At 40.9% G+C, this 72,089-nt stretch overlaps 1 long non-coding RNA gene across 1 annotated transcript; it reads right to left on the minus strand.

Annotated features, from left to right (window-relative positions):
- Positions 1-14,874: 14,874 nt before the first annotated feature.
- LOC135316895 (uncharacterized) lies at positions 14,875-57,505 on the minus strand. Its single transcript, XR_010376101.1, has 3 exons — positions 57,390-57,505; positions 49,418-49,507; positions 14,875-16,568 (listed from the first exon to the last, which is right to left on the minus strand). It is a non-coding gene; the product is annotated as an uncharacterized LOC135316895 (long non-coding RNA).
- Positions 57,506-72,089: the final 14,584 nt, after the last annotated feature.

The raw sequence follows: 72,089 nt of genomic DNA on the forward strand, positions 1-72,089 counted from the left end.
ATTTTATAAAAAGTGAGAGGAAGAAAAGCCTGTTACTAAATTTTAACCTATTACATTTCCAGAAACTGACATCTAGTTTTGTGCTTTCCTGAAAGAATGGGAGCCACAGAATAATCTTCCCAATAGCTAATAGCTGGGCTGGCTCTCTGCAATGAACTCGGCTGACCTTAGAAGAAAAAGAAAATTGTATTATGCCAGACAGAGTCCAGATGCGCTGCCTTTTTCCACAACAACTCTTGCTTATATAGAATCTTAAGGATATGAGGTTGTTAAAGGAAATCCTGGGGAGATTACAGGACATATGATCCTACGTAAAACCTTAAAATACAGAGAATTGAACCCATTGTATTTTTTTTTACAAGCATATCTGTTGCTTGGTTGATGTTGCTATAATCCATTTTAAATTACTACTGTTAATTTAGTGCATTAGTCATCAATTATTTACAACTAGACACAGAAGCATTTGTCATAAACATTGGAAGAAAAGAAGAAAAATGGCTCCTACTAATACTGTTGTGTGTTTAATTTTGCCATACAATATGACCCAAGCCATTAGTCACTGTTGTATTGCCTTCTGGAAAGGGCAAAAGATCAGTTATACAGTTGCCCAACAAAATTATAGAACATACTTATTTTCTGCTGCATAACACAAGTTGACAGTCACAACAGGAGAGGCTTTTTCGCACCTTGAATCTGTAACTTTTATCAGAAGGCCAGAAAAGGCTGCTTCCTCTTATGTGGTCCTGTTCCCTCTCTTCAGCCACCCAAAGAGCACATAAAACTATCTGCAAGAAGGTATATATTAAAGGGACTGTCATGCTGGCCAGGAGAAGCCAGCTGCTGCATTGTGTGAAGCTCTGGGTCACAGAATTGCTGAGACTGACAGGCGCCTCTGGAGGTGTCCAGTCCCAGCCCCAGCTCAATCAGGGCCAGCTGGAGTAGGTTGCCCAGTACCGTGTCCAGCTGGGCTTTGGATATCTCCAAGGATGGAGACTCCACAACCTCTCTGGCAATCTATGTCAGTGTTTGTCCTCTCCCACTGTAGAAAAAAAAAATAAAGGGAAAAAATCTTACATTTAAATGGTATTTCCTGCACTTCTATTTGTGCTTATTGCCTCTTGTCCTGTCACTGGACAGCACAGAGATGAGCCGGTCTCTGTCTTCTTTACTCCACTCCCTCCACCTCCAAATCAGGTATTTATGCACATGAATAAGACCTCCTGAGCCTTGCCTTCTCCAGGCTGATGAGTCCCAGCTCTCTCAGCCTCTCCTCACAGAAATAGTGCTCCAAACCTTTAATCATATTTGTGACTCTTTGCTGGACTAAAAGTCCAGTACCTTCATGTCTCTCTCATACTGGACCCAGCACACCAGGTGTGGCCTCACCAGTGTTGAGTAGAGGGGAAGGATCCCCTCCCTCAACCTGCTGGCCATGCTCTTTCTAATGAAGCCGGGGATGCCATTTGGTTTTCTTTGCCACAAGGGTACACTGCTGGCTCATAGTCATCTTCACTGCCCTCTAGGACTCCCAGGTCCTCCTCTGCAAAGCTGCTGTCATGGTATTTTAGCTAAATGTACATGACTGTCTACTGCACAACTTTTTCCTCCACACCTACATGGAAACCAACACAGAAACAAGAGAAAAATTGCCATGGAAAGCATAAGATTCTTAGAATATTCACAAACCTAGCAGGTGCTTTTTGTCACATACAGTTTTTATTCCCTTCACTGTAGAAAAAAAAGCAAATAAATGCCTCTCATGAACACATTTTGTTAGGACCAAAGCTCACTGCCCACACTCCCCTGCTCTACCTGTGGGTAGAGCCAGATGGGGCTCTTTCTTCTCTCGGTAAACAAGTTATGACGGGGCATGAGTGGTAATTTGCTACTTTAACTAAACAAATAGGTGAGTGCCAACTGTGGAAACAGGGTATGCAAGTTACGGTTTGCCTGGAGGGATTTAATTTTTCCACTGAACATTCTCATTCAACATCTCAGCTTTGTAGCCCAGTGATTAATCTTCCTGAACACCAGGATGCTTGTAACAGGTTCTGGAGGTTCCTACCTGGAGCGTGCAGCACTGCTATTCAGCAAATCCACAGAACATCTGACATGCGTGGTTCCTAAATTAACCTGATTTATTAAGTATGTTTATTAATGCCATTTGCAGTCAGATACACAGAAATATTATGGGTAAAGTCATTGGCTGCACTTAGGAAGAATAATTAATCTGGTAAATAAGCCAGCAGGCAGTGGGATATAAATCAAGGCATCTGCTACATGTCACCTTAAGTCTGAAGGAAATTTTTGTTGTCTTTGGTTGCATGCTGTGTGGTCCTTTAGTAAAGTTCATCATCATGTTTGCAGCAATGTCAAATACTGTATGATATAGAAGGAATTAACAGATCCCCGTGTAAGTGATGAATTAAAAGTTGCAGTGACCAGATGACTGTTTTTTACAGACAGTTACTAAGAAAAATAATGTATTCTACAATATTATAGTACTAAACTTTTTTCTAAGTGCATGGTGAATGTTCTAGCTGCGGTATCTAGTATGTGGCCATTGATGGATTGGATTTACGCGTGGTTTTAATGCAAAAGAATACATAAGGAGTCATCTATGCTAAAAGGTATTAGCATAATGCCCTTGACTGCAAAGAACATAGAAACAAATAAGAGCGTGATTTGGTGCCACAGACAATTAAAATATCATAAACAGATTAGGTGGATGAACAGAATAATAAAAGTGCCCAGAATCTGAAAGACGCAACTCTGAGTGTCTCCATTATCATGCTGATGGAATTCAAGTATAAACCAGGAAGGCATTTTGCTATTCTTCCTATACAAGTTTCTTCTTACTATAACACTAAAAATAGTTCATTTGTCACAGCACCCAGCCACTGGTTCTGTAACTGTCCAGAAAGACAACAAGAGAACTGTACAGGAGAAGTGGTGCTTCCCAGAATACAACACCGATGAACCTTGATTTAGATGCTGGTCAAGCTCAAAGGCACGCTCTGACTCTGATGGAAGACAGGACCTGTTCATAGCTATCTGCATTTAACGTATAGGTAATTAGATTTTGCTACTTGGCCATTGACAATCAAGGATGCAAGAAAGCTAAACAGCATCATTATGAACTGAAGTTATTTAGTGCCCTGCCAATGGGAATAGGAGACATAGAAAGCCTCAAAAGAAGCTCATGTTTCTTGATTCCTCTCTCTTAATACAGCCAGTGATTAATAGAAGCTAAAAAAGGTATGAGAATATATATTGAGAATGTTAACTCTGTTTTGTCTTCAACAAGTTTGTGCTGTACCTCTTTAAACTACCATCACAAGGATATGCCTAGAAGCTTGTACACCACAGGTACACAATTAGAAAAACTGGAAGTTACTGTGGAGTATATTTCAGCACAAAGAAGTCATAGACCTGGACAGTACAAAGTATTTCATCTCACAGCCAAAGTTAATACCCCAGGATAAAGACTGGGCTAAAGACTCCAGAATTGGCCTAAATGGAGCTACCACTTGCTCTTCTCTTATTTTCAGACAAAACCAGCTGGCATCTGTTGGCTAGTTAAGGCCATAAAGGACCAAGCCTCCTATTATCAGTGCACAATGGCTGCCAATGACAGTGAATGACAGTGTTCATATTAAAGCTATATAAAAAAGCCCACATGATGATTTTCAGAAACACTCTGAAGAGTGCCTGAATTCTCGCTGTCTGTCGGCACGACCCTGAGCTTTGATCCACATTTGCTCTCTGCTGAAATCCGAGAAGGATGCAGCTTGCCAGCGAGGAGGCTGCCAGTACCACTCCTGCCCCTCACAGGGAGATCACACAGCCCCATCCCACTGATAAAAAGGCAGTTGTTTACCTCGGCTGCTTTAAACCAGTAAGCTTTTGTTGCACCCTGTGGGGAGAGAGAGTCCAAGGAGACCGCATGCCAGCCTGTGCTTCTTCTCTCAACAGCATAACTCATGCTGAGGTCTTAAGCATCTCACATCATCACCTTACATGCTTTATTATTTTCAGCACAGAGAGAGAAGAATAGGAAAATCTTCAGGACAAAGACAGAATTATTAACTTTGGGAGGCGTTGGATTCCTGCTGTTCTTCTGATAAAAATGGGGAACATAAGCCCTCTCTACCCCCAGTCAGATCCATTAGGAGCAAATTGCACTAACCTCTAGGCTGGTATTAAGTGGGAACGTGAATAATCTGAGACTAACTAGAATTTCAAGTACAATTTAGGTATTGCTTTCTGGGAACTTTCTGTTCACTTACTCAACTGTCAGACCTTGTATAGTTCATAGTTTTCTTTGAATATAGTCAGCTGAAATGAATGTAATGCATTCACACATAATTTTATCTAGAAAACAAGACAGTAAGTGTTTATTGTTACAGTCATGACCTACACTAAAAGCATTAAATATCATCTATGCAGTTATTTTAAATTTTTGAAAAAATGCTCCACAGAGTAAAAGTATTCTAAGAATTAGAATAAATATATATTAAGAATAACTCTTCCAAGGATCACTCTATGCAGGCTTTGGAAGAAAGCAATGATTTGTTAATCCAGTTCAGCAGATAATTTCTAGAGCTTTACAGTGTCAGGACATATGTTCATCTTCACAGTCTGGGCCACAGCTTCTTAGTGAAGTCCGATGACAATTCATTCCTACTCAGTCTTCCCACAGCACACTATGCATATTGTCCACTACACCTTCCATTTGCAATTAAACAGCACCTGCGGTGTCTACTGCAAATGCATAGATCAGTAAATACAAACTCTTTAGTGATCTTTAGATAGGAATGTTGGCACCAAGCCACCCACCTTCTTTCTATCAGTGCACAAGAACTCCACCGTAAAACACTACTAAGTGACAGAAACACTGGCCGGGAGTTTCGAGTGGATGGCATTTCTCTTTCAGTATCCTGGAGCAAGGCCTTGAGCTCAGATATAAAGCCTTTCTCATCCCGGCCCCTCCTAGGTCCAACTCCAGCAAGCCACGCTGTCACATCAGCAGCTTTCTGCTCCTACCACCTACTGGAGTCTTCCAGCACAGATGAGGGGTCTCAAGGAAGTTCAATGTGCCAAGCTCCTCTCACCCTGGATTGATGTTACAGAAGTCTGAGAGGCAACAAAGATCTCGTCCCAGTAGCACCAGGCAGCGAGACGTTTCCAGGAGTGCCTCCTTGTTGGGAGGTGGATTGCAGTATCTCCTGGCTTGACTTTGCTCCCTCTGATGTCAGTATTTCATTTCCTACACTATTCAGCTACACTGCACGTGGTCAATGTGATGCCGATCTGAACAAGAATTTCTCGTAGCAAGGGCAGAGCACACAAGGTTCACCGTGGGACTTCCCTTGAACTCAGCATCCATGATGTTTGCTTTAAAAAATTAGCTTTCTACTTTTTTAACAGACCCTGTGTTACAGGTTGGAGGTTAGATCCACATCACAATTTTGATTACTTCTAACTTGTCCAGTGCAACTCAGAAGAACAAGGGCAGACATCCTGACATCCTTACATAATTAACAGAGGGAATTAGGCAGTTGTAAAGGGCAATCCAAAAATACCCCATGCACTGCACAGAAAGCCAAGAAATTATAGTTAATGAAAATTTCCACCTCTTCCCTAGAGTTTAGGCATGGTCCATTTGTGATATCAAGTGAGGTGCCCTCTCCTAGTGTAAAGTACTTTGAGATGCTTTCAGGAACAGGAATATCAAATGTCAAAAATACATGTTTCCGAGGAGCAGGTCCTCACCATTATGTCTATGCAGTGCTCCGAGTGAGAAGAACATTCAGGGACCCTCTGCAGCCCAGCAGCCAAGAAGATAAGAGCCTTCAAGGTTGAGAAGAGAAATGGAAATATCTTAATTTGTAACCTACTGATTACAACATTAACCTGGAGGGTGGGAGGCCTGGGCTCTGGTTTACAGGGTGAAGAAGTCCTAGCGGTCTTGCCAAGTAATCTCAGAGTGTCTGGACTACAGTCATCTTGTAGGGCAGAGTAAATGAAAAACAAATGTTCTGTGGATCTTCACAGCACCGGTAGGAAAGTTGTCTGCTGCTCTAAACCACATCTGTTGCTCTGAAAATACCTTCAATTTCAATGATGTCTCACCATGGAAAAGTAAACTTGATGATTACAGTGCAAATACTATGGTGGGTTTCTAGGGCAGCATTACAATACTACCGCTACATCTCCTTTCCAAAGCAGTGTTGCAATAGTCATTACAAACTGAAATACTTGATTGAATTATGACAGAAAAATAAAATATCTATATTACTCTCATGTTACTGGATGTAAGGAGAAAGACAGATATTTGGACAGGATCAGTTTATTATACTGAAAGTAAGAAAACTTAAAATTAAATTAAAACTTAAAATTAAAAAGCAATAACTGATTATCACAGCAGCTCTAAAACTCTGAGTTATATTAGTCCTTGAATATGTATGTTGCATCTTTTAGTAAGCAGGATTGTTCTGCTTCAAAAAGAAAATCCTCGTTTTTTCAAACTTTCAGCCAAAGCACTTAAAAAAAAAACAACTCACAACACTGCTGAAAGAGCTGATTTTCTCTTTGTTTGCAAGTGCAGTGAATAACCAGTTCATGGGTAGGCTGCACAACATATTTTAAATTACCCCTACAGAGGCTAGTAAAGCAGCATTTTTCAGAATAAGTAAGTTTGTATGAACTCAAAATCACAAAAATACTGATGCTTGTTACTTTCTTTTTCTTTGCAGCCATCATTGATTTTTGATCTGTATACTAGGCGTATGTAAAGCAGTGTCATGAGGAGACTTTTTTACCTTTTTCTGTCTCGCTTTGCAAAAGCATCTGCACTCCTTAAATCTCCTCTTCATTCCAGCTCCACTCTTTTCTAAGGCAAGAAAATGGCCTATAAAATGTTTTGAAAGTTAATTTTGAACCAGTACCAGAATGGCTCTTAAAAGCAAGCCTGTACTATAAAATCCTGCTTCCAGCTACAATTTGCTGATGTCTAATGGCCATCTGACAATTAGACAGTCTGTACCCACATATGAAAGAAAGTGGATATACAAAGAACTCTCAATATTTCCATATCCCAGCTAGCAATAGCTCCAGTTCAAAATGTAGCTCTCCAAACATATGCCAAAGAATGGAGAAGACGGGTCAGGGGGGCAGTTGTTTGCGTCACCATAGGTTTCTCTAGACAGAATGCATTAAGAATATTTATGAGTTGGAGGAGCAGAGTCGCCCGTAATGCAATTGCAGCTCATTTAATTGAGAAAAGGGAATGAAAAACGCTTACCTCAACATGTCTGCTTAAGCCGTCTTCTGATTTACTCCATTTGTATCAATACAGGAAGTCAAAGAGGCAAATTGAATTTATGGACCAGTGGAAGATAAACCAATTTTCTCTGGAGAAACCCAAGTAACATAGCTCATACCTAAGCTGCCTCTTCTGTTTTCACATCATTCACCGTACACAGCATTTTACAAAGCAGTAAACCAATTTAAATGATCCATAAATGTCAGCAATTGTACTGCTCACGCACTGTCCCTGCGGCGCAACTTCGCTCTTTGTTTGACTGCTGCAGCGGCACAACTCATCATTCTGCCCCCTGCCTGGCGTGAGGGTCTTGGTGGCTTCAGTAAGGACCTGCCAAAGTGCTGGGCCCTCCTGATCCCCTCTTTTCCTGTAAGTCTGCTCACTTGCAAAGATTCCCAGCTATCAGGGCTAACAAGTGCTCCCAGCCATCACCTAGCACCAATTTAATGACAACCTTGCCCCACCACTACCCCAAAGTCTCTCTCCTATGGGTAACGTAATCATGTGTGCCTTTCCGAGCTGCTTGTTCTAAGCGGCTTTTTCAATTATCTCAATTAATTCCAAATGAAAAGCAACAGTGTGTCAGAGAAGAAACTTTAATATAAACAGGCGTATAGTCAAAAATACAGCTGACAGAGCAGAAGTTTTTCTAGACTTGGCATTTTTCTGACAGAAAATGCCAGATGTATCAGAACTGAAATGTTCTAGGGAATATGTTGACAAAAAGTCCAAAAGACTCAAGGATGATTTCTGTGGAAATCTGGTCTGTCACTGCCCTCCCCTCTTTTCTCCCCTCGTCTCTCAAATGGCCAACATGGCGGGGATCAGGGAGCCAGGAATGATGCAGTAAGCAACTCCAGAGTCAGGGAGCTATACTCTTAGGCAGCCCATGAAGTGCATTTTGCTTTTGAAACAGTTTTTGAAAGATTTTCTTTCACAGTAGGCCATGACAGGAGTCTAACCCAGGACCTTCACATCCACAGCAGTTTCCTCCTTTTTGAGCTAGATGCAGGGCACTTTGGGCAGCATTACTTAGGTGTCCCATATGGGCCAACGTGTATGGCAAATGGGAGTTAATCTCAGCCATTGCAGAAAATCCTAATCCCCTTCATGACTGGCCAACTATGAACATACAAGAGAAACTGAGATTAGGTAATGCATAAAATTTGCCTTTAAACAGGCTAATGAAAATGTCATACATGTGAGACTGTTTGACGCATAAGTCCTAATAAGACTGGCTACTCAGGGAATGATTTTTTAACAATCATTCAGGCCAGACTTTCAGTTGGTATAAATCACCCACAAAGTAAACAGAGCTATGCTGATTTATGCCAGCGAAAGTTCTTACTGTACTTGCCATAAACATTCTGATTTATATTTCAATTAAATTTCTGTTTAATCTCTTTGACAGGTATCTTTATTTTGTAGCTGCTCCGTATTCTGGATTCTTTTATCCAAACCAGAAATACAGTCTTGTAACTTTAACTGGCGATTACCAGCTGAATTTCTGGTAGCAAACACTAGATAACCATTACTCTGTGCAAGATCTGGCTTGACTGTTTTAATCAACAGTAAATGTTTCATGATGGCTCCAGTTTTTTAGCTGCTTGACTGATGTCTTACTCCTATCATTAGTGGCATCCTTAATGCATATCGATAGCATGGTTATGATTTGTGTCCCTTGTCAATTAAGAAGAGCTGCAATTAGTTTGGGACTGAAAAGAAGGCATTATTAGAAAGATGTTGAAAAGGATAGTATCAGTTCAGTATGTGCAGGTCATTGTCATAATAGCTTCCATAGCTTAGAAAGTCCAGTTAAAAGTTAGGGGTAGTAAATAACATCTCCTCCTAAGAGTTGCTTTCTAGAACATGGCTACGGCAGAATAATGTATTGCTTAGTAGCACTAATATACCAACAAGATCATTACAGTCTCATTGTAAATTATTTATTTTCCAGAGTTATTATTTAACAATAAAATTTGCTGTTCCCTTTCTTTCCTTCCCATGATTCTCTCCTTCCCCAACCTTTTGTACTCAGCGTTTGAGCCACATGAGGTCCTGGAATATTCATAGAGCAAGAAGATATTTAAAGTCAGCAGTCTTAGCCCTACTAAGAGAAATGGCAAATAAACAGCCTTGATGCTGCGCTAATGTGGATGTGCAGCAACTGGCTGGGTCAGGATACATGCAGAGCTCATTCTCTTCTGCTTGAAGACCACATAAAAACACCACATGGCAGATATTGTCTCAGTTCCTCACTCAAAAGACTAACATCATGTCCACAGTAGGAAAACAAACGCTCTACATACGTCAAAGTACAGACCACCAGGAAAGGGAATCCATCTCTGATTTACAAAACCTATGAGAATTAGAAACCCTTTGTTTGGACTTCCCCTAGCCATCAGCTGTGTTTTGTATGCCCAGCTTTTACTACTTTTACTGAAAACATGGCCTTCTCTGTTGCATCTTCCCAAGCACCTTAGAAGAAATTGTCTTATAGTAGGCTCTTGGCTAAAATCCTGAGCTATTTGAAAGTATAGGACCCAGACAACAAGCTACCTCCTTTGAAGTAAGTATTTTGCTGGCAGGGAAGGTCATCTTGATGGCAAAAGTCATCTAACAAGAGTCTGTTGTTACGAAAGCAAAAGTGATCATGAAGTTGCTTCAGGGAATGGAAGACTTCAGAAGGTCCAGGCCTTGTTTTGGCCTTTTTTCACTAGAAAGGGAAGTGAGACAGGAATAACGAGCAAAGGAGTGCACTGGGACTCATACATTAGGGGCACATCCATGGAGCTGGGCCAGCCCCTTGCGTTTCCACCTTTGGAAGGGGATGCTAAACCAGAGCATGGGCCAGGTTCCCTGAGAGCTGCTTGGTGAGTTAAAAAGGGCTATTTTGCCAAGGTTGCCACTAAGCAGAGTGACCTCAGCTGCTATACAGATGTGGTGTAGACCTCCTAACTGGGATTCAGCTGACCTTTGGATGTCAGATGACATCCTGTTTTAGGATGCAGATTCCCATGCTGTCTATGCCTAAAGTTAGGCAGAGTGCATCCCACCCATAGTGCCGAGCACTTCAGGATTCCTTTGTAAACATATCAAAAGACTTCGTTCCACATGAACACAAGGTCCTTCTGTCTTTGGCATCTCCTGGAAGAGTTCCACCAAAATCATCACAGATGGATGCTTACATGCAATTCTCACTGTGTTCATTCTCCATTTTTTTCCTTAATCAAGATCACGATTGCAGTATGATTATTTTTCTGTTTGATTCTGGGAGGAGAGCTAGATGCCATCGCCTTGCTCTGATGAAAATTGTGTCTGCCTTCCCCACACCGTAATTATACACAGGAATCTTGAGCAGCACGAGTCTGATCTACAATGGCTACAGATTAGAAAAAATGCACTTGTACAATTGATTCAAGTCTTTTTAGTAAAGAAAAACAAATTGCAAAGGGCACCCCATTATTTTTAGTGTTTGAGATTTCATTCCAGGATAAGAAATTGCTAAAACACTGAGTTTTACCACCACCAAAACATAAGCTCTCAAATGGCAAAAAGTTCTCATACACATGGTTTTCCTGAGTTCATGAATAATGTTGAAGCAGAAGGGCTCCAGGCTGATTTAAATTGGCCCTCATCTTGAGAGACATTAACAAAGATGGGGGTTTGAGTTTGCTGCCTTTTTTGCCTTTTTTTTTTTTTTGTGAGGGGGTGGTAGTATAGTTATATAAAGTCTTAATTCAATAACTAGAACTGCCAAACTCAGCAAGGGAAATAAGGCGTGACATATAGAAGTTTCAGAAGAAGGATGCAAAAACTATTAAGGCACTAGCTGTATCATTTATAAGGACAACATAGCCTGAAGAAAGACTGTGTGTGTTTTAGGAGGGTGACTCCAGAAGCTAGACTTACATAGAATTAGCAAACAAGCAAGAGTAATCGATTGTTTGTGACAGGTAACAAACTGACAGCCTTGACAACAGAGTTATTTATCCCTGGACCATGGACAGCATGGAAAATACCACCAGCAATAGACCATTTCCCACTTTCCACAGAGCTGTCCACAACCCCAGTGTGAAAGGATCTCATCTGAAAACAGAGGATATGACTCTGCCTCCATGTTCCTTTCTTGCTGACTAGATAGTCACCAACTAGTGATCAAGCTTACTAGAACAGAATTGTAATCCCTCCACATATTCTCTATGGCCACAGAAGTCCAAATCTGGACTTCAGTTAGCTTAACCTTCTTTCCTTAAAGCTCTCCAATAAATGTTTGGAGTCACCATTTGGAAAATTCAAAACTGGCAGGGACAAATGCCAACACAACTTCTGTATCACACTCAGAGATACATGCATCCTTCTTCTTCCATGACACAGTCATTTATTTTTTGTATATCCTGTAGCTGTCCCACCTTTGAGGTCTCCTTTGCTTAGAGCTGCCTTTACAGTAGACCTTGCAACCTTCTGTCCTTCCCACACCCTTCTTTTTGACATTCTTTGTGAAACCAGTGTCAGGGTTTCTTCTTACGCTTTGGAGTCTTACTTGGTATTTAACAGTTCCACATACACCTTTTCACATACTTCTGTGTAAGAAGACCTGGCCACAGCCAGCTAATAGCTGGGAGGCTCTGTATCAGGAAAACAGAGCCTGACAGTAGATTTGTAAAGAGATATTCTGTTCCATTAAATAGCCCCTGAGAAAGAAAAATCACTTGCCTCTCCACCCCCACCCGCCCACCCACTCTGTCTCCCAAATATACCAAAATAAGTGAGAAAGACATGCCCGGCCTCATTCTGCAAATCAAGGTAGGATTCCTGGGCCTCTGAGAGGACATAGTTACAGAGCAGATATACATAGAAACTTCCAAATTTTGCACTACTTAAATCAATTTCAGCAACTTCTCAGTTTCTCTTGTGCTTCCTTCAAAGTAGCTTGAGTTGCTTAAGGAAACTTTTGTCACACAGACAGCAAATTAAAGTAAAACCCCAGCACCTTTCACAAATGCCACCCTTAACTTTCCAACATCATAAAGACTTCCGACTGATAACAAATCTTCATTTGTTAATAGCCTCTGGCTTTTCTTCATTTTGGGTCACACTTACAAGCAGTCTCAAGATTTCTGAACAACTGCCAGTCCAAAGTTTTCTTTTCCCTTCTATTTTGGTTGTATAAAAGGACCTTATGTGTTCGGCTCATTAACTTTATGCTGTCTGGGAAGTGAAGGCAAAAGCTCTGCTTCTAGACATAATTTGCATGTAGCTGACAGCAGCAATTTATCAAGTTCTTGGATCTTAATATGTAAGAATCTAGGCCTCAGTTTAATTTTTAAATCAAGTAAATCTCCAAAGCTACAATAAGGCAGGATTTTCTAAAAAAAAAATCTTATTACTTAAGATATTGTAACTGTCATGGTATCATTGCATTATGTATACTTTAAGCAGGGCTTAGGCTCCTAAAATTGTAAAAGACTCATTGATGTAAGGTAACCCATGACAGAATAATATGTATGGTCACATACACACATATCTACCCTTTGATATCAGGCCTCAAAGACTACCTGGAGGAAAGTCTGGGGTTTCTTATTTGTAAGATATTTTAGGAAGACAATTTTAAAATTATATACTTTATGAACACTTAAAATAACATTTGTTGGTTCATCAATCGTATAATACTACTTTGTATTTTAAATAAGCAATCTGTCTCTCCAAACAAGTTTGAAATCACCTCAAAGAGAATTCAACCTTCCAGCCAGAACGTTAAGCATAGGGGAAAAAACCCCACTGAATTCCTCTCTCAGGTGAAGTTAGTGGGGGGGTTGCCTTTGATTTTGATTCAGGTACATTTTAACTGTGCAGATCAATTTCTATAGTCCTTTCTCAGGTGAAAGTCTCACTTTTTTTTTCCCCTGAAGAAAATTTTTGTTTGCTCTAACCGTCATGTATTTGACTGGCCTTTATTTGGTTTTGGAGTCTAAAGTGTTAGCTAAGGTCTTAAACTCAGTTGCTGGTTCTGTCCTACATGATTTGGTTAGACTGGTCAGAGACAAATACGGCCAAGAGCTCTGGCTCAGAGCAACTGGAGTAGGAGGAATTTAGTCACCAGCATGTAGAAACGCAGTCCAGAAACACCTGCTTTGCAGCATGAGAAACTGCTTAATTGTGCAGCTGTCACACATGCTTTTGTTCTGGACCATAGAGGCCCTGATTTCCAAAGTTCCAGAGACGATCAGGATCAACCCTGCTTTGGCAGACTGATTGGGACCTCAGACCTAGGTCCTGCCAAGGTGCAGCTCTTAAGCACTCCCACACCTTCCTCCTGTCAGCCTACCACTAAAAACATGCCTAACATACACTGCTGGCAGGTTCACATTTTTCTGGAGGTCAATGGACCTGAGGCCACTTTTTCTTCAAGAATGGTCCTGGTTTCTCAAAAAAACACAAATTTTACCTGGTCAGTTTTTTGTTTTGTTTTGTTTTGTTTTTTAATACAGCTTACTCACTGAAGCCTAAGACTTGTAGGACCTGCATTCTAGCCCTTTATTCATCTGAAGTAGTTCAAAATCACCTCGACTGTCAACAAGGGTGTATATTGAAGTTGCCCCTCTGTGCTATAACCAGACTCTGACTCTGCACTACCCAGGGTTGCCCTAGGACATCTCTTCAGAAAGGGGGAAACCCTCAGTACCAGCTACACCTGAACAACTGCATCAGGGTTTCACATTATATAGCTAATATACACAAACAACGTCCAGAGCAAGGACCTGATGCCAGCTTTTCTTACCAATCTGAGCACTAGCCTCCACACTACAGAGTAATTTGTTCCTCCTAACCTCATTCTGCCCTTGGTTGATTATTGAAATACAGTGAGTCCATTTCCATAGAGTGAGTGGAGAACGTCTCCACCCAAACAACCTCCTAGCTGTGGACACGGCGCTTCTGGAAAGCAATTTTCACTTGTGATGAGGCTCAGCTGTGTTTGTAGGCAAGAGCTTTTGTCCTGGCCCACATGTTACAATTGCAACAAGTCCCAGAACATTTCTGCTATTTCATCATAAACCGAGGACTGTCACGGCAAATGACACGCATTGGGACACAGGTTAGCTGTGGTTCAGGCTTGTGGTCTGAGCTGCACAGTGTATGTGGCAATGTCTGGATCGATTATGCTAGGTTTTAAGAAAGCTGTAATTATTTTCAAGTGTCACTGTTAATTACACTTTCCCTTTAAAAACATCTGAGCAGGAAACCTTAATGCTGTAATCAATACTTATTGAGAATACTGTGTTTTATTCATTATTTTGCTTACTGACAGATGTGAAAAGAAAAATGAGGCTGTCTGTAAGTTACTTCAATCTTTGACTATGATTTTGGAGTTTTTTTCCCCTGTAGGGACATAAACATATGATTTGGAATGGTCAGTTACAAAACCCATTGTTTAAATCATTAATGTTTTCATGTTTCACCTGTAGTTTTATTTTATTTAAAGAAAACAATATAAGAAACAAATTATTTACCAATACATTCAAATTTGAAGGAAGCTGGAACAAAAATATGTGGGATGCTTACTTGTGTTCTGTAAGGCCTTTGTACTAAGCAATTAGAAAGTCTGAAGCCACTGATTAAGATTTTTTTTAATCAACCACCTATTTAGAAAATGTTTCCAGCAATTTCTTACATCATTTATTTATTTTATGAAAACTAGAACAGGAATTTATCTGATCTTGCAGTTTGTTCTTTACTTCAGGCTATAATCTGGAATGACATTCATTTATCTTCTTTGGAAGTTTACTTAAAAGGAAACAAACTGAACTTTCAGGAAATGGCATGACAGTTCTTCGTGAGGGCAAAAGTAAAACAAATCTATTTTGGAGATGCAGCTTAAGGCACTGTAATTAGTTACTGGAATAGAATTAATGGCTTGTCACTAAAAAGCCAATTCTCTGGCTGGAACATCTGGCTAGGATATGACAATTGTCTGCTACAGACTTTATGTTGGTGTCACATTATGTGATAAGTAATAGGAGAAGGCAAAATCTCTACGAGAATGAAGATCTAGTCTTATGGTCCTGTTTCTACCAACAAGAAGTATGGGAAGAAAGCCACACAATGTATTTTTTGTCCAGTTTATAAGTATCTTGGATGATATCTACATTTTCTTCTTACTGTTTTTATGAGACTATATAAACTATTAAACCCAAATGTATCCTGCAGTCCTGTTTTTGTTTTCATTACACTTTCCTATGCACTTCCAAGAACATTAGCGCAATTCAAGTTTTACTTGCTGCTCAAACGAGCAGTTATAGGGTGTGTTTTCAGTGTTTTCAAGTCCATGGTCTTGATTTGAAATAAAGTTGTAAAATCCCAGAATTGTTTTGCTCAGTATATGCAGTTACCCCACATTTCAGCCACTTTTTCAAGAGTTTCCCAAATTAAGCAAAAGCAAATATTGCTGTATTGTACACTGTGCTCATTACTAGAAATAAAGCTTCTGTCATTGCAGAAACTTAATTTTTGAATAATTGAATGCCACATTATTTTCCAAGTCTCACTCTTGTGTTCTATTTGTGCATTATGTGTGGTAATCCTTTAAGTGAAGCTTTCCCTGTTAGTTAATATGCTAACCTTTCAGAAAGCCAGACTCAGCAATGAAAAACAAAAGAAGAAAGAGAAAGTAATCCCGATGAAAGGATGCTGTTAGTCACAGAATACATGTTTTTCTTTTCTTTTCTTTTTACTGAACCAAAGCAGTCCTTAAAGCTATCCAGATGCTATAGTTTCAGAGGAGTGCCAAAGTAGAAAACACAAAAGTACTCTAATTGTCCCAGAATGATTAAATTCAGAAGAGGCAGTGTATGCACCAGTTGAGTTAATTATTTTTTTTTAAACACAAGCAGGTCAAACTCTGAAGCATACCAAGCCATGCTTGTGTATTCTTGGTTTTCCTTAAGTAACTGCAGCACAGTTATAAATTCATTCTAGTTGTGCTTTCTGCTTGGTAGCATGCCAAAAGGTCTCCTCTTCATCCACTCTGCAACGTTCCCATTTCTTTTTGTTCTGCCTCAGTACCTTCAGAACTTGCCATCTAGGTACACGCACATCAGCAGATGCATATGACTACAGCCTTTACAGAAAATCTTCTGTCTCCGAGGTAAAAATAGAACAGATTGATGGGGTCAGTATTAAACTGGCTCCCTCTAATGAGTTAAAGACTCCCATCTGTTCCATATAGTAATGTGGTTGAAGCCTGCAAGGAGGAGAAAAAAAAGATCAATACAAATTTACGGGCTCTTCATAAGCATTAAATTAAGAGCAAGAGAAACGCAGGGTTGTGTGGAAGGGATGCTCATGATCCTCTGAGGCTTATAAAGCTAACTGAGCACAAAATGATATAATTATGGTGTTAAATAAGACTTCTAGGGTAAAGTTCCTAGACGATAAAAAAAGATGCTTGCTACAGCCTTGACAATTACAATTAAAGAAGCCTTTCCTAAAGGAAGTCTGCAACTTCAGCCCATCTGTTTGGGATCATCTACCCCCTCACTCTCTCCCTCTTTCTGTCTTTCCAGATCCTCATATTAATCCTCAGCATTTCCAAATCTCCCATCTAATTCCTTACCCCTGTATGTTTCCCCAGATCTTTACTTCCTCAAGATTCAGTGCTCCAGCTGAAATCTATTCAGTGGAGCTGGCCACCACACAGCACTGCTGCTTCTCTAAATTCACTGTGGCTAAACTTCTCCTCTTGGCCATCCCTTCAGCATCAGCCATTTGCTCCCTCATGACTTCCCATCAACTGGCAGAGCCAGCTCCCTTTTTTCCTCTGCTCCTTTTTCCTCTTTATATGAATACTGTGTCTGATGCTCTTCATGCTTCATTAGCCTCCATTCTCACCCTTTTTGTCCCATTCCTTCCACGTTAGGCCTTACCCATAAACACAACAAACATCTCTAGAACCTGCTTGTACATTACACCTTCCTGTAGAAATCCCAGTCCCCTGCTGCAATTTCAGTTCTGCCATCTTCATAGCTAAATGAATCTATGCCACCAATTTTGTGTTGGTGAACCTGTTGAAGCTGAACCAACACTTCCAGTGGTTCAGTTCTCTACCTTTGGGCTGCTCCTCAGGTCCATTCTTTCTTTTCCTGCCATTTCCCTCTCTGTATAGACAAGGTCCCAAATTTCTCCCATCTAACCTCCCTTGAACTTACCCCTTACTAATCTCTCTGATTTCTCAGTCATGTCTGGTTTCTTCTATTTAGACTGTTCTTCTATTTAGACACATATCTGCGTAATGTGAGCAAATGTCACTCCAATCTTCAAAAAGGGCAAGAAGGAGGACCTGGGAAACTATAGGCCAGTCAGCCTCACCTCCATCCCTGGAAACGTGATGGAGCAGTTCATCACGGAGGTCATCTCCAGGCATGTAGAGGACAAGAAGGCTACCAGAACATGGATTCACCATGCCTGACCAATTTGATAGGCCTGCTACGATAGCATGACTGGCTGGGTTGACAAAGTGAGAGCAGTGGATGTTGTCTATCTTGACTTCAGTAAGGCATTCAACACTGGCTCCCATAACATCCTCACAGACAAGCTAAGGAAGTGTGGGTTGGATGAAAGGGCAGTGAGGTGGATTGAGAACTGGCTCAACAACAGAACTCAGAGGGTCGTGATCAATGGAGCAGAGTCTGGATGGAGGCCTGTCACTAGTGGTGTTCCCCAGGGGTCAGTGCTGGGTCCAGTCCTGTTCAACATATTCATCAATGACCTGGATGAAGGGATAGAGTGTAACCTCAGCAGTTCACGATGATACCAAGCTGGGAGGAGTGGCTGATACTCCAGAAGGCTGTGCTGCCATCCAAAAAGACCTGGACAGGCTGGAGAGCTGGGCCGAGGGGAACCTCATGAAATTCAACAAGAGCAAGTGCATGGTCCTGCACCTGGGAGGAATAACCCCACGCACCAGTACTGGTTGGAGGCTGACCTGCTGGAAAGCAGCTCTGTTGAGAAGGAGCTGGGAGTGCTGGTGGACAGCAAGCTGACCATGAGCCAACAATGTGCCCTTGTGGCCAAGAAGGCCAACGGTATTCTGGGTTGTATTAAAAGGAGTGTGGGCAGCAGATTGAGAGAGGTTATCCTCCCCCTCTACTCTGCCCTACTGAGGCAACATTTGGAGTACTGTGTTCAGTTCTGGGCCTCCCAGTTTAAGAAGGACAGGGAACTGCTCAAGCAAGTCCAGCAGAGAGCTACCAAGATCACAAAATCACAGAATCACAGAATCCCAGGTTGGAAGGGACCTCAGGGATCATCCAGTCCGACCTTTCTAGGGAGAGCACAGGCTAGACAAGATGGCCCAGCACCCTGTCCAGACGACTCCAGAAAGTGTCCAACGTGGCTGAGTCAACCACTTCCCTGGGGAGATTATTCCAATGGTGACTGTCCTCACTGTGAAAAATTTCCCTCTCGTGTCCAATCGGAATCTCCCCAAGAGCAACTTGTGTCCATTCCCCCTTGTCCTCTCCATGGGACTCCTTGTAAAAAGGGAGTCTCCATCTTCTTTGTAGCTGCCCCTTAAGTACTGGTACATGGGGATGAGATCCCCTCTAAGCCTCCTTTTCTCAAGGCTGAACAAACCCAGCTCTCCCAGCCTATCCTCCTATGGCAGGCTTCCCTGTCCTCTGATCATCTTGGTGGCCCTTCTCTGGACCCCTTCCAGCCTATCCACATCCTTTTTGTAGAGCGGGGACCAGAACTGTACACAGTACTCCAGGTGTGGCCTGGCAAGCGCTGAGTAGAGTGGGGTAATGACTTCTTTCTCTCTGCTGGCGATGCCCTTTTTGATGCAACCCAGCACTGTGTTGGCCTTCTTGGCCGCAGCAGCACCCTGTTCGCTCATGTTGAGCTTCCTGCCCACCAGGACCCCCAGGTCCCTTTCCAGAGAGCTGCTCCCCAGCCAGGTGGATCCCAGTCTGTGCTGCACTCCCGGATTATGTTTTCCCAGGTGCATGACCTTACACTTGTCCTTGTTGAGCTCCATAAGGTTCTTGCTGGCCCAGGCTTCCAGCCTATCCAGATCTACCTGCAGAGCAGCTCCCCCTTCTGGAGTGTCTACTTCCCCACTCAATTTGGTGTCATCCACAAACTTCATCAGGCTACACTTGATGCCGGTATCCAGATCACTTATAAAGATGTTGAATAACACTGGGCCCAATATCGATCCCTGGGGTACACCACTAGTGACAGGTTGCCAGTTTGAGGAAGAGCTATTTACCACCACCCTTTGGGTGCAGCCTGTCAGCCAGTTCCCCACCCACTGCACAGACCTCTTGTCTAGGCCATAACACATCAATTTCTCCAGGAGGAGGCCATGGGGAACCATATCAAAGGCCTTGGAGAAGTCCAGGTAGACAATGTCCACCGCCCGCCCCATGTCAACCAGGCAAATAACTTTGTCATAGAAGCTCACCAGGTTAGTCAAGCACGATCTGCCTTTAGTGAAGCCATGTTGGCTTTTCCCAATCATGTGCTGCAATTGACTTGTGATGGCCCCAGGAGGATTCGTTCCATAACTTTCCCAGGGACTGAAGTAAGGCTGATGGGCCTATAGTTACCCGGATCCTCCCTCGAGCCCTTCTTGTAGATAGGGGTAACATTTGCCTTCCTCCAGTCCTCAGGGACATCCCCTGTTCTCGATGACTTCTCAAAGATTATGGAGAGCGGCCTTGCAATGATGTCAGCAAGCTCTCAACACCCTCGGGTGGATGGTTTCAGGGCCCATTGATTTGTGGGGGTCAAGCTCCTGTAGTAGTTCATATACTAACTCTTCCTTCACCGATGGTGGGTCGTTGTTTGGTTCAATTGGCAATTTCGTTCCCAAATCCTGGGACTCTACAGTGCTGGTAAAGACCGAGGTGAAGAAGGTGTTGAGGACCTCTGCTTTTTCTGCATCAATCAAGATGATTGATCAAGATGATCAAGATGATATGGGGACTGGAGCATCTCCCTTAGGAGGAAAGGCTGAGAGACTTGGGTTTGTTTAGCCCGGAGAAGGCTGAGGGGGGATCTTATTAATACTTATAAATATCCAAAGTGTGGGTGTCAGGATGATGGGACTGGACTCTTTTCAGTGGTGCCCAACGACAGGCCAAGGGGCAATGGGCACAAGTTGGAACACAGGAAGTTCCACCTCAATATGAGAAAAAACCCCTTCCCTGTGAGGGTGCCAGCGCAGTGGCACAGGCTGCCCAGGGAGGGTGTGGAGTCTCCTTCTCTGGAGACATTCAAACCCCGCCCGGACGCGTTCCTGTGCCCCCTGCTCTGGGTGTGCCTGCTCAAGCAGGGAGGTTGGACAAGATGATCTCCAGACATCCCTTCCAACCCCTGCCATTCTGTGATTCTCTGCTTTTGTGATATCTCAGTCCCACCCCTCCATTAAGCTATTAGTGTGTTCCTTTCTCATTCTTTTTCCCTTTTCTGCTTCGATCGCTAAACTGAGTAGAGGCATAATCTTTAATAACCACCTTGGTTCGCCTCTCCTCTCTCCAGTCTGACTCCTATGCCTTTGAACAGTTGTTGGCTGCAGTGATTACTGGTTTTCAGACGCAAAGGTCTGCCATTTTCTCCTTTGGGCCTTTAAGTATCTTTTGCAAAGATACTTGTAAAGTCATAAAGATTTACTCTCTCCTCCAGCTGTTAAGTAAGACAGTTCCTTCTGCGCTGCAAAGTACGAATGTTACTTATTGAATCTATTGGCATGTAAAAAATTACCAAGCAAACAAACTAAAAATGTTTTGATTCCTACTGAATCAAACCAAAACATAGGCAAGCAGTCATGCTGGCCCAGATTTCCCCATATTCATGGCCCTGCTCTTCCCTATTTTATCCAAGCCCAGGAACCAAGGTTCTATCTGGTCTGGTGGTTCTCCTACACACCAGCCACAGAGCCTTTCTGTTCATCCAGTGGATCTTGCAGAGGGTCTTCAGCAAAGTGGCCTGTTTCCACAGGTGAAGGGTTGATGATGCCATGACCTAGCTTAAAATTATAATTGTAACTTCTCCTAGAAGATAGGACACATAGGTCTGAACCTTCTCAGGCCTGAAGGGGAATTGCTCAAAAGGCAGAAATCCTCCCATTTCTTGACAAATGGTCCAATCACAGGAAGGTAATTAAAAAGGAACACCATACCTACTCCCTGTATATTAAAAAAAAAAAAAATTGTAGTCATGGCTGCATTTTACAAAAAGCCTGTGGGAACATGCCATGAGTTTAATAAACTGGCTTATCAGATCAAGACCTTTGGAGGATTATACACAGAAGAATGAACCTTTTCCAGCTCCCAGCTCGTCTCCTGTGAAGTCTCTGTCCTGCTGAGCCCAGGCTGTCATGCAGATGTGCAGAAGGAGAATTGCCAGGCTGCATAGCAGCCGTGGCAGCTCACAATGCCCCCATGCTAGGTAGTGGAGCAAGATTTTCAGGATCTAAATGCCTTCTCAGTCTCCCTCTACTCAGCAAACAAGTATGCTGTCCTGCAACAGTCTTCCTTGGCAATGAGTCAGGAGTACTTCTATGGATATAGCTTCAAGTGTTGCTCCTAGCTGTCAGGGGCATGAATAGAATTTTAAATGTTAATACATATAATTAGAATGTTTTCAGGAGTCAGTATTTTCCTTGTTTTAACAAAACTCTACTAACATAAATCTCAACACAGACGACTACATTCTATGTGGAGTCAGCAACAAAATCTTGGAAAACGTCATTGATTTTTGGAGATTATGTAAGTTTAGAGAGGGATTTGATTTTCTGATTCTTAGTAGGTTGCTGAAAAATAGCATCAGCCTTTACTGTAGTCTAATTACATTTGATGCTGAAAAGCAACATACAGATTAAAATCAGCTGTCTGAAAGTGAGCATCTTCTGATTTAAGGAAGTGAGAATAGTGAAATATAGATTACTATAATTCAGTAATGGGAATTTATTACATTACTGACAATAAATGGATTTATATTTTTAACATAGATAACTGGACTTTACTTTGAAATCTGGCAATAAAAGATTAAAGAAGCCATTGTTTTAACTGTGTGTCTGACAACTTGGAATTAGTCCCCTGATCATCTTTGTAGCTCTCCACTGCGAAGATGATCATGGGGCTGGAGCATCTCCTTTATGAGGAAAGGCTGAGAGACTTGGGTTTGTTTAGCCTGGACAAGAGAAGACTGAGGGGGGATCTTATTAATACTTATAAATATCCAAAGTGTGGGTGTCAGGATGATGGGACTAGGCTCTTTTCAATAGTGCCCAATGACAGGACAAGGGGCAATGGGCACAAGTTGGAACACAGGAAGTTCCACCTCAATATGAGAAAAAACCCCTTCCCTGTGAGGGTGCCAGCGCAGTGGCACAGGCTGCCCAGGGAGGGTGTGGAGTCTCCTTCCCTGGAGACATTCAAACCCCGCCCGGACGCGTTCCTGTGCCCCCTGCTCTGGGTGTCCCTGCTCAAGCAGGGAGGTTGGACAAGATGATCTCCAGATGTCCCTTCCAACCCCTACTGTTCTGTGATACTGTTCTGTGAAGACAGCTTCGCTAAATTTAGAACAAAGCAGTGTTTAGTTGCCATTTGTTGCAGTTTCATCCATTTTTAAGTTGGTGTTGCCTACAGAGGTAGTAGAATGTCTTTGGCTTAAGTTGTAACAGAACCTTTTATAAAGGCAGTTCTTGGGCTTCAATGAAATCCATTTCTTTTCCACTTATCTGCTTTGCAAGAGAGTAGTAGGAAGAGTTATCCATTCTTCCAGGTGTTCAGATTGCAGAGAAAAAAATACATACACAGCTCCAATGAGAGCCCTAGAGTCATCTCTGGAACCAGCCTGCATTAACTGTGTAGAAGTCAGAGAGAGAATTCATAGAGAGGGTGGAATAAGTTGCGCAAAACCTCTAAGGTCATGAGGAAAACACCCCTGGTAAGTCTAAGTATTCAGAACTGTTTCACCCTCTCAATGCTCCACATGTGTGAGGTTCAGCCTGGCTAAAGATCACCATCAGTTATATAAGAAGCTTTTTCAATGTTTCCCAGGTGCACACAAATATGCTACGGTTATATGCAGTCTAATGTTTTTCTGCTGCTAAAAGACAATGAATGAATGAGTCCTGGTGACCAGAGGCAGAGGGAACAGTGGAAAGTTTTGTACTGCTTTCCATATGCTGTTGTAAGCCATTTCATGCGCCAGTATTTCCACTAAAAAAAAAATTACTCAGAGCCAAAGGAGATAGCTGCAACTGCAAAACGTAACATCAAAATCAAATTACAAGGTGAACATAATTTGTTTCTGGATATGGGCGTAATTGCTATGTTCTGCTTTACTGGAAAGCTCTTTGAATCAAGGCATCCAGACTCTATATTAAGATATATTTACAACCTTGAGTGAGTTTTGCTGTTCACAGATCTTTGACTAAGTTCAGAAAAGCTTGTCCATGTGTTTACTGGACTCTATAAAAATTAAGAAAGAGCCCTTACAGGGTAACTGTATAGTACGGAGGCAACCCTCCCCCCTCATGGGCAATGGACACTGGCTTTCAGTCTGAGATTAAGTCCAATGCCAGGAAAAATAAGTTCCTGTAACTCTGCTAGTAGGCACAATCAGAATGGGAGATAATTTTCTGAGCACAAACGAGCTTGGGACTACTTTCAGTCTCCTTACAATCCTCCTACATTAATTCTGGTAAAGCTGTTCCCATAGTTGAGATCCTATGTCTGTGGCCCTGTTCAGATCTTAGCTGGGCCAAGCTCAGAGCTAAGACCTTGAGCTGGGTTAGCAGGCTGCACGCTGACACAGCAGAGAAGCTTTGAGTGCTGCATCCAAGAAGGCTTTTCGTGAAAGCACCATAATTCATTCAAACCTGAATTAAAGGTCTTCCTCCTTCCAGGAAGACTGTTTTATATGCATGCACCTACCTCCACATACTGTTATGTTTTAGGAATATTCCAGCTCCTTTTGTTGGGTCTTGTCACCCCACCACAATTAATGAATAATAACAAAGTTGTGAGGTACTGAACAAGCTGTTTTGCATACTAGCTTCAGGAGTTCTGCACAGACTAGCCCAGCCCTTGGCTGCCTGGTCCCCTTGTGCTTCCATCACCTGTGCCTTGTCACTATTCCTTCCCACCAGAGGTGGACTAAGCTCTCTGCACAGTCTTTTCACTACAGTTTACTCCTTTACCCCTTCCCGGCCTCAAGTGGCAGCAACCTTCCTTCACCGCAGCAAGCTGTCAGAGCAGAGCTGGTGAACAAGCAGGGTCATATGGGGAATGTATGGGTGGGTGAGGGGGACAGCTATGCTGATGCAGCAAGTCCCATGCTTCAGGCCAGTTGCAGAGATGGACAGAGTCCTGCTGCCATCCCACTCCACCATGGGGTGAAGCTCCTGCCCGGAAGTTCCTATAGCCCCTCTCACCATCCAAATTAGATCGAGGGTTGGCTGGGACTGAAAAAGGGGAGAGGTTCCTCTCCCCAGTCATGTATCTGAAACTGTACAGAGTCCTTGGCTAAAAGGTCTAATAATACTGAAATACTAACCAGGGTTGTGATAATACCACTTTCAGCACAGTCAATGATGCTGACAGTATCACTCTTCACTAACAGAGAACTTCCTTAAAAGCTCATCAATCTTTGAGCCAGAAGGTACCATTAATCTTTTAGTTTAACCCCTGGAACTAGAACTTCACTTAACTTGTTCCATATTAGCTCTGCACTTTGGCTGAATCGGAATCAAGTATTTCAGGAACACATCCAGCCAGGTTTCTTAAACTTCTAGCAATGAGAAGACACCACATCTACCTTGAATTGCTCCAGAAGATAGGCCATATTCACCATTTAAAATATCTGCACCTTGTTTAAAATCTTGATTTGCCTAGCAAAGATCCCAGTCTTGAGTTTTCTGTTGTTACATTAAAGAGCTGTTGGTTTTCTGAAGCTTTTCCTACATGTAGGTATCTGTAGGCAATGAGGAAATCACATCTGCAGCTTGAATAATTTAGGGTAATTGTGTTCAGGTTTCTACCTGTTTTCCAGGCTACAGCTTAGACTCTTTTAAAACCTTTTCAAATTTTCAGCAGAATTCTCAAAATTAGGACCCTCAGAGCTGAAGTGTTCCAGCAGTTGCACAGATGGCCCTGCCTGTCCTCCTACCTGTGCTTTTGGTTATACCTCCACAAGTCACATTAGCTCTTTGACTAATTATCTCAATGGAAATACCTATCCTGCTAGTTGTGTACCTGTCTCTTAAGGTCTTTCCAATGTCCCATTACAGTGTCCTATGTCAAAAGTGGTACCCACACTCTTCGTTTTAAAATCCACAGTCTTAAATTCAGTTGTCTTCAAAAGCTCATGACTCACATCAACCTACTTTACAAAATAATCCTGCTCACTCTGTATGACTAGCCTGTCCCTGTCTTTATTTACTTATCCAGTAGCATGAGGTCATCTGCAAATTTTGCAAGCAATGATTTTCTACCTTCTCCCAGTTGAATTGACATAGTTATTAAGGATGCCTTTAATTTACTCACAATGTACATGTAGTCTCCTGTGAGATAAAGGTTCTGGATCTTAGTCAAAGGAGAAACACAGAAATAACTCTACTGGTGGTTTGTCTTTCCTTATTAAGAGTGTCTCTTCCAGTTATTCTTGCCAGACATATCATCTTGAGCCCAAATTGTGATAGAACTCATCTGCAAAATTTGGTAGTTTGGGAACAGCCTCTGAGATAAGATGGATTAACATCGTTCACCTTGGAAGCTAGTCAGGGTATTTATCTATCATCACTGCTGAGTTTTCATTTGATAAGACAAAGCACATTTACAGAGGTGATTTGCAGGAAGAAAGACTGACATCTGCCTATAATCCAAACCAGCATCACGATGTTCAGTGCACAAGAGAGTGGAACGCAGGAGAAAGCACACCCTTTTGCTTTTACTCTGCACAGACCATCCCATTCAGACACTTCAGAACCCTTTAAATTCCCAGTCCTTCCACCTCCCACGCACAACTACTCTACAGCAGTCCCTCATTCAGAAATAGCTTTTTGCCTTCACAGTCAATCTTCTTCCTCTTTGTTTAAAGGAGAAAATGCCAGTTTCAAAGGAGTGGTTTAATTCCATCTTCTTTAAAAAAAATGGAAACCTTTCAGACAGCACAATGGATACAGGGAGAGATTCCTGAGATCCCTTATTCTTTATTGTATTTTTCCAAACACAAATTTATAAAGTATGTGCTTAATTTCAAAGTTGATTGTTCAAGCAGGGCAATTTTAATGTCTCTGTGCCCAGGAAGGGGTCCTGATGAGACTTTCACATGCCTAAAGCAGGAAATATACAGGCAAGTTCAAGGTCAGCTAGTCTGCCTTTGTCATTTTTACTGCTGTGCTCAGGCAGTACACAGGGAGCTTGAAAACCAGTTGAACAGATCAGATCGTTCAGCTCTAGAGGCAACAAGCAATTGTCACCTTTCAGTCCCAGACTCACACAGCTAACCATGCCTCCCATCGAAGGCCCCCAAAAGTGATTAGCCCTTGACAAGCTGCTCTTTCAGTCTACCACCCTGCACATTTGTCCATGGGGCAAGCCAGCCTCTGCTGGTTATCCTGGATGAAACAGAAGCATCTATAACAAACATGGCAATGATTCAGGCCTGCTGTTGCAGAAACACATGGTTCTTTCCCAAAGGGAGAAAACAAGACTCTAGGCTTGTAAAGCAACAATCTGCTTCTCTCATGGGCTTGCAAAAAGAGAAGTAGGGGGAACAAAAGAAACCTCAGCAGATTTTCAGTGCCACTAGGGATAAATCATGACACCCTTTTTTTCTGCTAGAAGAATATATTCTGTACTGTACAGCAGAATCACAGTACACTATTATTAACCATAGAATAAAATCATCTAGTCCACCAACAAACAGCATGGTTCTGCATTTTATTCCCCTTCCCTGAGCTGAAAGTATTCAAAGCATTCTCTTTCCCCCCTGACCAAGTTTTCCATAAATATTCACAAATGGCCTGAGGAAAAATATGAAAAGTTACAGAAATGTTTTAAGTAAATAAAATAGTGAAGTGAATCTTTGTAGTGGGTGGCAGAGAGGTTAGAATGAAGATGGAACACAGAAATTATTAGAATTCTGGCAAATAGAAAGAAATAATTATGATTAAACAGTGAAAAATACTCCCAGTAGCACACATAGTAATAAAACCATTTATAGATTGCTAAGAAAACATTCAAGAATTCAAGAAACACACAAGAAAACATTCCCTGAACTTAATTTTAGGATTCTATCATTTTGTGTGTGCAAAATTTGGATTCTCTGCAGCAAAACCTTAGAGGGAGGAGTGGTCAATCTCTTTCTAGTTGAATGAGGTGTCAAACTACCACATGTTCTTGTAATAAGCTCCTGGGAAAGCAGAAAACACATTTCAAGCTTTCTCTTTTGCAAGAGAAAGAATGGTCCATTCATGGCTGGTAGCTGTCTCTTTTGAAATCTTATATTTAAAGTAAATTATTAATATACATTTTCTTTGTCTTGTAGTTCTGCCCTCCTGACATTCACTATAGATTTCTATTTGGAGCGAGAAGTGGGGTTGCATGTTTTTATTATTATTTTGTCATTTTACACGGTCTTGTCTCTCTGATACATGATAGCTCTGGTCTTCAGTAGTCTTATGTTGCTATCATGCTTCCATCCAGACAGTGCTAGAAAATTGCTGTGTTGTGTATAAGAAAGGGGGTTAAATCTACCCATCACCGTACAGAGCAGGAGACAAAATTTATCATCTGGAGTACAGTCCAGTTGCTAGGACCACTAGCTGTTCTAAAGGTAAAGCCTGTAGCTTCACTCTTGGCACACAACCCTCCATTTCTTCTAGAGGTCAACTTTTTACAAATCACAGTGCGAATTGCTGGAACCCCTTTTGTACATCAAGCATAGGATTCAGCCAGCCAACCTCATCTTCTTGCTTAACTTTGAGAAATCACCAGTGTGGTTGAGAGTACACTGTGTCATTTTTTGCACAGAGATGTGGAAGTAGCTGTTTACAATCTCCCTCTGAAATCACTCAGGTTCCAGCATGAGTTTCCTTCTCAAAGGTGCTGTAGTAATTACGAGTGTTAAAGTTTGAGTTGACACAGAAAAAAAAAAAATCATAAAGTCATTTTTTTCATTTATTAATTTGTCATAGATGAGAACAGCAATAACCCATTCTCTACATACCAAAAAGCTGAGACATTCTTCTCTCAACTACTTTACTATAAAAACATTGAAAGCAAGCTAAAGAAAGGAATGCATACTAACAGAGAATTGTTTCAGTCAGAGATTGTAAAACAAGACAAAATGCCAGATAAACCAGGCCTTGTTCCTCTGTAAGGGCCATAGTTATGCCATTAGCTTTTCCTCAGTACAATTTGTTCAGGGCAATGGGGAGTTCTATGTAGAAAATCAATGGTTCGATCTGGCCCTATGAACACCAGCTAGTGCAGGCACCTACAGCATTCTGGCAGATTCAGGACAAGATGGGTAATATTCTCTCCTTGAAATTTGATCTGTGAAAGCAGAAAAATAACCGAGAGGTGGCATACTTGAAAGAGCACAGTTTTAAGAATTTCATTTTCTAGGATGATTTGAAAATTCAAGTAAATAATTTACTTTGCCCTAGTGTAAACTGATAGCCATGCCCCAGCATAATTTGCATCATCTAAGGCAAAAGATTATCAAGTAAAACAGCAACTTGTGGTGAACATAACCTCCACAGCACAGTTGCGCTGCCTCATAATAATACACCACTAAGGCAGCTCTTTGGGAGCAAAGGCTTCCATGCCAGTGGAGCTAACGGTGGGTCTTCCTAAGGAACTGAGGTAGATCATCATGTGTGCAGGGAAAGACTGCAGGGTAGAAAAGAGAGATGACGGCACTGATTTGGGTGTTTAAGCACAGATTATCTCTCTACTTTTACTGAAAGATGGAAACCCCTGAAGAAGTCACTGATTCCTCTGGGGCACTGTGAGAGCTCTGGACATCACATTGTCTCACAAGCTCCCTGTGTGACATCCTTTGATGTAGTAAATTTCCTTATACTAATAACAAGATGCAGGAAGTGTTCAGTCTCAAACTTATGTTTAGGTGGGAAAGAGGGTGATGTCCCCAGCTCTTGCTTTAGTCAAGCAGATAATAAAGTGTTCACTACTGTGATTGACTTATCATACCTTCCCACAGAGAAGTGCTTATTAAACTGTGATCCTTCCCTTATAGCATATAGACAATAGATGGCCCTCTGCCTATTACATCTTAATTGTCTTAAATGCTCTATATAATCGTTCCAGAATTACTTAAATACAGGCAACGGATTACAACTCTGTAGCCTCTCTCACCCTTCTCTTTCTATTTAATCATTAAACATTTAACACAGTACTTTTCCAATTTAATTTTTAAAAAAAAGGAAAAGGAAAAATGTTATGTTGTTCAAACTGTATAGCATAGTACTGCATAATTTATGTGCTCACATATATCACAGGTTCATCTATAAATGACACACACAATGGCATCTTTCTGGTAATATAAAACTTCAAGATAGGACTCACAATAGAGTCATGGTTTGCAGACATAATAGAAATGCTTAAATGCTTTCCCTTGTGCTCAAAAACCTGCTATAGTCATGCCATGGTGCACAGTGCACCAGCAACGGCACATAGTTTGCAGCCAAATAGAAGTGCTGTGGAGTGCCTGAAACAGCTGCTGTACTCGCTTCTACTCTGGGTAATGGAAGGGGAGTCTTCCAAAATAGCACTGCCCTCCAGGCTCTTGTACGCAGAGGTCAATCCAAAATGCACAAACTTAGGGCCATTGCATCCTTTAATTTGGCCATGTCAGACACTCGCTTGAATACCGCATGGACATATTGCTCAAAATCTGTTGTGAATCTAAACCGTATGTGCTTTAGATGTTCGTGGGAATTTTGTGTGGGAGGAATAAGTAAGAAGTGCAAGATTTGACCCTTTATGGAGTAATGGAGAGTAAATGATCCTAGAGGTCTTTTCCAACCTTAATAATTCTATGATTCTATGAGTCAGCCTATAAAGAACCGATACAACTCCGCATTCAAGGTCACCATAATGAAATTACAGTGTACAGTTGATAAGTAATCAGAAGGCCACTCCAATGTTCATTTGGCACAAGACACTCTCTTATCAAAAGAATCAAACTTTGAGAGCCCAAATGCACTTCTCACATTTCTGTACAGGTCCAGTTTAATCCTCTAAATTGTCCATGTTTGCCCCACAATGGCAAACGTAATCAAACAAATTAAGCTTATTCTCTAATGTAATTTACCAAAAGCTAAGTAACATAATAGCTTCTGTGCTACAAGAGTATCCAAGTACACAGAGTATCTTCCAAACTTTCATGTGACTTTGAGCTACTGTCCTGATGTTAAAAAGGGAAAAAGGAAATTCATACTGACTTGTAAATTAAATAAGAAATGGCACAAAATGCCTAATGCCTGTCTACCTGTAGAAGCCTTTTACTAGACAATATTAATACATATGTAGGTGTATTAAGGCAGAAAATAGACAGGTGGATGGGAAATTTTACAAAGAGGCCTTTCAGTACTAAGTAACTTCAACCTCCTAAAAGTCCTTATTTCTCATGGTGCAAACAAAGGAATTGCCATACCACAGATAACTATTGGCCCATTTAGCACACAGTTTTTAGACAGGCTAAGCTATTTAGATGTACTTTCCTACCACCTGCTGTTATGCTGTGTGCTATTCAAGGCACTGTCCACAGCAGAAGACTACACTTATAGCAGTTGAACACATTGCTTATGCTTCACATCCAGCCTAAACAAGTCACACTGAATTTTCAAGTTATCTGAAGGCAGCATTATGGACAGTGTGATCCACTTTCGCAAGCCCCTGACGTGCTAAAAATTAAATGCTCTCTATAGCAGGGGCCTAAGAAACTGCTCTGTCTCTCTACCCTGCTCCTCAGTACCACCAACGAATGTGTGGAGCATCAAAATCTACATCTAAGCTCCCCTCTTTCCACAGTCAGTGGAAAGAAGCTCAGAACTGTCTCATCTTAGAGACATCTCCTCAGGCTTTTCTCACAAGTGAGCAGTGCCCAGCATGAGGTAGGACTAGCTGACTTCCAGAAGTCCCTTCCAACCCAGATTTTCTGATTCCATCTAAAAACCAAGTGCCTGTTTCTCATGACCAAGCATTTTGCTCCAGAAATGCATGGTGACTTACTGCAGCTCCACAGCCAGCACTAACAAAAGATGTGATGTCCTGATAAGAAAATGAGATAAAACCCTTTTTTTTTTCCTGCTAGTAGGAGGCATTAAGTCTCTCACAGTGGTCAAGAGCTGATTTTTTTCCATCTGTTGTGGGACATCACACACAAAAACACCTAGTTCTGCAGAAGGCTTTCTATATTGTGGCAACACTCTTCTAGACTGGACATTTAATAGGGAGCAAGGGGAAAGACAGGAACATTGAAGTTACATGCACATGGTGGTTATTTTCTTTGGAAGTGACAGATCTCTTTTCCTGCGTAGGAGTTGTAATAATTAAGTCTGCAGATTTGGACTAAAACTGCATAAGGTAAACATCTGCCTGATTTACGCTTCTGATATCTAAGAGGCATGATTTACCTCACCTAAACCTTACCTATGTAAGTCTAAGTAAGCCATCTTCAGCTCCTTATATTTTAAGTAACAAGAAAGAGGCACATGGAAACGGTGTCTTATCACACATACTCCACTTACTTGCCTTGTTTGAAAATGAGTGTTCCCTCAAGATTTTTGTTTTTTTCCATTTACAGTAGCCAGAGCTTCCTCAGGTAGTGAAGAGATTAAGAAAAATCTATGCATCTAAAATTAGTAGGAAGGAAGCCCAGCTGATGAGCCTGAAGGTGTCCTGCACAAATTAACCGATACAGCAGATGCAGTAACTGTAAAAGTAAGTGCCTTCATTGTGAAGGCTATTACAAAAAGAACAAATCCCCTCTTCAAGTGAATATGAAGATAGTAATGTTTTACTTCTGTCTTAGGTAATAGTTCTACATCCAGATATGAAAAGAATAAGATTAGTTACTTAAAAAAAAACCCTAGCTTTTACTAGAGACTGCGTGTTTATGTCTCAACTTAGCATCGGCTATCAAGTTGTTCCCCAGAACCTGTTTATATAATAAAATGGAATTTGTTGCGGTAATACTGCTTTGACTTTCCATGTTGGCACTTCATTGCAGCAAAATGACACTTCATTTTCACTGATGTCTATAAGGATGGCAATGAAACAAACAAACCAACAGTCTGATGTTGGACTTAAGTCACAAATGTGCATATGTCTCAAATGCAAATGCACTTTACCCCTGTGACATTTTTGTCTGGAGAAGTCTTGGGGGAAACCTAATAGCAACTTTCCAAGAGCTAGGAGAAGATAACTGAGAAGACAGAGTCAGGGTCTTTAATGAGGTGCACTGTGGAAGAACAATAGACAGTAGTCACAAATAGACACAGAGGAGGATCAAAGGCAAAAAAGTGTTTCATAACGAGGAAAACTAGCACTGGGACAGGGTGCCCAGCAAGACTGTGGGGTTTCCAGCTTTGGTGGTTTCTGAGATCCAACTTTATACAAAATTCTGAGCTACCCCATCTGAATTTAGTGTTGGTCCTGTTTTGAGTAGGAGGTTAACTTGGAGACTTCCTGAGGTCTCCTCCAACCAGAATGGTTCTGTGACTCTACAGTCACACACCTTACATCACATTTCAAAAAATATCCTCATTTATATGAGACCCCAACCAACTACAGTGACATTTCTAGCTTTTGGTCTCCACAGAATACAATGTATGAATGCCCTGATGAAATTCACACACAGATAGAAGTGTTTTCTGGCTGACCAATATCTGAAACCATGTATTCCCTTTCTGTGTTAGAAGAATTGCTCTTATGAAGGATCCAAAATAAGTCACAGAATTTATTATTATATTTATAAACATGTTATGTCTTTTTTTCTGCTAAAATGAAGAAGAAAACTATTGCTTCCACAACGAAATTGCTCTTCCTTGAAAGGGAAAATCCTGTATAAAATAAAGCCTGCTCTGGAACCCAGTTAACTTAATGATAAAAATGCCTTCACTCCATGAGGAAATGATTAAAGGAAAGCAGCAGACTTTCTGTTGCTTTTATTGATTTGGGGCTTTGCTGTGCACTGTCTAGCTTGCACACAGAGGCAGCTTTTGACTTTATCTTTTCTCTGTGCTAATCTAGTGGAAGCCATCGTACAAATTAGAATGGAGCTCCTTTAGATTAAGATTCATAGTTATGGGCTTTGTCAGTGTCTTCAAGTAATTTAATAAAGCAGTGTATCTGTCGAGTTGAATGGATATTGTTCAGATAAGGGAAGTTCAGTTTTTGAAGAGGCAGCTGACTAATTTCTTCAGCAAAGACCACATGTTGCATGGAAAAAAGAAAGTAAAATTCATAAATGTTTCAGGAAGTCAAAATTAGAGAAGAGATGTGAGAGGGCGTTACTGTGAGGGAAGTTTATTTTGTATTCCATTTCTTTAAGAAGGCATCAGTCTGGTAATTGAATGATATACTTCATTTTGTTTCTTTCTTTTTTTTTTTTTTAATCTGTCTCTTCCAGTTACCTGAAAGCATAAAATATTTTCTTTGTATTGTGTTACTGGCAGCAGAGTGGAAAGCAGGATAGATGGAGCAGCTGCACTATCAGTAAGCATAGTTCATGGGAAGCTTTGCTACACCAAGACTGGCCCAAGGACAGAGTCAGCCTTGGAGGCCTGGCCTTCCAATAGTAGAATTTTGACATTTCAACCCTCCACCCTTTTGGTAAGGTACAATGCAGAAAATTCTGTCAAAGGTCTATGGAAGATGCCTACTCACATGCACAGCTGCGTCTTTGTTAATCAAGATTTTGGTTTCATTATGTTAACCCCATTGGTTCAGAAAACTAAACAGTCTAAAAAATGTCCATATTACCACAGTTATTATGGGCCCTGCAAATAAAACATTTAAGTCAAAATAGGGGATGGAAACAAAACTAACCATAGTTTGTGGGCAAAGGCATTGTAAATGCAGTAGTAATAATTTAAACCACTCACTCAGTGCAATCCTTGCAGTGTATTTGGATGACTACTTCATTTAAAGCAATCAAAAGTTTTGACTGCTTAGGCTGCTTATCAACAGTTATCTAAAGTGTTTTGTAGATTCATGAAGGGGGAAAACAAATGACACTGTGTTAGAGAACTGACTCCTTGTATTTTTGGTGCCAGGTCATGAAGTTTCCAAATATTTATATTTTCATTTTGCTTTACACACTCTTTTTAAGAACCACGCCCATGCCTCTCCATCCAGGGGGCCAGGAAAGCTCATGGCTCAGAGTCTGGGAATTATTAGTCTTTTACCTTGGTGCCTCTGGTTTTCTTCTTCATAAATCTGAAACAACAATGCCACAATTTTTCTGAAACATTTTTAATGATGCTACAGGCCATGTACTCTATCCTGGCGCCACTGAAGTCGATGCTCTAACATTTAAGTTCACTGGCAGAGTCTATTATTTCAGGTGGGTCTGTTCACAAGCTGTAGGTGAGTGTCTGTTAGGGCAGCATATCCATCACGCAAATATTCTAGAGTAAATGTAATGGGCAGCAGCCAGTGTTTTCTTGTACTTACGTACTCAGGTTGCACACATTCTGTTGTTGCTGGCTTTAAACCCTAGGAAAAAAAGTTTTTCTAGAAAGTTTTGCCAAATATTTAATCACTTTCTAGGCTATGATGTAGTTTCAGCACCGGTGCTCAGCAAAACTTTTTCAGCAATTAAAAGGATCTTGCATAATCACCGCTGAATAGGTATTATTATATTCTTTTATATCCACTGAGGTTCCATAAAGTACTGTGCCATGTCACACAACTTTGTTTTAGACAAACGAAAGTTCACTGTTCTGATTTTAATAATGTATGGTGTTTAGTGACTTATCGTAAATTAAGATGAGTTTGCCTCTGTCATGCTAGAACAAATATAAAGAATGACATTGCTCAGCATTTATCACCATAAGAAATTTTATACTTGATAGAAACTATTTTGATAATGACTCATTGTGCTAATTTAATTATTAATTATTCCCTCTTCCTTTTACGGGAAGGAAATGTCAGCTTTCTGGCTATCAGCAGACAGATAATAAATCTTCGCAATAATTCTAACAGGAACAACACGCTTAAAACCTTGGCTAGCATTTCTAAGTGGAAAACTGGACAGACAAAGTCGTATCAGCCACCTCTGCAGAGGTCCAAGAAGAACCTGCACTTCCTCTTTGTTCCATTGGTTTTTGGTAATAAATCAGCATGCTTGAAAATTAGGCCTTTTGTACGCAAGTATCATCTCAGGGCAGATATAAAAGACTGATTTTAGGAATATAGTTATAGCAAGCATTATCAGGTTTTTCTCCTCTCACTGGAAGACAAGTTCCTGTCTGAACAATCCCAAGCAGCTCTAGGCTGCAGGTCTTTGGAGTCTTGGATGACATCTTGGTTGTTCACCCTTGGAAAACAGGCTAGATATGCTACAATTCTTCAAACTGGAAAATGGAGCTCGGGGAGGGGGGGTCAGATGGGCCAAAAAGCCATGAAAATAATGGAAAAATGAATAGCAAACAATTTTTTCCTATCGCTTTCCATAAAAGAACCATGAAGTACTCATTAGGTATTCAGGTAGGAGGTGTCAAACTGAGAGATTTGTTACCTTTTGGCACAATATATAACTGTATTTTGAATGCCATAGAAGCTTAAAAGGGGGTCAAAACTGGTTGAATGAATTCAGGGAAGATTAATCCACTGAGAGATTTTAAATATAAATGACCTTCAGGCGAAGAAGTCCCACTCTACCTATGCTCAGAATCTGGAAGGGCATACTACAAGAAAGCTTGCTGTTTCCCGTCACATTTCCCAAGCATTAGCAACTGAATATGATGGTGGAGATTGAATAATGCATATTTAGTCTGACCTAATTCTTTTACTCAATCTTGAGATCAAGAAAGGAAAAAAAGGAAAAATGACTAAACCAATGAAACTGCTGGTAGTCTCAGCCCCCAATGCTCAGTGACCTTCTCACTGCCCTCAACTCTGTCCTGGTTTGTATGCACTATTTTTTCATCTGAAATTTTGCAAAATGCTTCAGAATTAAATGCAATTACTTTAAAAGGATCAATAATGTTGTAAGACATCTCAGAGTGCAGAATGTGCCTAAAATAAATTCTTAACTTCTTTTTTTGGAGGGAAAGAGATTTGGAATAGGCTTGCATGTATATTCAGAAAATATTAAAGACGTCCCTGAATCAGATTAAGTGCAAGCATTTTGGGTCCTAATATCTTGGCATGCTGCCAGATAGCAATCTTAGTGATTGAATCATTTTCTATAGGGAGACTTTCTTCAGATAATGCCCAAGTGAGTCATGAGACCTAATTCCATTAAAAAGAGCCATGAGGGCCACAATCTTAATTACATTTATGCTACTAAGCAGAGGAATACTTAATGGAAGAGGACAAGAATAACTCATTTTGAGCCCCTTCCAATGGAACCAGAATAGAAGTAGCATTGTCCACGCCTGAATGTATAAATTTATCTCTGTGCAACCTTCCAGTTACGAGATCTGTAAGCACTGGAATGGTCACGATACCATTAGTGCGACTAGAAACATGGGGTGAGGGGTGTGGAAGATGCTAGAAGCGACGGTCTGGCACTTTCCAGAGTTTGTAACCTCTGCCTATCTCGCTCTGAGTGAAATTCTCTTAGATAAGTTCACATGACAAGATAAAACAATTTAATAACTGCTAAGTCTAGATAAACATAGACTCAGGCACCACTTCCATTATTCATACAGGCAGAATCCACATTTTCCTGTATTAATCAAACAGTGGGCTTGTTTTCTATGTCAGCTGGATGTAAGAGAGATGGGGTTTTACTCACACAATGTAAGCAAGGGAAGAATTGTATTCTAGACCCTGTTAAAATACAATTGTTTAGACGAGCTGCCTCATATTTTCACGGTTTCTCAAAGACACTGTCTAAACAGGTATTCAGAGATCGGTATTTTTTGAAATAAAAATAAAAATACCTTTCCTAAGACTTTTCCTAGCTTTTCTATTATGGCCCAAACAGGAGGTTAATTTGCATATTTTTAAATCATCAAATCTATATTCTGGGTTTCTTGAGTTTCATATATGACAGGCAAATTTAATTCTGCAGCCCTCATCTTTTGTTTTCCTTTGTGAGTACCCCAGAAAACCATAACAAATGCCACTGACACAATATACACCACACGTGGATAAAACCTCTGTAACCTATCTGTTTGCTGGGATGACACATACAAAGCAGCAAGTCAAACTGCCTGGCACGTAGCGCGGGAGCTCTGCTCCATCTGCATCAGCAAGCAGCACAGCACAGCACCAGGGTTGTAGAGAGGGAGCTGAGGAGCCCCTGCCCACATCTTGTGTGTGTCAGGGGGTTACTATGGGCTGCTGCAGCTCCAGGACCCAAAAGCCCATGAGCAGCCAGAGCTCACGGGGTGTGACATGCCAGCAAAATAACTGCAGCACTAGTAGTTCCCTTGGAAAGTGATGACATGAGGGACAAATGTTCAGTTAGCACTTCCATTAGTCAAGAAATGAATATATTAATCTCTAAACTCCTCAACTACAATGTTTAACATAATTCCTTTACTGCTTGTTTCTGCAACTAATTAAAAAATAATCATCATTAAAATTGGATAAAATGTATTTAATTTACTACTTCTCATCTGGTCTTGACTGAAAAGGAGGTTTAATGCCTTGACATAACTAAATTGGTTGTAAGTTCCAGACTGCTGAAGCAAGCCTCCTATAACAAGATGATCTGTCTTCAAGTCATTTTTGTCTTGACAGTTGCAGACAATGATTTCATCAAGCCTAGCACAAAAATGCCCTGTTTTCTTCCCAAATGAATCCTAATCTTGTAATCCAGGAGAAAAAATGAAGCGTGAAAAGGTGACACTTCAATCAGTGAATTTTAAAAGGCTTCAACATACAAGGTCTAATTTGTTTCAAAGCAATTAAATTGTAAGAAAACATGAGAAATAATGAAATAGAGATTGTTACTTAAGTCATTCATGTCTTCTTAAAAATCTTCTTTAGCAACAAACTATTTACCAAAATTTTCCTCAAACCAGATTTAAGTTCTACATACCACTCTGGAAAGTATGCACAGACTCCATATTTTATTTTCATTGTGCATTCTGGTATTAAGCAGACAATCACGCTGAGCCACAGGCAACTAGAGTTGAGACTATGGACAGAGAGGAGCAGGAGGAATGACAGTCTTCAACCTGCTTGGTGCTCCATGTACTTAAAATATATATCTTGCAAGAGTCATGCAAGATGATTTGCTCAGCTTGCCAAAGAGAGGCTGCAATAGAGCCAGGAACGGAGCCTGTTTCTCTCAGTCTCCCTCCAGTATTTTAACAGTACCCTTCTAGTCCAGTTTTTGCACAATTCCAGTTTACTAATTCTGAAAAACAATGGCAGGTAGATGCAAAAATCAAATGAAATTACAAGTTATACTGATATCAACAGAGATGTCTGCCTTTGTTCCAGCAATGCGTTATAACCAACTCTTCACTTGTTATCCAAAAGCATGTTTTCTGCAGGCTTGCAGAAATGAGAGCAACATAAGAGCAAACAGTAATTCAAACTACTGATGTAAAGTGCTCCCTGCGTTTATTGATACTTGATCACCTGATACTTAGTTGTATGGTTGACCGTAATGTAATAAGGATACAAATAAGAAAAAATAATATATTTGTCTAAGGATGCTTAAATGCATCTGTTACCTCACAAACTTAATTACAGTTGTTTGAAAAACTAGTTACTGAAATACTTAAGAATATTTCCACACTACCGTGTCTCTCAAATAGCTTGACTAGATCATCAGTTCTGCCGTTTCAGGTAGTTAGTAAATGCAACCTAAAAACTATACGAACAGTACACCAATTCTGCCCTCACTTGTGTTATATCCACTGTGCTCCTGCCAAGACGGTGAGCTCTGTGCATTCTTCTGCTAAGACCTTTGCAGGACATCAGAGCAGTGGCAGAATACCTGCCACATACACAGCCATCATGTGCTTAAACAGCAAGGTAGAGGCAGCAGTTGAAAATTTGGGTAAGCATCCCACAGAAATACAATACTAGAGCTCCAGTGCTATTTTGTTCTTTCCTCCAACACAGTTCTCACTGAACAGTAAATCATCCTAATGAATTCATCAGATAAATGGTCATTAGTTAATCAAAGTACAACCCAATCCTTATGGCAGTTCACAGGAAAAAAGTAACAAGAATGCAAAGGGCTTAAAGATTAATAACAATAAAAAATTGAATTAAAATGCTTGCAAGAGAAATCTCTCTAAGCAATCTTCATTTTGGTCTGCTCCAGCAAATTCATTTTTTAAAACTGGCTATTAAAATATAAAACACCCTGTGAAATATTTTCATCGTCTCCTCACAGTCCCTTTCTGAATTTGTGCCAGCAGAACTATTAGCAGTTATTGAAGCTGAGACAGCCAAGATGAAATTCTCCAGAGAACAAGACGAGAGACACCTTTCTGCCCTCAACCCATCAACTCTAATGAATGATAGGCACAGTGCATGACAGGGACTGAAATAGGAGACTGTGACAAAGACAGGCTCAGGAGTGCTTCAGAATAATTCATTCAGTTGCATTTGGCAGCAGCAGGTCATAATATTTTTTGTGTAGCTATGCTGTCAGTGAAAAAAAAAAACACAAACCAAACCACAGAAGGGCATTTGCATCCTGCTTCCATTTCAGTAAGAAAGAAAAGAATAGTGAGTTAATCAAATGTTTAAGTTAAATTCTTCCTCCTGCTTCCCACTGCCCGTAAGCACACAGGGCAGTATGCGACCAATGCATGGCCTGAACAGGGAGCATGGACTAATTAGCAATGGATTGATTACAGCTGCTACTTCTCCTCTTTCCCTCACATTGAAGGTCCATTATAGAAAAACCCAAGGCTTTATTAATTGGCTGTGTTTGGAGTCTTTAATTGTCTCCGTGCTGAAAGAAGGGTTGGAAACGGCATTGCCCTTCAAGAGAAGATAGGGAGTGGCAAGAAACTAGGAGAGATATCAAGTCCTGAGGTGGAAATCAGACTCCTAGAAGCAAAATTGCAACCCCAGATGCCATCCCATGGGTGTCACCTCGTTTTACAGACAGTGACTCTCCGTCTGTGCTTTATCTGCTGAAATCAATGCCCCTGGGAGCCCAACGTCTGCGTGTCCACATGGGTTCACAGGCACAAGGACTTGTCACAGTGGGGCAGGGCTCCATTAAAGCAGCACGTAGTCCCAGCCTGAATTCAAGAAAGCCACATACCGTGGTTGGTAGAGGACTTCTGCAAGGTGCTGCCACAAGGGGTGGTGGGGGCAGACAGTACTGGCATGTTCAAAAGAAATTAGATCTAGAAATGGACCCTAAAAGCAGGGGTACACTTTAACATCCCTAACACAGCCTCTCTGGATGGCCAGGAGCCTGAGGAGAGGAGACTGCAGGAGACCAGGCTCCCAGCCCAAGCCCTGGGCCCATGACTCCCACCAAACCTGGCAGGGCATTTCCTATGTTGTTTGGGTTCTTCTCCTTCTGTCTCCAATGGATTCAAGCTAACAGGAATGCACCAAAATGCGTATTTCATGATGCCCAGTGCAGATGCTACACAAATTCTCTGCAGTTTAACTCCAGTAACCAAAGCTTTCATCTAGGATATGGGAAAAAAGATCATTCTATTCAATGATTTAAATGAGTTCAAACTTCTACTCCCCACTCCTTGCTTGTCACTAATATAGAAGCCATTCCAGAAGACAGACAACTTTACCTGCTCCTCCTTTGGAAACACCAGCACAGAGAAATGAAGTAAGCATCACGCTAGAGTTAAACAGAGCACTCGTCCTACTCTAAGGCTTGTTTAGGCACATTTTAATATTATAATGAACAGTCATTATACAAGAGGTATGTTTTTTGCAGCAGGGACTGGTACAGCCAGTGGGCTGTGTGGGGACTTTCTTTAAAGATGGAAGATGCACCTTTGAATTCCCACCAGGGGATTTAACTTCTGTCCATCACGTCACAGATGACTGCACTGAACACTGAGCTTACCACTGGGGAGGAGGAAAGACGCTTCCTCTGGTGGCATTATACAACCATGACTCCTTGCTCTACTTAGAATAAAAATGGGCACAGGCACCTATTTTCAGGAGTTTTGTTCAGGGATTCCCCAGAGGAGAAAGGAACTTTTCTGAGGCAGAGGACAGTCTGGCTCAGCAGGCTGTTTGCCAGCCTTCTGTGTGGGGTTGTCTGGGATCCCCGTCCTCTGCACGGAGGTGGTCACCATTCGAACCGAGTGCTGGTGACCATTTTAGGAGCTCAGCACCTAACGCTCTTCCAGGACATGGTGCCCAGTCCAAGCTGTGACCACCCGATAGCGACAGCTAACAGCAAATCCTTCCTTCAGCACAGTAAGACACTGACTGGGACAATGTGCAACCTCCTTGCTTTGTTCTAGGTAAAAAGATAAATGACAATGAATCACAACAGGTTCTATTCTGCCTAGGAATTTGAATTCTATGTCCTACACAGACTGCTACCAAAAAGCACTAATGAATTTGAGCTAATAAAACAAAATCACCTGAATATGAAAATATGGCAAATTTGGGCTCACAATGTATTGCACACAATGTATGCCAGGCAAAAATACCCAAAAAGAATGCAAGTAATAAATATGCTTCAAGAAAACCAGCTTTAATATATTAGATTATGTTATTGAAACCTGAAAAAAAACCCAGCGTGCCAGTAAGATACTTATCTTTGTCTTTCAATGTGCTTACATGGGATGAAACAGAGACCTTTTAAGAAATCCATATTTATCAGTAAATGCCAGTGTTTACCTGTCAGCTACAGTTGCCAGATCTCACCACTGGCTTTAGTGGGAGACACAGTATGAATGTCAGTAGCCGTTGGAGCTGAAGTACATCTGTAAAAACAGGATAGCTCTCATTTTATTAATTGCGTCATATAATTGGCTGAGGAAAACTTTAAAATGGCACACAAAAATGTTACTGCTGATGGACAGTTAGCTTGGAAATGCCAACAGCATTTCTGGTCTGACATGGGGATACTATGAGGGGTTTGACCCATGGTTTTCATGTAGATGGGCAAAGTTTAGTACGTGTTTTTCCTATACTGAACATAATGAATGAGAAAAGATGAGTGGTCACCAGACACTATGAGATGAGTTTTTGAACTTTCAAAGGCTCCTGCAAACCACAAAGTTCGCATGTTCACTCATTAATAAGAAAACAATATTCCTCAGACTTGTGAGTTACCAGAAATTTGACGCTTTAGACAGACGTGAAAAGCAATTTTGAAACCTTCTTATAATTATGCTTCAAACTAAGCATTGCGTAGGATATATAACCCCACATACAAGTAGGCCTGCCTTCTCTAGATTGATTTGATCTAATCAAAAAATGGAATATTGAGAAACTGATTAGCAAAAGCATATGTTTAGTTCAGGATCAATGCATTATTCCTCCCAGGTTGCTCGGGTACTTGTTGAGCTTCTGTCTGTGCTCTGTCCAGGAAACTGTGAAAAGCTGCAACATATAATTAGGATAGTGGAAAATACTTAGAGCTAATCTGACAATTTTGTATCCTTACAATGACTGAATAAGAGTCAGTTCAGAAATGCATAGGTATCTGAGGTAAAATAAGGTTGTCTTACACAGCAGGAAGCATGTTCTCCTACTACCGTACCATCAGTTCCCACAACCCATTCATAGTCATTCATATTAACCTTTGTTTTTCACAGTAGCCAGGAAAGCTGAAGTCTTGTATCGGCCTGTCAATAAAGAGTAAAGACCTGGTTCCACTGAAGTCAGTAGCAAAATCTGTGTTGCTTTTATAAGGGTTCCTAGTAAAGAAATAATACAAAATAAGGCTATCATCAGTTAACTGAAGCACAAATATTCCTGTTGGAAAACTGATCAGGTGAATGCAGGAAGCAGTTTATATTTTTAGCTAACGTTTCACACCTATAATAGAAACCCAGTTAGGTCTGAATCATGATAGTGTTTAAGAATTAGAAATTTGCCTGCAGTACACACTGTGAGAAAATGACTGGCTCAGTTTCATTCCCCCAGCTGGGCCAGGGTTTGGCATCACATGCAGCTGTGTGCCAGAGACAGTGCACAGACTACTCCAGACTGAAAGAAACCTCCAGGGATGCTCTAATTCATAAGAGTCACGGAAACACAGTGACCACCTGATTTTCCTCTCTGACACAGATATTTACTTTCCAAAAGACAGATAGCTATTTCCATCTTAGAAGGAATTACTAATCCAGCTCTTCTATGTTAGAGATTCTAACTGAAGAGTAGAGTATATAGGCAACTGACTCCCTAACTCCTTTCAGAAGGGGATAAACTCCTTACTGCTACATGCCTGGAAGCAAATACTAGGCTCTCCCACAGCAAGCTAACTTCCATACAGTCTAAACCACAGGCAGGTTCAGTAGAAAATAAAAGCAGAAAGCACCAGTACTACCCAGTAGATTAGGCTCCTATCTTTAATGAAACTATTAACACAAAAAACCAACAGAAATAAAATGGTTGCAATATTATGAAGGGAAAAGAATGTTTAATAGTTTCAGATTATTTAATGCCAGATTATTATTTTCACCCAGTAATCAAACAGGGTATACGAAATATCACAACTGCATTTTATGAAGCTAGAATCCAATGCTTTTCAAACTAAGGTTACCTTGGAATCAAATCATAAGTTTCCAGCAAACCTAAAATAAACTTACTAATTTTATGTCATTCTGTTTTTTAACTTCAGTTCAGCATAGATTCCCTCAAAACAGGGATGAGGGCTTTACCTGAAAAGCTTGCCCTGAACCTTTGAACCCATGCATAAACTGAAAACCAGAAGAGTCCCTGCCTTGGCTGGGAACAAATGGCACAGGCTGCCTGGGCTCACAGTGGGTCCTAATTCTTCAATGAAGGTGGGTAGAACAGGAATATGTGGAAATGCTTGGTAAATAATTACCTTTCTGTAAAAATTATTGCTCTTTCCAAACTAGCCATTTCCCTCACACAGATGGTATTTCCCATGAAGCAGGTAAGAAACTTTTCTGAACCTGGAGGGATACCTTATTCTACAAGAAGCCTTCCTGATTTCAGGGGGAATATTTGCAGAGCAGGGAGGTGCTCAAGGAAGAAAGTCAAATGTGATCCTCAGCAAAACAAAGATAAATGTTTCCAAGCGTGTGTGCATATCACTGAGTGTAGTGAGATACAGCAATCGCTGTGACTGGCTACCCAAACAGCTTGGTCAAGTTAGCTCACCTGGAGCCAGACGACAGGTACAGTTCAGTTTAAGATGAAGCCACTTAAGTTTAGGCACTTGCATGTAAATGTATTCATATGAGCAAGGATCTGAAGCAGCCATTGGAGTCTGTGGAGACCCAAAGCTTGATTCAGCTTCCCAAACACCATCCTTTTTGCAAAGCCTTGCTATTGAGATCTCCCTGGGTGGCTGGTAAATATAGCAGGCACAGGACCTGCCAGAGATGCCCTCTCCTCCAGGGCAGCCACTGGAGGCCAGCAGGATAACTAGGGCACCTCACCTATGTTTAGGCAACTGCACCAAGCCCTTCGTTCACATGTAAAAAACTGTATGGCTGTATCTAAATGTAGGTGTTTTAGTCTGGAGCTGTTTAAGACCGATTAGGACCTACCCATGGTACCTCTGCACTGGAGGTACACTCCTGCCGTTCCTTCTTCCGTGTGCATATAGGACATAAGAAATGAAAAGTAAAACTGTTTCTGTGCTACAGGTAGTGACATCTGTGCATGTGGTATGACACATCTCTGTCACTGTTTTAGCTTTCACAGGCATACTAACTTTGGGGAGAAGAAACAACAGTCTTAATTCAGGAAACTTAACAATAATGACAGGCTCTTTTTATGTATATATCACTTTTTTTTTCCCAGAAGATACATTAACAGGTATCCACAACGTGGATGCAAGTTAGTCATCCCCTGATAAACACATCCTTTTACTTTTCAATACCTAGCATTTTAAAAGGCTTTACCAGTCTAACAGCATTTCTATAGGCAGAAAACAATACAAAGCTATTTAATACACAAAACTGAAATAATTATCTCATTTTGTTTATTGATTTCTCAGGATACTTTGAGGCCTGCAGGGAACTTGCATAAGAAATTCTGATGAATGTGTTTGGTCATTCTTCTCTCAGAAACAAACCAGCATAAATAAAATATATAGCAAAGTAGTCTCTCTCTGCTGCATGACACATGGGCAAAAATGGCATAAATCATCTTTAAGATGTCCATGGGGAAAGTGTTTTCAGAGCTCTGTTTCCCTATCAGTTTACAAACAAGAGTTTAATCTTTGCACGTCAAAGGTAACAAGTAGGACACGGGAAAGGTTTATTAAAAGTCACAATTAGTTTGCTTCAGAACGGAACAGTAACCTGCTCCTTGGAAACCTGTCGAATGAAGGCCCAGCTGTTTCATTTCAAGCCTAAACGTAGTGTACCTGAACAGGGCATTAACTCTTCCGTTTACGCTCAATGCATTTGCGGCTTGTTGTTGCATCAGAGCAGAGCCTACATTCCCAGCCTTAGTGTCCCCAGATGTCTTTTACTTATAAACTGAAATCTGAATTTTATCAGTGCCTAGTACTTGGTTTAGAGACAATTACACCATCTAATGTCTTTTTTTTCCTAAATTACTCCTGTGTAGTCTCAACCTTAATCAACCTGCACGCTGATATGATTTGTATCTTGTAAACTGTCAGAGGACTGATGTTTTACTGTGGATGTGATGACTGCAATGAATGTGTGACTCATTACCACATCTTTTATTGATAGGGCTGGGGGCTACACTGCAGGACATCAGCAGAGAAGGAAAGATGATTTGCAAATTAAACTCTGTGCAAAGAATAGCATCTTGTGGGATGCTATGGCCATGAATTAGCTGCCTCTCAAGGGGGTTGGTCTTTTAGGATCACGTTCTCACTGGCGTAGCATTTTTCACTCTTCAGTGCGATTTCTTTCTTAGTCACAGTCTGTTCTCTTTCTCTTTGTCCAGCCATATTCTCATTGCTGTATGCCAAAATGAAGCCACTTAAATACTAAACACACAGTGGTAGGCAGTTCACTATTCGTCTCTCCTCAAGAGCCCTCTCACATATAGTCAGTCAATGCAGAAGTAAATCACTGCTCCTGAATCTCTCTTCTCCAAACACCTAGATATCCTGATTTTCTCACCTATTTTGTTTTTCTCTCCCAGCTTTCTAAACCAAACCAACATCCAGGCACTGCCTCTGGCCAAACTCTCATATAACAGATATTGCTCTCCTTCTGTGAAATACAAATAAACAAACCCACAGCTTGATGAAGACCAAGGGTTTGATGAAGTCCACACATTTATCCTGAAGTAACAAGATCTTTCTGAGCTCCCCATAAAGCTGGTCTCCCTTACATTTCCACACACCAAACCAGCAATGAATGAACAGAGAGATGTAGACCTACAGTTTAATTTGGCAACCTACAATTATCTCAGGTGAGGCTTCATGCAGACTCTCTAAGAGAAAGGGTTGCAGGTAATTTTAAAATATTCATGCTCTCTCCCCACATTGAGTGGCGCAGGGACTGTGGGATAGTTGGGAGTCAATTAGAGAAGTTGCTTTCTGTGCTTTGGCTAAAAAGAGTTATTTATGAGAGATTTTGTCAGGAGCTGCTTCAGCAGCATGTGAGAGAGAAAGTAAATTGGGGGGAAGAGGGGATGGGAAAGAAGAACTGGAGGCTGCTCTTACAAACACTGTGTTTACTGAGCCAAGGGAGAAAAAATGGGAGTAATTGGAGAGTGTTACGACCTTTCCTCCAGAAACGAGAAGAGTGAGGACAGAGAATTGTCCAGGACAGCTGGGAAAGCACCTTTATTAAAGATAAACCATAACTTCATATGTAACAATTTTATCATGGGCTACAGCTGCAGCAGAACAAACATTCTTACTAATCTGCTGGGAAGACACAAAGAGATGTATGACTGCAGACCTGTTGCAGTTTCTCTTTGTTTTGCTCTCTCCAGTTACCATCCATTTTGTTTACTCTTTCATTGACATATGGCAAATCCAAATCAGGGTACAGTTAGCATATCTTTCACTAACTGGTCATAGATAACTTCTTGGGGAGAGTGAGAGAGATACGATTTCAATAACGATAAAGACACCAAACTGAAAATATTTTTTCCTTCATTAATTTTTCTTTGTTATCTTGGCAATTTTTGCAGTCAATGACTGCCGCTCGCTCTTTGCCATGATAATCATGTTCCTATTTATACATCTACGTCTTCCTACCTGGGATTAAGAAATATTAGCTAAAAATCTACCTAAACTAGTTTTAACATTACTGGGAGGAGAACGTCCAACATATAAATGTGTCAATATCTCTGGGTTTGTGCATTCTTTGCAAATATATACATATATATATTTGCAGGCTGCAGGGAGGGGAGGGTTTTAAAAGTCTCAAACCAATGAGTATTCCTCTAGAAGGGAATGAAGTCGGTAGCTTGCTGCAGATAAACACCCCTGTGTTTCAGAAATATGTGCTGGCAGCGCTGTGAAGTAACTTGTTCTTCAAGTCCCTTTCCAGTGACAGGTGGGACTGCTACCACTTTTCTTAATCTGTGATGGCCAACACTAGTTGTTGGCAACAAGAGAGATCTGCACATCTGCGTATTTCAAATCCAACAAGAAACTATCAAATATTTAACATCTGGCTTTGAAGCACAAGTAATCTGTCACTTCAAAAGTTATTTTTCTGTTAAAGGGGTAACAAGTATTTTTGCTCATAGTCACCAGAGCTCTATTGTTTCCCAAAAAATACTTACAAAATCAGGGCTTGTGCTAAATTTGTTCTGTACCACCTCTTACACTAAATAGCAATACTGAACTTGTGGCAAACTACTCTGGACTGAAACTTAAAGATAATACAAATCTACTTAATGCTTCTGACCATTTAAATTAGATGGTTAATATTAAATTTCAGTGTGATGAGTATTTTGAGACCAGACAAGGATTAGAGATGAAATAAGTACAAAAAGCTCTTGTAGAGCCAAAGGCAATTTTCGGGACTCTTTGGTGTCACCGTATACGCTACTGCTTTAGAAAGACCAGACATGACCTTACCTAGGAAGGGTCTTCTTTCACTTACAGAAAATGGTCCCTCAGGTCCCATCTTGCAATTGCTTTAACCGGAATAAATTATACTAGTCAAAACCAATTGCACTGTCCTCAGCTTCACCCTCTGCTTACAAAGCAATGAACACTGTCTGGCTGCATCTTTTTCTTCCTCACAACTGTGATAAAGACACACAGTTCTTTAAAAATGACAATATTGAATTTTTCCTTCTTTTAATTGTTTATTGATTATTTGATCTTCGGGTTACCAATACACTTAATTTTTTATTAGCATACTTTTGAAAAGTTGTGAGGAACTTAGCGTAGCTGACCTTATGCTGCATAGATGGAGTCTAGACAAATTAAAAAAATACTTTGCCAGTATATACTAATCTCCAGAAAATATCACAAACCACCTCAGCTAAAAAATAAGCATACGGAATGTCTCCAGTAACCGAGTTTCTAGTAACATGCAGAGAACTCCAAAGTCTATATCTAAAAAGCAGAATGAGCAAGTTTTTTGCAGAGGTGCCCATGTGGGGAAAAAAAAAAAAAAAGAAGGAGGCAGAGAAGACATTATTTAACATCAATTATTTTATCTATGCCTGAATGAGCACACAGAGTTAACCACCCAAGACCATCACTAGTTTTAAGTATGTGCTGACATCACTGCTCAGTCTGTTCAGTGTGTTGCTACAATTGGCTTGATTTTGAAAACAAAAAGTGTTTGCAGGGTACCTGTAGCAGCTGTGGCCGAGTTAACTGCTCATCGAAGTAGTGGCACAACAAAGACTCTCTTCCACGACAATGAGACACTATCCATGACTTCTGTAAAATTAAAAACAGAAGTGAAAAATGTGGCTCTGAGGAATCTCTAAGGCATTTCCTGCTGAAAGAGCTATTCTAATAAAGACTATCTTCCTATCAGTTGAGGGTATGTGGCAGATTAAACATATGTTTCAGAAACACACCGGGACCCCACAGAAACCCAACCAGCCTATAAATAACATGCAACCTTCTATTTTTTTCTGATGCTGCTAAAGTACCTCTCTGTAAAAGCTTCCTACAGAACTATTATTTTAACCTACATAGGGTTTTTACTGCTGTTAGCTTCCACAAACACTGCACAAAGAAAGAACAAACCCATTACACTCTTTTTTTTATGCTTTTGTCCTCTGATGAGCTTAGGGAGGGGAAAAAAGAGAAATATCTCCCACAGGCAGCAAGTATACCTAATAAGTGTGCTTGTGTTCCTCTAACAGGAACAATTCATTCTCAGTTTTAATGATAGTTACTTCTTATGTGCCCTGTTATTCTCACAATTTTATAATAGATTTCAACACTGACAGCAATGTGACCACCAGCCCTTACCAGTGTACAAAACCCATGTGTGAGAAAACTTAAGTTATTCCACAGCTTCCGTTGCTGAATGGCATCACATTGAGCCATGTTTTATTCATCACCTGCAAGCCTGACTTTTAAAAAAAATTTCTTCCCTGCTGTTTAAAACAGCAAAAAGAGCCTTTATGCCAGACATTTGCTCTATAAACTGTAGCTCTGGGGCAGACTTTGGCCTGAAGTAAAACAAGAGCATCTTCATGGAAGTCAGTGCAGACGCTGCAGCAGAAGGCTGCTGCAAACCCGTATTCAGAAACAGGATGATAACATCAGCTGCTTTCTGCCACAGAAGATGCAACTTTTCTTACCAGAGTAGAATTTTTTTCTGGAGAACATGCTGCAATTTTTATGGTTAGTGATCTCTACACCCACATTCATTTCATCTTGTACCCTATACTCCCATATGGCTGCATAGGCTTGGGTTTCCTGCTTGGGTTTTCTTCTTATGAATGCATCCAAAGGCTTCTGTGGCAAGGGTTTTGTTGCAGAAAACTCCCTTTGTCATCATCAGTACAAGTTATTTTGTTAAATGTACTGTGGTAGGTCAAACAGCAAATATGGACTTTGTACAATTTTGTGATAAAGCACTGAGAAACACAACAGTGAGAGACAACAGCTCCTCTCTACCAGGCTGAACAGCCAAGGATGGATCTCTGATCTGAGGATGTAGCTAAGCACCTAAATATGTCTTAAGCGGTCACAGCTGCATCCCACTTGTCTCTCAAGGCTTGCTAATGGTGTAATTGTTATTTAGATTACTGCTGTCCTATGTGTGCAATAAATCCATACCTTTGCAATCATGCCTGCCATGCCTATTCAGTTGTATAGGCAAAGACTAAGGAAGACGGACACAAGATGTGCTTTTGATGCATCTGTACAACAAATAACTGTGTCTAAGGGTGAGAAGACAGGGAAGTGGGGAAGACTTACTTTGATCCTTTGTTGTTTCTGTGTGCGTGTATTGTGTGAAAGTCACGGCCTATTGATTACAACCTATGAGAAGAACTGACATTTAAGGATGAAAAATTATTCTATGCAAATTTTCATATTCACCACTGAGGATGTATCAAGGACAAAAATAAATTGTGCCTAATTACTACCTGCAGAGCCATGGCTGTGCATCTTATCTAAGTTAATAGCAGCCACAGATGGACAATCAAGAATAAAATTTGGCCAGCAGTCAGGATGAGAACCTGTGGAGAAGCTATGTTTACCACATCACAGGCAATACAGTACGGTTAAAAACAGCAGCCTTCATCAATAATTTAGCTAGCAGGCAGATTCAATTCTGCATCAGAAAGCTCCAACAAGAAAAATCAAATTCATACTCTTTATTCTGGCGTTCAATGATGCTTACTGCTTTATTAGAAATGGCAATGGGAAAGTGTTTCCCCTCTTTCATCTCACACTCATGAATGTGTCTTTCATTAGGAATAAACTGGAACAGCCACCAGCTGGTAACAAATTTCTGGTCATTAGTGCTGACTAGGTCTGAATTTTAAACCAAGAATTTACTTAGCATTTTCAGTTCCAACATAATTTTGGAACAAACCCTGCGTCATATCCATAAAGCTGAAAGTATGTAGCTCTCTTGGGTTTAATGCTAGGTTTTTTGTTTATTTTCTGGAGATGCTCCTCTATTGGCACCATGAATAGTCGGCCCCAGCAAGCTCTACTAACAAAGTTGTGAAGTGGTTTGGTCTACCAAGGAAAACCAAACTCCCTTGCCAGCACTTTTTAGACTATCTATCTCAATCAAGTACCACATAACTTGCTGAAAGAAACAACAGCCATATAGCCACTGCTGTTGGCGGCATGGGGGTACACAGTGCTGGACATGGTGACATTCATGGAGACCCTTACAAGGCTGGCAGACTTGGTTTTGGAGCAATATAGTCACACAGGCACCATGCTGTAGCACTGACAAAGTTGGCGTGGGGTCTGGATATGTTAGAGAGGACAGATGCAAAGTTAGCTCCATTGCAGCAATATTTCATTCATATTCCAGCTCTTGCATTTGACCTTTTTTTCTTTCCCTTTATGCTGTTACATCTTATGGCTTGCTGAGTGACAAACTAAGGGCTGGGGTTTTTAAGTGATTACAGTAAGAGGAAGTCAGCAACATAGTTAGCCATCATCAGTGTAACTTTTTATTTACAAGAATACTCAAACAGAAAAAAAAATTTCAAGGTTTCTGCTTTCATCTTTCCTCCCTCACATAAGTAACATGGAGCTGACTAAGTACTCTTCCCCTATAAATAACACTGCTCCTTGCACCCTGTCCAGCACACTTATTTTAACTTTCCCATTTCCAGGTCCAAAGCAGATGATACACAATGTCTCCACTCTGCTGGCTGCAAGAACCCGAAAAATAGTAACTAATTCAGCTTCTTCCTTCATCTGAGAATTGCCTTGGAGCAGTGCGTGATTTGAGGGCCTTACCCTTGCAGAGAGGCAAAGTCAGGGGAAAGACTTCCATTGTACCTGATTAGAGCCCCTCTTGGGTTACTGAAAACTATTCACCAAAGTGTTAAGCAGTGAATAATGTACAACAGTCAGGCTGCTCATCAGCAGCTTCAGAGGAGCAGTCCATCACCAAACAGCTTCCCTGATGTGATTAGCGCTGATTAGGCACCTCCCCAAGCTTCGGCAGCTCGCTGCTTCAGCCCCAGGATGGGGTCTCTCTCTCTTCTTCTCCAACCCTGCGCTTCAGGATGCTGTTGCCAGGGCAACATCTTCTACTGAGGTTTTAGGTTCAAATTCCAACATTTACCTGTTTCATGTTCATAACTCCTTGTTATTTTCCATTCCTTTACTCTTCTTTCAGTAGGCTTCTCCCCACAAACCCATCTGATAGATATTTACCAAACATCAAGGTGAACTGGACATGACCATGAGTGAGGAGACTGTTTTTCTAAAGCAAGGAGAGCTGTAGAAAATTATTTCAGTCATCAACAAAACTTCAGCCTATTCATCTCATGTCTGGTGCTCAGTACCTCAAACTCCATCACTCCCACCCTTACAGCTGGTCCCAACAACACTGGGTTATTTTGTGCTCTTTGTGGCACCAGGACAGTCCAGACACACACTGGATTTTAACACAAGCACAGTGATTACCTGCATGATAAACAGAACAAATTTTTTTTCTTTGGTAATTTTGTATGGTCACAGTGGTGTACAACATCCTATATTCTGTAAGATGACAGGCCTTCATCATGTCATTTTTTGACAGAAACACTTTCTGACTTTCCTGAAAGTCAGGTGGACTGAACACTAAAAGGAGTTTTCCCACTCTTGCAGTCTGGTACCTCAACACCACACAGCTTTACAAAAATTAATACAGATGCTACACAATATGCATTGTGGGTTTTTTCCCCTTTATCATTTAGTGTTATTCTCTCATCCACATACCTTGTCTTGCCAAAAATAGTACCTAGACCAAACTCATCCACACACATCACTTACATTTCCAAGCTGCCTTGTACTGCCTCTGCTTGGGGCAGAAATATATAATGAGATAACCTACTCTGTCAAGCAATTAACACATCTTAAATGGTCAAACTGCATCTGAAACCTGCTTATTCTAAAGGAGGCTGGTTCCTGACCCTAAGTAAATAATTCACACCTGCTAACAGAACTATAATTGCAGCCTAGTAGCTCTGAAAGTGCTCATTACAGAATGGATCTGAGGCTTATTCTTGAGCCCAGAGGCAATCACATTTATTACGTTTTGCAGTTGGCAATCACAGACACAAGAATTAAAATCTGCTTTGAAGAAAAACCCATTCCAGCTTCACCTGTTTATCTTGGAGATCAAATTTTTAAAGAGGAAGGAAGAGCAATGACAGAAGTGAGACATCTGCTTTGGGCATGTTTCAGACTCGGGAACCACAGTGATGGAGCAGTTCAGAATAGTATCATGCTGTTCAATTAAGGAGGGGAAGAAAAGAAAGTGCCCACAGTTTTTAAAATGTCATGACATTCTTGTACAGAAAGAAAAGTAAGAACAGGATGTCCAGAAAGGTCTCTGTTTTCACTTTCAGGCAAAATTACAGCAGACCTCACAAATTTAGACAACTAAATATTTAGTTAAATTGCTGATCAAAGTTTCTACCAAAGGCTGAAAAGGACAGGAAGGTGGGTTTTGTCTTGTCCCTTTATGATGCATAAATTTCAGCCCTGCTTAAATACATTTTAGAAAAAGCATTACATTGTGAACCTGGTAAATGGAGGCTTTTCTTGATTGGTAGAGTACTCTATTCCCCAGTGGCACTGGCTGCCTTTTGGCATTGAATTTCTAAGCCATCCTTTATCGCAGTGTATATCCATGAAAGCATTCAGTGGTGCAGACAATAACAAAGCACAAACAAAGGGTGTTTGTATTTTAAGCCATACATAGTAAATACAGAAAAGACGACCTTAAACTACTTATCACAGTGGGAAATGGCAAGGAACAATATCCAGGTTTACTTGTTTGAAATTTTTGTTTAGGGAATTGTTTGCCTGGGGAAAGAGGTGGGGGAGAATCCAGTGTTGCCTGGTCACTGGCTGGCCTTATTTTGGTTTATTTGAAGGGTGACACACAGCACAGTGAGCCAGCTGTTGTTTGCATTCAGAAAACACAAAATCCCCACTGTAGTTTTTAAAAATATAAATGTTGCAGGAGCTAAGACTGCACAGTGAAGGCTATTTCTCTTAAGCCTTTAGAAAGCTCTAAGAAAAAAGTGCCTAAGTTATCCTTTTCCTCTGTGAAAGCCCATGTAGTTGCTCTGAGCGCAGCTGGTGAAGGCAACCCGCCTCCCCACCCCTGCCCCATGTCTGGCCAGCACCATCAAGATGGAGCATCACTCACAAATAACTAAGCAGGATTGTATCAAAGAAATAATGGACATCGTTACCAGGTTTTGCCTGTTATGGTTATAATCCCCAGGACCTCACAGTCAGGGGATGAGTCCTTCAAAGAGTGTTTTTCCTTTGGATTTCTATAAGAAAGGAATTATTTCACTCCATTTTGGTTTCCTTAGCACCTGAACCGATCAGGAGAATAAATGCTGTTTCCTCTCAGAGCCTGCCCACTTGCACAGCACACTCCTGGCAAGTTGCCCCTGGGGTTTCGTTACAGAAGGGGACCCAAAGGGAAAAAATGGGGAAAGTGGGATTTCTGAAGACAGATGATCTCTCTGTGTCTTCCACTCGAGAAGAAAAAAACAGATAATGGTAAGAAGGAGAAGGAAAAAAAAAAAGAAGAGGCAAAATCAGTGCTCGGAGGAAAAAGGATATGGTGAAGGCTGGGACTTGCAGAAGAGAGGGCTGAATTTTGCACAGGGCTAAAAGTAGGAGCTATGAACACCCACATGCTGAGCAGGGAGCTGCCTGGATGGACAACAAGGCCTCAAAGGAGACTGAATTCTCCTCTGCTGCCAGCAGCCTAACTCTCTCCTGGAAGGAGGCATCAGCCTGGCCTACAAGGGAGGGGGCTGCCCCCACCTCCAAACATGCTCTTTCCGCTTGCTTGGAGCACCAAATCCAGTTCCATGGTTGTCTGAGGAGATTTCTTCCTGCTTCTCCAACTATGCAATGGAAATTTCAACAAGGCTGTATGGTTGTGATCTTCCCAGCCTGCTTGTTCCACTTTATATAATTTTTCTTAATAGGTGTTGGCCCAACTGTTGGAGAGAGTAATCTGGGTAATAGGCTAGTGATTACACCAGTCACCCAGCTCCAATTTCTAGTCCACAGGCCAACAAATACCTCAGGAAGAAAACAAACAAACAAAAAAAACCACTTTAAAACACCACTTGTTTCTCGGCTGGGGAGGACTGGGTCCAAAAGAAAGGACCAAAACCAAAAATTCCTCATGCTGTTCTCAGACTAGAGAGGAGGATCTGCCCTACAGAGAGGGCTTATCCCAGATAATTGTGGCAACTTGCAGAAAAGCTGCAGGTTCTTCCAGAACAAGGATCCAGAAACTTTCTGGTTTGCTGTAGCCGGTGGCACAAGAGGCAAAGGATCTGTTTTCAGAGTTGCCATCTGCTTGACAGCAAGCATAAACTAAAAGACAGGTCCCCCAAATCCCAGAATCCTAGGAAGGAAGGTATGTACTCTTCAGTGCTTTCTAACAATGCTCTTCCACATGCTCATATCTACATTCTCTACAGCTTAGAGGTAGGGAGGGCACCCACATTTTCCCTCCCAGGAATCGGAGTAAGGTCACACCAATACCCAAAGCTCCCAGACCAAAAAAAATATCCCTTTTTTTCATGCCATTGCAGAATGGCATGATTTAAGTGCCAAACTTCAGAAGACAATTCAAAAATACAAATAGCAATTAAAAACTGAAAAGCAGAGCTTTGTCTACCCCAAATGTGAATGCCAAGTCCAGTTTGACACCAAACTCTTCCTATTGAAGGAAGCCTGAGCTTCTAAATCAGGACAGAGAATTTTACTAGGTAACAGGGTACCTGAAAGTTAAGTTTTCCAGTCCCTGACTTCCTTTGTAGATTGAGCATTTAGGTCGCTGTGGTGCTCTGTGGAAGCAAGTCAGCAGACACATATGCATACAGGGTGAATCACTCTGCAGCAGACGTGTGGTCTCTCCAAAGCACCTCACAGGGTGTCAGGAAGGGATATTTCTTATCACCAACACCCGCATCAGATTTTTCTGTGACTTTGTAAATGAACACTGAATTTGCTGAAAACCGTAATGGGTGTAAGAGTTATCATGAAGTGAAGGCTGGGCAGAGGGAGAGTTATTACAAAGTGAAGCAACAGGTACAAGCAGCAGCCAGACAATCACAATTACAATTATACAACAGGCTATCAATTATTTTCCCTTGCTAGCAACAATCTCTTGACTACTTTAACAAATTGTAGCGAAAATGTCGAGACTAACTTGTTTCTAACTTGGAGAATGCAAACACCGTCTCCCACCGGGGTGAGGAGGGCTGAAAAAGGATGGACATGGCAGCGTTACCAAATTATTCAAAACAGTGCCATCTACCGGGGCCAGCTGTGGGATGGAGCCGCTCCCAAAGGTCTGGTGTTAGTTGGTTTTTGTTCCTGTTCGTGATTAACTTCGTTGTTTTGATAGAAGAGGCAACAGCTGATGAATGATAAAGTTTTTAGAAGTACCCTTTGCATTTCATTAAAATGTCTTACAAAATATTTTCTAAAGGTCAAACTGCTCCGTACGGTGCTCGGTTTCTTTAGATTTTTTTGAATCATGAAGGAGACAAGGGATTTATTTTTTTTTAATGGATACTCTCCAGTGCAATAAAAGCTCAATCAGTAAAGCACTTAAGCAAATGCTCACCTTTAAGCATCTAAGTGGCTTCTCTGATGGTGGCGGAAATAATTGCATTTCCTCAAAGTCCTGTAGAGCAAGGCGTGAGATCAGGGTAAAAAAAGAAAAAGAACATGCTTATAGAAGTATCTGTCTCCTATTTACCAAAGAATCACCCAAATGTATTCTAGATTCAGAATTGTGCATGAAAAAAAAGCAATGAGAAGAGTGTAGGAAGCAAGAATTTAGTTTTTAGTTGAAGAAATTACATATTGTAAAATCACTTTACTTCTTGAATTAGAACTAATAGAAAATTGATCATTTAAAGTCATTAGTGAGTTAATATTCAGCAGCACAAAAATTCTTATATTACCTTTTAAAATTATTTATAGACGTTACAGAACTGATGCTTATAACCTCAAACTCTTCCTGGTCTGTTTAATATACTAAAAATCTTTCTCTACCTGTGTGTCTAAGAGCACTGAGAACAATAATAATGTTAATTTTACAATATTTATACAAGCTCTCATTTTACACTCGAGAAACTTGGACACAGAGAGTGCCTAAAGCTATAATTTAAGCTGAGCTTATCAATTGTGTGACCACCCAGAGCTACCTACAGAGTCTGCCTCAGATATAAAAGACATTTTTCTTATCACTTTATGAACTGTACAAAGAAGCTGAACAGGGAATAATTTTCAAAAGAAAAATAAAAGGCCTCTTGTGAAATTATCATGCTGAGCTTTTTAAAGAAATATATTTTTTGAAAAACTTATAATTAAATTGTGGAGTTCGGTGCTATATATTTTTAGGGATATCAAAAGTATAAAAATATGTTCCAAAAGGATTATCTAAATTCATGGACGATAACTCCATCAAAGAGCTATAATGCTATACTCTTGTTTTTCAGAACTGGCATTTTTGTAGTCTTATGTATATTCAAAGCGCATTTTCAATCAGCTCCTGTGTTTGAGTGTGAGTGCTCAGCACCACCACAAATCTATCCCTAGGTCTTTCATACTGTTCTCCAGGCAATGTGATACACATCATTAGTGGCCAACTGTGATCATCTTGTCTTGCAGCTTACTGCCCTTACTGCTGCATCTACAGAAAGGTTCTGAGCACCGATGTGCAGTGTGATGGCCTCTGTAGGCAGCTGGCGAGTCTCAGAAGAACCACTCAGCTCCTTCAGAGCAGTGAAAGTTACTTAAATCCCTTGTATCCAGTTTTTGCCAGCACATTTGCCTAAAGCCCACTAGGATGGTATTCCCTTAAATGTTGGTGATCCCTCAAACATCTAGTCCAACAGAGAGTATCGGAGCACGCTTCTCGGAGAAGCTTTGTGCTTCAAAGGGAAACTATTGTTTTGGAAGGAAAAAAACTCTAAAACTAAATAGCCTTAGGTTGGTTGATTCAGAACCTGATGAGTGACTACAGCTGTCATGGAAAACTTTACAAAGTGAGAGAAATAAGGAGCATCTAATATCCACCCTTGGTGTGAGCAGGCCCACAAACACCTATTTCCAGCCACACAAGAGCCACCCGACAGCACTTGCTATCTGTACCAGACGCAGCAGGTCCTGGTGCAGCATTGCTGTCTCTAGGATCAGAAGCTTTCATCTCATAATCAAGTTCCCACATCAGTTCTGCCAGCATCCTGTGTCAGTGATTTAACAGCTTGTTAAGGAGGAAAGCAGTGGGGACGTAAACACAAAAGGCTAAATTTAATGACAAAATAATGGGACATGAAAAGCAGCCCCATGGTTGTGAAGGTATCTGTACTGATCTTCCAAAAGCGGAGCAGGACTGCAAGCACCAGAAGACTCTGGCAGGAAAGCAGATAGAGACAGACAAGCTTTGGAGACCAGCCAGTCTTCCTTATTGGAAGAAAAAAAAAACCAACTCATTTCAGCCTTGGAGAATGTCGTCGTTCCTGTGGTTTGCTACCACTGCTGAGTGACACTAGCAGAGCTGGATAAGTGACCGGCTGACATGGGAGGTAATACAAAATTAGGTTTTACCATGAGAGTAAGTGAACACGAAGTGAGAATAGTGGCCCACTAACTGGAATATCTCTGAGTGCTTACGGGACACTACTCAGCGGACCTTTTGGCTGCTTGCTCCCCAAGCAAAGTGCACAGGTTTGAATCCTTTCCTTGCTAGAGTTTGGTGTCTTTTTCCCTGGGAAGGGAAAACCAAGTCCAGCTGAGAAAGTAGCAAGGAATAAGTTGAATTTAGAGAGGAAAATGGGATTATGATTCTTTTAGTTTTATTTTTTATTTTACATGTGAAGTGCATGATATTGTACTTTATCTCCTTCTGAACTAAACCATGGACAGGAATACCTTTTCCTGGAAAGCAAGCATGATGGGGAGTCCTGAGGCATGCTTCAGTCTTACACAACATACACATATACATGTACATATTTGTGTATATGCCTATACACATACACGTGTATGCCTGTATTTTGAGCCCAATAAGTATATCTGACACTACCTCTTAGCATTAATGGATTGTCTTTGGAACAAAGGGACAAGATTTTCATTTGTTTCTGGGATTAGTTCTTGCAATGTGCAACACAGCTACAACTGACTCTTTAACATGAGGAAAATGACACTACTGTACAGCTACACTCTCCCTGCTAAATGTAATCCCATGTATTTTTATGCCTGTCACAAATAGATGGGATTATTAATGGGAGTCTCCCATATGCAGGAATCAAATATTTTATTATGTCTTCAAAGACAAGTGGGTCTGTCACTGATGTCCTAAAGCTTTCTGAATGCAATGCCTGGTTAGCTCCCTACCAGCTCTCAGCTGCTCCACTCCCAGTGCAGAGGACTGAAATCCTAATGGTCATTTTTAGATCCCCAGGCTCAGGAGAGTACTGAACAATTTCCAGCCCAATGCTGCGGGACAGTGAAGCTGAATAGATCTTAGGGAGCCCAGCCAAGGAGCAAGCACAAGCCTGATGTAGCCCCCGGCCCAGTCTTGCAGGTCCACCTCTGGCATGGAGGTAGGATGCAGGATGGCGGCCAGGGCATGTGGAAGTTGCTGGGGTACTGCAGACTGCCCTCCTCCCACAGTAGTTCCTGCAAGTAAACCATGCCCTGAGTGCCAGCCTGTATTTGCTGGGCCAGGAATCACTCTCTGGTTCTCTCTTATTTATAAATATATTGCTTCTGTACTCCCTCTGCACTAGATCGTGAGTGGGCCTACAATCAAAACAAAATAAACATAGCAACAAAAACCGCTTACAGATTTAGCATCACATATTCACTGTGATATATTGCTGATTCCTGGTCCTTTCAGCAGCCCACAGCTGTATTTCCTTCTTGCAGACACCAGGGATAGCAGAAGGGATCTGGTGAGTGCCCAGGTCGCTGAGATGGGGTCAGGCAAGAGCTGGAGCCCTGTGATTTGATGTAGGCAGAATGCTTCCTCCTGGGTCAGCCCTCCTGAAAGTGCTCCAGCCCACTGCTACCTGCTTGCTGACATATGGTAGATGCTAGAAACACACTGGCAGTCTTCATAAGGCAGTGCTGGCTGTCTTTGCATGCTGAAAAAGGAAACAAGTAGTATATAGTACACAACCTTACTGTACAGCAACTAATTCCAAGTATTTGTCCCTATAAAAATGCTGGTGGAAGCCCTGCCAACACCACTCACTTAAATAGAGGAGACAATTTGCTTCTAATTTCGAGGGGGTGTTAACATAGAAAAATCTTCATTTCTGACCCACTTTTGCACTCGTTGTATCACAATGTGCTCACACGTCTGACAAGTGTGAGAAGGCTCCTCATATGAGTGTTTCCTGGCCTTACTTTCTGAATTAGATTTCCTAAGTGCCGGCTGCCAGCTGGTAAATGAGAAGATAAACCAGTCCCTAGTTCCCACATACGCTATTCTGGGACAGCAGCTTCGGGTGCTAAGTCTTGAGATTGGTTCCCTGCAGATCTTGGAGATGATGGAGGGGTTTTAATATATTTTATATCTATAACTATCACACATAATTGCATTAACTTGTCAGAGCTATTGCCTACATGCGTTGGGATGTATCCACTGTCTCTGCACACTAAGGAGGTGGCTGGGTTATATTCACGGAGTCCTTCAAGCGAGTCGGATGCTAATTTAGCGTATTTCCAAGATGTCAGCCCATGGCTGACAGCTATGACCCACAGGAGATTTCTGCCCTTCTGGAGAGGCAGCTGGAGGCCAGACTGGGATGTCCAAGGTGCTTAGACTTCTATGCATAGGCAACTAAATCCACATAACCTTTATGCTATGCTAGCCCCAGATAGCCCATCCCCACACCCCAGGAACAGCTGGGTGTTGTACAGCCCCTCCAAAGCTTCACCACCAACCACAAAACTCCCTGGAGCCAGCAGAAGCTGCCACCTTTGAACAGCCATGCCAGCCTTAGCGAGTCACTGGAAATCTGTGTAAATGAGTCCCAGAATTCATTACAATCCAGTTCATTACAAGGTTTACAGCAGAGCCAGGACTAGGAGAGCACAACGAGCACAGCTAAAAAATCATTCACATGACAGAGAAGATAAAGGAGTAGCTGCAGTTATGTAGAGGTATTTCTCTGTGGTTTAAAAATATGAATACTTTTTAATAGAAAGGTGTGATTATTGGTAGTGTTCAGCAGGCTACTTACAAAGAAAGATTAATTAAAACTCACAGTTAGGCTACGCATGAAAGGAAAAAATTTAATAGCTTCTTTAGAGAAAAAAATCTGGTTTACCCTCAAACTTTTGGCCCCAAAACAACAAAGCACTTACACAAATGCTTGACTTCAACCATATGCTGGAGTTTCCAGAATCAGTGAAATAAAAAATAATGGGATTTCAGAGTGTTCTGAATCAGCCACATACTTAATTTCCCTGCTGAATCCTATTTCAATTATATTTCATCATAAAATAGGAAGGTCCCAGGGACAGTTTTTAACTGCTTTTGGTATTTCTGAACAAATATCTGGAATCAGCCATCTTGTAAAATATGGATTTGCAGAATTCCCTAAACTGTGTGGTCAGTAAAAGTCACAAACCTTCTGATACAATAAAATCACAGTTCAACATGCTGGCAAACTCCAGGTCCAGTGTTTGGAGTAGAACAGTATTACCTGTATTGTTTAGGTTAGGATTTTTTAATGGTTTATTTGAGCTAAGAGATTCTGTTTTCCTTCAATTAACTTAGAAAATCTGTGTAGCTAACTGTATGGGAAGGGTGCAAAAGATATAGTCAGGCTTATGTAAAACCTGGAAATGAGCAGAGATACATGTAAAGAGCAAGCAGATTATATAACTATTTTAATTTACCAATTTTTAAGTTAGGCATATATGCCAGTACTCACCTTGTAACTACCAGTTAGTGCTAGAGTAGAAAGAATAAAATTAATTTTGAACCTAATGAAAATCACCTTCAGAGTGTGACCATTTAGCCACCAAACCCCAGGAATGGCCATGGCTCATCAGTTGAATGCCATGTCATTAAAGTACAACTCAAAAATGTTTAGAGGCATTCTTACATGTGAAAACACCACGCCTGAAGAAACAGTGCTGTCAGGTAGGTCACCCAGCAGTTTAATGTTCAGAACCTGGAGATGTGGGCAGGAACTCCAATCTCAGATCTCCACTATCACATTATAAAAATGATTGATATTCCACAAGTTGCACTTTGAACATTATGTGCAAAGATAGCCTCAAGAATTCAAAGCTTAGACAAGAATCATCATGTGTTGATTGATGGCCCTGTGTCACTCTGGTTTATGGGTTATGACCACTGGAGACTTCAAAATGAACTAAGCCAAACATAACAGCATCCTTTGCTCAGTGAAGCAAGGATGCAGGACTCAGAAACCAAACTGTTCTGTCAAAAAATAAAATATTTAGCTAAAAAAACTGTCAGACTTTCAACATTTTTGACAGCTTCTATACTCAATGCATGCAGAAGCGAGTCTGATGAATGCAGACAAAGCATCCAGAATATTTATTTGACATTAAACATCCCTAATCTGGTATATTATCCTTAAATAATTCACATATCTCTTTTATGTAGGTCCCTCTCTCTCAGATGTTCTATAGAAGAAACATATTCATTCAACCAAACAAAAATAAACTACTCCTCTTATATGGGGTACCATTAGAAGCTGTCCTTACATACAGTACAAAAGTATGGTAATATGTTAATGACACTGATGAACAGCATATATTAACTGAAAAATAGCTGTCTTTTAAGTATACAAATATCAAGTGTGTTCATCCTGTAAAAAAAAAAGATTCCAACTGAGATTTAATGGTCAGTAGTGACATCCTAAGACACTTTTTTCAAGACAATTAGAAAAGGATGAACTTTCTTGAAAGGTAAGAAATTTCTAATAACTTGGAAACCATGCTGTCATTCTTTTGTCATTCATACAGTTTAGGTGAAAACACAAACACCTGACTGGCCATTTTTTTTTATTCCTATAGCATTCACGCTTCATTCATAAGTTTGACTTTAAACTCTACTTTTCTTGTTGGGAAAAACTGACAGCAAGATCCTGTCCTTCTGCCTTGCCGGTGACAGGTACAATCACGTACCTCAGCATCCCAGGGAACAAAGCTGGAGTTACAGGAACACAAAGTATGACACAAAGTACACAGAGAACCAGACCCTCATGTGCCTCCTTGACAATCTCTGGCTAAGAGGATTGTCCTCTATGAGACATGCTGTTAAGTAGAGTGGGAAAAGTACCTGTTTAGTGCAGAATTTTCAGATGCTTGTAAGATTTTTTAAATCCTTACACATTACAATAGTTTTGAATACTCCACCATCACAACCTAGCTCTTCTCCCATTAAATGAATAGATGTATTACCCTACATTTTTATGGAAGCAGGATTAGCCATGCACTTTAGAAGTAAGGCTATTTATGTAGGGTTTTTTTCAAACCTTCTATTCAACATTTGGTTAGACAATAAAGATTTAGACTAAAGAATTTTCTTTGTTTCTACATATACATATGTTTCTTCATATATAGGTCACTATTGCTCATATATGGACTTGTGGATGAGATTACTTAGAATGTACAGTTCTGAGCCCATTTTATTGGTAGGCACAGGAGAGTCTGGATCTAGCTTGCCTAACTTCAGGAACTTGAAAAGGTGCCTATATTAGGAGCCTATTTGCTTTTGCTGCCCCAGTTGTCAATGAAGAGAGGTAGATGTCCACCAAGGCAATTCAGCTGCATCTAAGACTGCTGATACCATGCATATGCAGTTTTACACACGCAAAGGGAGACCTGACATCTGGCAAAGCAACGAGTTGCTACTAAAATGTGGAGAAGGTCCTGACTGACATGCCTCGATCATTTAATACAAACTTTAACTGTGTGATATTCAGTCATACCCTGTGAGGTGTCTCACATCCGTAGTACCCTGATGAGAGAAGACAACTTGTCAGACGACTAATACAAATTGGCTGTTCAGAAAAGATTTTTCTAATAATCATTCCGCTGTACATGGGTTACACAAGAACAGAAGAAATGCACCCACAGACTGGTGATGTATGCATTATGGGGAGGCCCTTCTGGCTGCCACCCTACAAATACAGTCTTCAGCACCTCAGGATTTTGTTTTGTTGCTGTTGCATCTTGAGGGGACATTTTAAGCCCTAAAGTTATGTTTTAAAGCATGAGATCTTCCCTTTTAAAGCTGCCGCAAGGAATAGCATAGTGCCCAGCCTGCCATGTAACAATGAAACACAGGTCATTCATTTCAGGATGGTGTTAATTCTTCAGAAAATGTGAACACTGCTACTTGCTTTTATGCCAGCAGCCTGAAGGAAACAGGTTAAGTGATTTGTTGGCCTGTGGGAAGAAGAATACATGACAATGTCAACAGACTTCATGAATCCTAGATTAATTCCTCTCCTCTTAGTTCTATACCAGTGCAATTCTGTTGATGTGAATGGCATAGTCCCCAAGAGTGCCCTAATGAGAGAAACACACCCACTAGACCCTGAGTAGATTTTTATCATTAAGAGGAAAAAATCTAAAAGAATATTTTAAAAGTGAGAGGACAAATTTCCCACTTAAATATTCCCACCTGCATCAGTTCCACTAACATCACTACAGGCAAGCTCAGCAGGACAATGAGGCGCCTGGATGCCAGCTGTTGCTAACACCGGGTAACTTCGTCCTGGTACTTGTCCAGCTGTTAAAGTGATCTTTTGCTATAGGGCTGGGAAGGGCCGCAGATTTCAATCTGTTTCAACTGAAGCTCTTGGAATTTTCAACCACACAACATGTCTTTGACTGAAAATGTGAACACACTTTTCAAAATAAATACATAAAACACCTTAAAAATGTCTACCATTAGGGATCCACCATTGTAAAATAAAACTGGCTTCCTGTATCAGAACACACAGGCAAGTGAAACACATAGACTTTTTTACTTCTGAAGAGATAAGATTTTATGCTGTCAATGAATGTTCCTGATAAAATGTTGGTGGTAATAATTTAATTTTTATACTCACAAGAAAACCTACTAAAAATTTTTACAGCTTTGCTTTCCCTCACTGCAATGTGTTTAACTGAGTAAGGTCTTTTTACAACCATGCATAAAGACAGCCACTGCCAAGAGAGAAATTTTTATAAACCTTATTAGTAGGAGTTTCTTATTGCTCAGGTATTTCACATATAATGTTCTTTCTGCTACCTAATGAGAACTGTGACACACAGACCTATTGTCCTGAAAAAAAAAATTGATAGCATAGATTTTCAAATTTTGCTTGTTTGTAGCATCTGGATTCCTTTCTTTAAGTTATGAAATAGTCATACAAGGATTTCCCAGAACCAAGCAGACTGAAGAAGTAATATTGTTGGGCTTGGAGAATTTCAGAGAGGAATTTGGCTAACGATCACAAGTTCAACACTGCATGAAAATTTCTGAAGCTGCTCTCTGATGCTTCACATCCAGTGAGATTCTCCTGTCTCCAAACAGATGCTTGCAAAAAGAAAACTGGAGTTATAATTTGGTTGGATAAGCAAATGTCTTCAGAACTGGGAATGGCAGACTTCATGCAACAAAGTCGCAGCTTGAACAGCAGATGTGCCACTTAAGCAAAACTCCATTTCATTGTTCCAGACGAAAGGTCAAGATGTTTTAGTGCCTGAAGTAGCACAGGGTAGCACTTGAGCATCCTGTTATACCACCAGTAGAGCCAAGAATTAAATTTTCAGTCTCCAGTCTTCAGCTGTAATGAAGAAGTGCATGTTTCTTCTCAGGAAATAATTGTAAAAATAATTGCACAAATCTGATTGTGTTTTGCTCTGACCTAGCTTCCTAGTTTCACATAGCCTGGGGGGGGGAGGCTGCAGTTGCCAGCAGCCCCAGGGAATCCATATGACAGTAGTGAATCCAAAGCAGTGAAGCCATTTTGTCTCAGTCACATCCTGTGCAGAGGGGTATAGAAGATATATAGGTGTATACAGGGGTTTAAGAGCAAATGCATTCTCCCTGGCTCGCAGGTTGTTTTGTTCTGCTGCTGTGGTACAAACGCTCAATAAATGGTTAAATTGAGGCCTCAGAAAGAAACGCCATTTGAAAGAGGACAGAGATGAAATTATGTCAGTTCACGAAGTCCCCTTCAAAGGTTTGCTTGCATCCATGAAGAAGGCTCAATAAAGTGATCACGCAAATAGCCTGCTGAGTAACTTCACTTAATGCAAACAGAGGTGTTCTCACAGAGCTGTGCTACAGAGCAGATGTTTGGCTTGAACGGAGATATTTTCACATGAGTTCATCAAGACAGTCACTAAAAGAACCCCTGCTATTACTCTGGCATGAAGCTTGTATTTGTATCTATAAATGCAATACATGACAACTTGTTCTTTTTAGGAGAACCAGAATCCTGGATCCAGCTTTAAGAATGAGATTCATCTGTTGATACAAAGGAATCAACAGAGAGATGTGGACAACTTACATCATTTTTTGGAGTGCATATTTTTAAAAGTATTTCTTTCCTATGATAATTTGGCAGTAGCAGGGCAGGTTGACAGGAAAGAACGGAGAAAATAAATTACTTTTCTACTTAGCATTGCTCTGAGGAAAAGAACCATAAGTGTTCAGTTAGCACTTGCTCATCAAGCCACACACGCCTGCTGCCTGGAAGCTCGGACACATACCCTTCGCCTGCAATCCATAGGCTCTTCAGTTACATTTGCTCTTGGGCCACACCTGTCTTTGCCTCTGGTTGCTCATCACAGCATGAAGCGGGGGCTTGGCACACCAGTCCCCCATAGCATCTGGCGCAAATTCTGGGGCTTCCTCTGAGAATAAACAAGGACGCAGCTGTATCAGGCACCTAAAGCTAAGCAGTGCTCCCAAGTTGTCTAATGTAGACTTCTGCTACACCCATGTTTAAGTTTAAGCCTGAGATACGTGAACAGCTTCTATCCTGTCTACATCAGGCAATGCTGCCTGCATTAACATTGTCCACACTGAGCTTGCTAGCAAAGTGAAGTCTGCAGACAACTGTGAATCATGTATTAACATGCTAAGTAATGTCTGTAAGTAAATTCCATCATTAAATATGTATGAAGGGTGCCAAACTCTGTCACTGTTTATTACAAGTTTCTGTTTTCCCCCTGTGGCTCTAAACCAAACCTCATTTACAAGTGGGAGTGTGTTATTTTGTGTAGTGAATACCTGACCTTTTATTTCTACAAAGTAATTTCCAGAAACAATGCCAAAAGCATGTAGTGCCACTGACAGGGTGACACTGCAGCATTTCATATGCATATTTTCTTGGGGAAAGTATTTGGAAAAAGCTGCAGGAGTTCAATTAAACTTTATCACCCCACTATGCATGCCCACAATAACAAGATTGTCTATTAATATGACTGTGACCCCAACACATGCAGAGCTGGTCAGAGTTATACAAACTGTGGGCTCCAACACTTCATCTAGCAGGAAACTCTGCTGGAGAGAGGATACTTAAAGAAATTTCTGGAGTGTGATGGTAATGGAACATAAGTGCTTTACTGACAGGGACTGCACTTAGGTATTGTGCTTAAATGTGTGGCTGAGTTAAAGCCTTAGGACTTTTCATTCCATGTTTACACGTAACATTTCCCTTAGTATTTATTTTGCTATTACATAAATATATCTGTGATGATTATCTCGGCTGTATCTGGCTGTAACCTAGACATTCATTAAATAACCATCACAAGATTAGTAGCACTGCTCCTATTTTACAGATACCTGCAGGATCATTCATGACAACATTCGGGCTGTGACAGCCTGGAGCCTATGACAGGACATATTTGTGATTAACTCAAGATGCGTCCCACAATACCAAAAGCTTTCATTGTCTACAGTTGCTCACTGACTGATAGGCCAGTTTAGTTCAGTCATCAAGAGACGAATGCAGACAACCAGCTTTAAAATTCAAGAAGCCTGAAAGTGAAACCCTGGCCTGCCCAGAGCGCATTTTCGATTCTCCAGTGTATGCATTTTTCTGACTGAGTAATACTGGTTAGCATCCAAGGATTTCAATAGCTTTCAAATATAATGTTAAATTTAGAAGATTTTAACAACTTTTGGAATAAAGACTGTATTTTGTCCAGCAGAGGGAGACTAGAGTTTTAAAGAAATGTAATACAAACACTAAGCAGAACAAGGACAAAAATTATTTAACTCAAGTGTATCAGCTATAGATTTTAATATAGACTTTCATCTTTAAGACATAGTACCCTAGATCATATAGATGGCTAAATATAGGCAAAATATGATGAAAATCGGGCTTAAAACCATATTGTAGTGCTTGATACAGATGTAGGATTTGTAGCCTTCATGCCACTTCAGGTCCTATCTTGTACAAATAACAAAAGAAAGCACACTTTTTCTAACATGATTTGAAAGTCCTACTGTGAGTCCTGATTAAATTTTAAATGCAAAAATATTCAAATACAACATAAAAATTAGAATAAAAGCAGCCTTCTCTGCCTTTCAATTGTTTGTTATTCACGTCCACTAGCCTGCGACAGATTTCTTGTCCAAGACACATTTCTGTCAGATGTTTTTAAAATCTGACACAATACATTCAGTGAGTTTTTGAGTTACCCGCATTCTTTCCAATGTTCTTTCTCCATATGCAAATGATCCCTGAGACACTCATTGCAGGGAGAGTAAAAGAGCTAATACAGAAATTATAGGGCTTTTCACTAGTTAATAGAACAGAACCTTTGCCAGAGATCTTGTGACAGAATTATCTTCAATAAGAAATATTCTACTAATGATTTTAAGAAAAGTAAAATCTTCAGATAGTAATTAGAAACATATTTTATTTCTTAGATAATCCCTTTACATTTTTTTTTCAAGATAGAAAACCTAAAACTGACATATTTAATAGGAAGGCAAGAAGAGATTTTAAAGGACACCTCACTTGAAGAACAGCAAAAAACCAACACAAACCCCACTCCAGAGTCTGGAGGGCTAACAAAAGAAAACTATGTCTTTATTCATCTGCTTTCTTTTAGCTTTGACTCCACTGTATTGCTGCTTATCTTTGCTTAACTCCCTTCAGATGTTCTAGTCAATAACATTTGAATATCTCTGCTCATAGAAGTAGTCATATTAATGTCAAGAACAGCATGGTGTGGGCATGGATAGCCATGAAGCATAACAGCAGCATGTATTAATGGGATCCTGAATCCACCAAATAGCCTAAGGTCCCCAGGGCATACGCTTCTATTTTCAGTTCCCACCATGGAAAAATTAGAAGAAATGGTAATAAACCTATGCCACTGAATAAATCTGTGTAAGTAAATAGTGCAAATGTGCCATTATTCTCAAAACAAAGAGAAGCTGTATCCTGACACAGGCCAGAAGAGGAGGCGATCCAGTCCAGGCCAGCAGCCAGCACTTTGAGCAGCCACCCCAGAAACTTGGTTACCCTGTGCAATAGCACTCCTGAAGCTCTCTGTTGCTGTTTTAAACTGTTGTGTGCTGAAAAGATAATTTTACCTGGAACTAAATGAGAGACTTATAGACAATTATCACACCATGATAAATGAAAACTTATTGGCTTACTAGGTGTAGATTTAAGGATGTGAGATAAGGACAAAAGTAAGATAAAGGTACTTCTGCTCTCCCTTTATACTTCCTTTGCTGATCAGATGCAGATTTCACACAGCCCAGTGACTATGAAACCTAAGACTAACTACCCCAACTCACAATGCTATATAGCAAGGATACTTCCAATACAAACATATTCCTGATTCGCAGTCACTTGTCTCCATGCTGTGAGCAGCCAGCAGTCTCTTCCCATTATTATTTCTGTTGAGTGGCCTGTGTACCTTTCCATTCCAAGTAAAGATCTAAGTGTTTTCAGCTGTCTTAAAATAAAATAGAAAATAAAAACTAAACTAAACTAAACTCAGTGTGTTTTACATGAGAAAACACCTGCCCATTTGTACTCAGGAAAAGTTCAATAGAAACCTGGAAGAGTTGCAGAGAGTGCCTGGTCTTTTTTTTAGAGCAGCCAATCAAACCATGATCCCAGCCCAGAAACCCAGTCCCTGGGCTGACCAGTTCACCTCTCACCTCCCTATTTCACAACAGGAGTTTGCCTACTTCAAAAGCAGTTTTAAAGTTCCAGCCAGTGGTTTTTGACCTCACTCCAGCTTATCTGGCAGAGTGCACTGTTCACAGGCTACTCAGATTCACAGCTGCAATAAAAGAGAGTCACTCGATAAGCAACTCTTGGGTTTTTCTTTGTTGAGACACACCAGCTGATATGCTTCGGGGATTACTGCATTATCAGGATGGTTGTGTAACAGAAAGGGGGGCAAATACCATTTCAAACCAGCAAAAAAACTGCCTGTATGTGGACCAAAGCGTGGAATGTGGTGAACCTGACCAGGAGACCACTGTACATCAAGGAATCAGAGATCCACATCCCAGTTAACCTGAGTAGGCACAGCCTGTGCTGTGCTGCACGGATCCCTTGGCCACAGGATAAATTCAGCCTGTAACAGGAGTCTACAGGCAGCTCCCACTTGGTACCAGTGATCACATCTCCTGGCTGGCCGTGCCTTTGTCTAAAAAGGGAACAAGAAGTTCTCTTGTGAATGTCCTTCATGAATAGAGTTGTATTCTTGTAAGAAAATGATATAATAGCTTCAATGACCAAAAAGGAGGAGCTTTTCTCCACGGACAGGACCTGCTCAGTGTGCCCTGGGAATAAATGACCTGGGCTCCATCATCTGACGCTGCACAAACACAAGGTTTCCAGTACCTGAAGGAACGTAAGATTTACTTGCTATCTATATTCCTCTTCTTATTCTGTCTTATTAAAGCAGTTATCTTATTAAGTCATTTGTTGTCAGGCCTTTCTTACTGATATCCAGAAGACCCCTGCACCAGCTTACTCTCACGTCACTCCCACCTCCAGGGCACAACATCCTGGTTCCCACTTGTGCTTTAAAATATAAGTGAGTCTTTGCAACCTAGATATCTACACTCCTCCTACAGTCAATGGAGAGCTAATCCATACAGTTCATGGGCTCTGCAGAGCAAGTCAGCTCTTGTTTGGTCAGCCAAATCATTCTCTAGACTCTACTGGCCATGCTGACTAGCCCTCCATACTAGGGTAGGATTTCTGCAAGGATGGCCACATCCTCATTTGATTAGTATGTATAAAATTTCTTTTAAAAACTGAGATAACAGAAAGCCATTTTA

Source organism: Phalacrocorax carbo, chromosome 1 (genome assembly GCF_963921805.1).
Source record: "Phalacrocorax carbo chromosome 1, bPhaCar2.1, whole genome shotgun sequence".
Taxonomy (NCBI): domain Eukaryota; kingdom Metazoa; phylum Chordata; class Aves; order Suliformes; family Phalacrocoracidae; genus Phalacrocorax; species Phalacrocorax carbo.